Source organism: Zingiber officinale, chromosome 6B (genome assembly GCF_018446385.1).
Source record: "Zingiber officinale cultivar Zhangliang chromosome 6B, Zo_v1.1, whole genome shotgun sequence".
Taxonomy (NCBI): domain Eukaryota; kingdom Viridiplantae; phylum Streptophyta; class Magnoliopsida; order Zingiberales; family Zingiberaceae; genus Zingiber; species Zingiber officinale.
Genome location: NC_055996.1, coordinates 119,822,664 through 119,894,752, shown reverse-complemented (window position 1 = coordinate 119,894,752; position 72,089 = coordinate 119,822,664). Strand labels below are relative to the sequence as shown.

Below are 72,089 nucleotides of genomic sequence, written 5' to 3'. Positions count from 1 at the left end.
CATTTTCTCTACTTTTTCTTTTAGATTTTTATTTTCTCTACTTTTTCTTTCAGATTTTCATTTTCTAATTTTGAATTATCATACATAAGTAAGGGACATGAATTTGCTAAGTTTAATTTTAACCTAAAATTATCTTTTTCTAGTTTTAACAAATTCGTAGTAAACATCTTGATAAATTCAAAAGATTGTTTAGGGGGTAATACACGTACCTCACTTACCTTGTGGTGTGATGCTCCTTCTTCATTGCAACTTTCTTCTAAAGATCCTCCCCCTTTATCAATATTCATCTTTGAGTTGTTTTCATCTTCTCCTTGGTGGTTTGCTAATAGGTCTAGTCCAACGTATTCTTCAACTTCTGATTCTGATGACGACGATTTGTCCCACGTCGTCTTCAGGTTTTGAGCTTCGATCTTGATAGTCTTTTTCCCTTGTTCTTTAGTTTAGAACAGTCGCCCTTGATGTGCCCTTCTTCTTGATAGTTGTAGCATCAAACCTTCCTTTTGCTCTGAGATTGTTTCTTAGCCTGTGCCTTATTAAATATATTAGATTTAATAAATTTACTAAATTTTCTTACTATTAGGTCTGCTTCATTTTCATCGATGGAAGTTTCAGAATCTAGTTTGCCCATTTTTGCCCTTAAGGCAACGTTTTGATTCAGCTCCTTCCTTAGTTCTGCACATCTTGATTCGTGAATTAAAGTAGAAAATAATTCTTCTAGATTACTTATCTCTAAGTCACTAGAAATGTAGTATGCATCTACTAAGGTTGATCATTCTGGTGTTTTTGGAAAAATGTTAAGTGCATACCTTATTGAATCTCGGTTAGTTATCTTTTTTTTGAGATTCATGAGTTTGGTGATTAACTCCTTTAGCTTGGCGTGTAGTTGAGGGATCATTTCACCTTCCTTCAGCTAAAGATTTGTTAATTGATTCTGAAGTAGATCTCTTCTTGCAAGCTTGGCTTCGGAGGATCCTTGGTAAAGCTCTAGGAATTTTTTCCAGAGATCTTTTACAGACTTGTAGACTCCGATCCTATTAACCTCTTGTCGTGACAGCGCACTCAGTAGATGGAATTCTACTTTTCCATTGGGCACAAATTTGACTTATTCCTTCTTTGTCCAGTTTTCCTCTTTCTTTAGGTCATCGTTAGTGTCGATAAGTACTATAAGACTATTTTTCAAAATTAGAAAAATATCAAAATCTATTTTGAAGTATACCTCTATTTTCTTCTTCCAGTGGGCGAAGTCTCCCTCGAACTTAGGTGAGTGAATACTTGTTCTGACCATCATCTTCTTGCTTCGGTCAGCTTTTAGTTCTTCTGAAGCGGTTAAGCTCTGATACCACTTATTGGTCATGTACGGCTGGCAAGAGGGAGTGAATTGCCTGTCAAATAAAATTAACCCTGTCTCATTCTTTCAACTTGGATTAGTAGCACACTTTTAATAAATTAATTGAACAGCTAATAAAATAAAAGAGGCAAAAGAATTACTTGGTTACAACTTAAGTGGTTGTTAATCTAAGGTGTTGAAAAGCTCACTAAAGATTTCTCCTTCATTGTAGACGGAGAAGCCTCTTACAGAAGTTGACAGCTCAAAAAAAATGATTAGAAAAAAGTACAAGACTTGTTGTTCAAGTTGTTGATTAATTCTTACCTCCAGAGGCCTTTTTATACCTCCTGGAAAATTCTATCAGTGGGCGGAAGGCGCCTTCAAGAGGGTTCAAGGCGCCATCAAGTGGAAAACTTTATCCACTGAAGATAAGGTTTTATCTTCGACGACTAATGGCTAGGGAAGCACCTTCTATTGGCTGGAAGGTACCCTCGGCATTGTTCATGGCCTTCAAAGCCATTGAAGGCGCCTTCCTTGCAGCAGATCAACTCCTTAGCTGATTTTCATTCTCGAGCAATATTCCGCTTCAGCTTCTCATCCCTCGAAAATGCCGCGTGCTCCCTTCTTATCCTCTAACATACTCTTTCGCAACACCTAATCCCTCGAATGCATCAAGCTCACCGACTCTTTCCCTTGCCATCCTTCTTGCTAGCTGTATTTTTTGATCGACTTCTTATGCTTCTAAGTTTCTGCACACTTAGACACAAGATTAAACACAACATGACCTAACTTAACTTGGTTGACCACATCAAAACTATCATGGGTTACTTACAAAAGGTGTCTTCCAATCTGTTGGAGGCACCTTCTATAGCCATTAGCCGAAGATAAAACTTTATCTTCGGTGGATAAACCTTAGCCTATTGAAGACGCCTTGGAACCACTTGAAGGTGCCTTCAAGCTATAGATAACATTTTCTAGGAGCTATAAAAAGGCCCCTGAACCAAGGAATTTAACAACAACTAAACTACAATAATTGTATTTAATTTTCTAGTAATTTCTGAGCTTAGAAAGTGTGTAAGAGGCTTCTTTGCCTTCAGCAAGGAGAAACTTCTAGTGGAGTAGTGTTCAATGCCTTGGATTAACAACTACCTAGGTTGTAATCAAGTAAATAGTCGTCTTACTTTCTTTAGTTGTTTATTTATTTATGTTTTATTTTAATTGTGCTATCTAACTAAGTTGAAAGATCAAGAAAGGAGTTATTTCTATTTTGCAGGCAATTCACTCCCTTCTTATCAGACGTACGGGGCCTACAAGTTCTATCAGAGCCAAATAGCTTCAAAAGGACTAACCGACTCTAAAGTAACAAGATGATGACCAGTTCAAGTATACATCCATCAAAGTTCAAGACTTCACAATGGAAGTGTTGGATAAAGGTATTTTTTTAAAACATACATTGAAATTCTTTTAATCATGAAATATGATTTTATAGCCCCCAAAGACCAATAAGGAGCTAAAAAAGAAGAGTACTCATGGATAAAGAAAGAACAAGTCAATTTCATGGTAAACGACAAAGTAGAGTTTTATCTGCTGAACGCTCTTTCACCTCAGGAGGTCAATCGGATCAGCAGCTACAACTCCACCAAAGAGCTCTGGGAGAAATTCTTAGAACTACATGAAAGCACTTTGGAAGCCAAGTTAGCAAGACGGGATATCCTCCGAACCCAGCTAATGAACCTCTAGATGAACAAGGGAGAGAAGGTAGCTCAACTCCAATCAAAGATCAAAGAACTCATCACTCGGCTCAACAATCTCGGAGAATCAGTAATGAACCATGATTCTATCCAATATGTGCTCAACGCTTTTCTGAGAACTCCTGAATGTCATCCTTAGTAGATGTCTACTACATCTCTAAGAATTTCGAGGTAAGTACACTAGAAAACTTGTTTTTGACTTTCGAACATCATAAAACTCGATGTTTAGATCCCAAAGAAACCAAGAAGTTGAATGACAACCTTGCCCTAAAAGCCCAGAAGGATGAACAAGACTCTGAAGCACTAATCGATGAAGAAGAAGCGGCCATAATGGTAAGAAAATTTAGTAAGTTTATTAAATCTAATAAATTTAATAAGTTGTTGGCGAAAAAACACTTTCAGAGCAAAAGGAAGGTTCGATGCTACAACTGCCAAGAAGAAAGACACATCAATGATGACTGCCCAAACTGAAGAAGAAGGAGAAAGACAAGGGCAAAAGACCAACAAGATCGAAGCACAAGAATTTGAAGATAATGTGGGATGAATCGTCGTCCTCCGAGTCTGAGATTGGGGTTTACACCAGACTAGCCGTGATCGCAAAGCACCAGAGGAATGTTTAAAGTTTATCAAAGATGAGCATCGAATAAGGGGAAAGATCTTCAGAGGAAAGCAGCGATGAAAGGGGAGGAACAAACTACGAGGTAAGTGAGGTACGCGCACTATCTCTCAAATAATTTTTTGAATTTATTAAGATGTTATCTACAAATATGCTAAAATTAGAAAATAAAAATGCTAAGTTTAAATTAAACTTAACAAATTCATGCCCCATAGTTATGTATATGATAATTTAAAAATAGAAAATGAAAACCTAAAAATAAAAGTTAAGAAAATGGAAAAGAACCATGCATGTTCAAACAAATTTCAAAAATCAAGATTCAGAAATTATAGTAGAATCAATTGATACATTATAAATCATTAGGGACAGATTAAGAAAACCCCTAGGGATTATGTACCACTAAAATTTTTAGTGAATATAATAGGAAAGAACCTATATTGGGTTCTAAAATTCTTTTTAGATTAAATTTCTCAATTTTTAATTTATTAGGATAGAAAGTGTTTTAAATAGAAAAATAATTTTTGAGTAATTTTTCAGTTTATATTTTTTTCTCAAAATTTTATCTGTGCAAAATGAAAGTATTATCTACTAATAGAAAAACTTTCAAATTAGTTTTCGTTAAGTTATTTTCTATGATTTTGTTAATGAAAATCATATTTTAAAAATTAAAAATATTTGTTAGGCTAATTTTTGAAAAATTTTATTTTTCTATGATAAAACATACTTTTTTTCTCTCATAATAAATATTTTGGCATTTTTTAAATTATTATTTGAATTATTAAGAATTATTTTTTTTAAAAAAATAAATTTTTAATATTAAAAATTCAAAAAATAGTAATTTAGAAAATTTGATTTTTCTAGCATTAAACAATCTATTTTACTATCCAAAAAAATTAACAAAATTTTTAGAATTGAAAATATATTTTTTAAGATTTATTTTTCAAAATTAGATTGTTCTACTAAAATAAATAAGTTCTATTCGATTACATAATTTTTTATTGTGAAATTTTTTTTGCTAATATATATTATTCTGTTTAAGTTTGATAAAAAATTTCAAGATTTTTTAAAACAGAAAAGTAATTTTTAAACTATTTTTTGTCAAAATAAAAGATTTATTAGTAAAAATAGAATATTTTTAAAAATTATTTCTGAAAAATATTAGCCTATATTGTGATAATTATTGTATTGTATCTCTAGAAAAATACTTCAAAATTTTCTAACTATTTATTTTATTTTTCTAAATTTTTTATCTGATTAAAGGGGAAGAAATAAGTACAAGTTAAGGGAGAGTTTGGATATTTTTTGAAATGTTTATCCTAGTTAATTTATTGTATTACAATTTTTTGTTATAATTGTAATCTACTATACTTAATTATGTTATTACATTTTGGTTTTAACCTTAACTTTAACTTGGGTTGATGCATATCAAAAAGCGGAGATTGTAACTATCATGTGGTAGTTTTGATATGGTCAACCAAATTTAGTTAGGTCCTGTTTGTGTTTGATGTTTTGTGTCTAAGTGTGCAGAAACCTAGGAATACAAGAAGTCAAGTGAAAGACACGCCTAGCGAGCAGGAACTACGAATTGTTCTTGTTAATAATTTTTTCTTTTTCTTTTTAAATTTCTTTCCGGTGTAATTCTCTAAAAACACGTATTTAGCTATTTGAGGAATTAATTCTCGAATACTAAATATTTTTTTTGAAAAAAATTTTAGGACAACGGTTATCTCTTTTTGCCTTCTCCTCAAACCCCCTTTCTTATCAGCCTACAGGGTAATCGCTATCCTGTTTGACGTCAAAACTATCACACCCCGAGGGTAAAGTTGTCCGACAAAATTTGGACAACATCTCCCCTATAGCAATGACAAATGAATCATGTATGCAATGCCACAAGGCTACTCACAAGCAATCTACAATAGGCCACACAGCTGGAATATACACAACCATGCAGTTATATACACAACCCATACAGCTGGTGTAAAATACCGAAAATGGGTGAATAACCATAAGGGAATTTTTCAAAAGTTTTAGAATTTTCTGGGAATTTTTCGGAGCTTGTATGACGAGTTTAAGGGGATCAAATATTGGACCCCGGAAAAGCCTATTTAGATTACCCTATTTTAACGAGGAAAAATTTATTTATTTTATTTCTTTTTATTTTCTTTCCCTTCTCCCCCAAACGTTGTTTCTTCTCTTCTCATGCCGAAGGTGTTTCTTCTCCCGCAGCACCGTTTCTTCTTCATCCCAAAACCGCCGTCGCCGTCTGTTTCTTCCCCTCCGGTACAAAGGCAGTAGCCTAGGGAAACTTTGAGTTTCCCCTTCCTTCCCGAGTCGCACCGCTTAACCCTTCCTCTTCTTCTCTTCCCGCATGGAGTAGCGCCGACGCCATAAAGCAAAGACAACTAAGCATCAACTACACGAGCTCCTCTGCTCGATCCTCTTCCTCTTGTGTTGTTGTGTCACGACCTTGAGACGTCGATGCCCGACGTTGCCAACCACTGTCACCACCGCACCTTTGCACGGGACGATCTTCAGCCAAGGGGGAAAGGACCATGCCCTAGATCTGTTCCTCACTACTGCACCTCTACACAGCACCGTTGCCGCACGAAACAGAGCCGACCATCTCCACATTGTGCCCTAGCCGATCTCTGTGCCCTAGCCGATCTCTATGCCCTAGTTCCGAGCTTTATCTCCTCTTTAGAGTAAGGGGGGTTCTGGTAATGTGACAGCAAGGTGAGTGGGTTGATGTTTGTGTTGGATCGTGAATGAATCAATAGAGGGGGTGGGTGAATATCGATAAATGTTCGAGAAGAGTAAATGTAGCGGAAAAGTAAAGCAGAAAAGAGCAAGGTTAACACAGGTTCTTTTTACTTAGTTCGGAGTCTGTGTCGACTCCTACTCTAAGGCCCGCACTCGTTGAGTGCTTTCATTGGGCAATTCACTAGCAATTCGAATAATTGATTACAAGAATTAAGTACAAAAAAGCTAGAAATAAAATACCGATAAATATAAAACAATATGAAAGGAACAGAGCTTTGTCGGAGTAGCGTCGCAACGTCGCAGGAGCGCAGGAGAGCAGATCGTCAATTCTCAGAGTTGTTGTTGAAGCTTCAGCCTTGACCCTCCTTATATAAGAGGGGTCGGGGTGTCTGGAACCTTCAGGGCGCCTCGATCATGACGTGGTTGACCCAACCAGCGTGCTCCACGTGTCGACGTCGCGTCAGAGGATAAGACTTTCCTCCGGGCGCCCGGATCCCCTCCGGGCGCTCGGACCACCTTTCTCCAGAAAACATCTTCTCCTGCAAGACAAGGTTAGTCCGAGGCAAATAAATAATGTATATCCTGTAAAACAAAGTGTTAGCACAGTTTATAATTAGACAGCAGGAGTATGACTTAGATTCTGTCTCTCTGAGACCGGAATCTAGTTAAGATCTCGACTTAGAGTTCTGAAATAGTTCTAAGTCGGATGGGCGCCTAAGTTCCCTTCCCGGGAATGCGTCCTCACAGTCACTCCCTTCTAGTGACTTACCTTTACTCACCTGCCAGACGTCTGGTCAGCCCTTCGACCGGTCTGGATTTCTCGCCAGCTATCCGGTCAGCCCGTCGGCCTAGCTGGACTTCGTGCCAAGCGTCCGGTCAGTCGTCGACCCGCTTGGACTTCTCGCCAGCTATCTGGTCGGCCCGTTGACCTAGCTGGGCTTCATACCAGACATCCGGTCAGCCCGTCGACTTGTCTGGACTTCGCTTGCACACTCGATCAGAGTGTTAGACAACGACAAACCTAACTTAACCTAATTTGTCATTCATCAAACCTGAGTTAGACCGTTAGTGCTAACCGCACCAACAATCTCCCTCTTTTTGATGGAATGACAACTTAGTTAAGTTAGTGAAAAAAATATGTAAGTAAAAAACAAGCATGATTTTTAAGGTTTAAGTTAGTTCTTAAATTTGACATTTTGTTGCTCTAACTTAACCACCTATCCCTCCCCCTTTGGCATTCATCAAATCAGGACAAAAGTCAAGTAATCAATTATGCAGAATACAGACAAAAGTAAAAATTGTAAGAAATGATGTCAAGTTAACTTGGGGGAATTTAAATTTTAACACATAGTATTTTAGCTTTTATTTCTTAACTTTTGTAAAATAACTAAGTTTTGAAAAATAGCTACGTTATAAATTTATAACGTAGTATTTAGTACATTTTGAGTAATTTTGAAAGATAATATTTTTTTTTTGCAAAATTAAATGAATTTGCAAATTCAAGAAATTTTTTTTTAAAAGCTAATTTTCAAGTATAAGTTTAGGAAGGCTAAGTTTAGATAGTCTAATTTTCAAACATAAGTGTTTAAGTTCCAAATTTCAAAAAAAAATTTAAAATTTTCAAAATAAGTTTCAACTTTGAAACACTTTACAAACATGAGTTTTCAAAACCAAAGTTTCAATATCAAGGTTTAAATTTTCAAAATAAGTTTCAACTTTGAAACACTTTTTCAAACATGAGTTTTCAAAACCAAAATTTCAAAACTAAGTTTGAAAAATCTACTTTTCAAAACTAATTAAAACTAAGTTTGCAAAAGATTCAATTTTCAAAAACTTAGTTTATAAAATCCTAATTTAAAAGCTTAGTTTTATAAAAGCTAGTTTTCAAAAATAGATATATCAAATTAGATTTCCAAAGATCAGATTTTTAAAAATAACTTTTAAGAGAAGACATTATTTTTAAGGCGGAGAAAATAATTTTGGTGTTAAGTGTGAAAATAAGTTGATTTAATCCTCCCCATAAATCTGACATTCAAAATAGCTGCCTAACCAATTAGGTGTTTACTAACTATCAGAAGATAGCAGCTTTCACTTGGTTAGTCAAGTTAAGTGCATTGTAATCAGTTAGTGTTTGACTAAACTGAATAACTTAACTTGATCAATGTCTGTTTTGTATTTAACGCCCAGACTTATGTCGATGCACTGAAATAAGCATCTTAAGTTCAGGCAATCTGCCTATGCATCTCACCCCTTTCTATGTTTGTCAATCACAAGCAAGGTAAACCTAGGGTGTTGGTGAGATGCTCAAGTGCTAGTCCTGGGGGAACATGATTTCTAGGGAGTTATTCTAATATAAGGCTAAAACTGTTTTGAAATTCTAAAAATAGGAAATTTTGAAAACATAAAAGTATTTTGCCTTAGAATTTGAGAATAATCATTTTTGAAAACCAATTTTTAAAATTCCTAATCTATTAGACACATCCCTAATTTTCTACGTAGATTGCTGAATTCACTTTCAGGGAGTGGTTTAGTGAATATGTCAGCTAAATTAGACTTTGACTCAATGTACTTGAGTTCAATGTCTCCTTTAGTGGCATGATCCCTGATAAAGTGATGCCTAATTTCAATATGTTTGGTTCTGGAATGATGCACTGGATTTTTTGTTAAATTAATTGAATTGATATTGTCAATTAACACTTTTACATTTGTAAGGTTCAAATTAAAATCTTTTAAAGTGTGCATCATCCATAATAATTGTGCAACGCATTCTCCTATGGATATGTATTCTGACTCAGTTGTAGATAAGGCAACACAGTGTTGCTTTTTACTGAACCAGCTGACAAGCGATGGACCCAATAGTTGACATCCACCACTTGTTCTTTTGCGGTCTAATTTGCATCCGGCATAGTCTGAGTCAGAATACCCTATGAGTTTAAAATTATTGGTTTTGGGATACCAAATTCCTACATTTGTTGTTCCTTTAAGGTATATAAAGATTCTTTAGCACAGGTTTGGTATCTAGCACACATACTAACTGCAAATAAGATATCTGATCGACTTGCAGTTAGGTATAGTAGGCTACCTATAGCACTCCTATAGTATTTTAAATCAATTGATTTTCCATTGGGGTCATCATCTAAGATTGTGTTTACTGCCATGGGTGTTTTTATTTCTTTAGTATTTTTCATTCCAAATCTCTTGAGTAATTCTTTAGTATATTTTTGTTGATAAATGTAATTTCCCTCATTCGTTTGTTTGATTTGTAATCCTAAAAAATAAGTTAATTTACCTACTAGACTCATTTTAAACTCGTGTTCCATTAGGCTTGTAATTCATCTAAAAATTTTGAATTTGTTGACCCAAAAATTATATCATCTACGTAGATTTGGGCTATGAAAATATCTTTTTGTATCGACTTAACAAATAAGGTTGGATCAATTTGACCTTGGTTGAACCCTTTAGAAATTAGGTACGACATAAGTATTTCATATCATGCCCTAGGTGCTTGCTTAAGTTCATATAAAGCCTTTTTTAATTTATAGACATGGTCAGGGTGTTCTAGATTTTCAAACCTAGGTGGTTGTCCTACGTAGACTTCTTCTTTTATTAGTCCATTTAGGAAGGCTGACTTAACGTCCATTTGGTAGAGTCTGAATCCTTTGTGGGCTGCATAACTAAGTATCATTCTAATGGACTCTAGTCTAGCCACTAGGGCATAAGTTTCATCGTAGTCAAGTCCCTCTACTTGACTGAACCCTTTAGCCACTAATCTAGCTTTATTTCTTGTGATTTCCCCATTTTCACTTAATTTATTTCTAAATACCCATTTTGTTTCTATTATCTTTTTATCTTTGGGTGGTGGCACTAAATCTCAAACTTCATTTCTTTCAAATTGAGCTAGTTCTTCTTGCATCGCAATTATCCAGTCTGGGTCAAGTAATGATTCAACCACTGTTTTGGGTTCAATTTTTGAAATTAATGAGATTTGACTTAGGTTTCTAACGGATGACCTAGTCTGAACCCTTAGGTCTGGATCACCGATTATTTAACTGGTTGAGTGATTTGGGTTGACTCTAATAGTTCTAGGAGGTTGACTCTCTTGAGGTTGTTCTTCTTCATGACTTAGAGGTTGGTTGGTTCCTTCAGAATTATTGTTTTCTTGAACAAATTCAATTGGTTGTAGTTGAGTTTGTTCTAGGTCTTGTTTGGATTCTTCAAATTTCACATTGGTAGTCTCTTCAATTCTTAATGTCACTTTATTATAGACTCTATAACCTTTACTGTTTAAGGAGTAGCCTATAAAAATTCCATGTTCTATTTTAGAAGTGAATTTTCCTAAATGTTCTCTTGTGTTTAGGATAAAGACTGGGCACCCAAATACTCGAAAATATTTTATATTGGGTTGTTTGTTATAGTAAATTTCAAAAGGGGGTTTATTGTGTATTTTATTTAGTGTTGTTCTATTTTGCACATAGCAGGCTGTACTAACAGCTTCTGCCCAAAAATATTTAGGTAGATTATGTTGGTGTTGCAAGGTTGCAAACATAATCCCACATTGAAAATACATAGAAAAGATCATGAGTTTATAAAGAGAAAGATATCTCCATTGACATGAAGTCTTTTAGGGAGAGCCCAAGAGCAAAGTCATGAGGGTATAGGCCCAAAGTGGACAATATCATATCATTGTGGAGATATCTAAATTTTTTTCGATCCTACAATTGGTATCAGAGTCCGGACTATCAGAAGGTTTAACCGTCCACTGTGTACAAGAACTATGGTCTGATTGAACCATGTGGGTACAATATTGACCTCGAACAAAGAAAGTGGGGGCTCCTATGTTCGGATCAAGAGGACCAGACACTAGGCAGGAAGTCCTAGTTGCGGCTAGGCAAGGAAGTCCTAGTAGGTCGGGTGGACCGAGGGGCAGGAAGACCTGGTGGGTCAAGGATCGGACGTGGGAAACCTGTGGTCCTTTGTTTGAGGGGGGGATTATTGGTGTTGCAAGGTTGCAAACATAGTCCCACATTGAAAATACATGGAAAAGATCATGAGTTTATAAAGAGAAAGATATCTCCATTGGCATGAGGCATTTTGGGGAGAGGCCAAGAGCAAAGCCATGAGGGTCTATGCCCAAAGTGGACAATATCATATCATTGTGGAGATATCTAAATTCTTTTCGATCCTACAGATTATACTCATTTAGCATCATTCTGGAAGCTTCAAGTAAGATTCTATTTTTTCTTTCTACAATTCCATTTTGTTGGGGGGTTTTCGGACACGAAAATTTATGATGATATCCGTTTTCAAGACAAAATTTACTAAAATTGTGATTTTTAAGTTCTCCCCCATTGTCGCTTCTAATTCTTTTAATTTTAATATCTTTTTCATTCTCAATTTGTTTACAAAAATTTATAAATATTTCAAATGTTTCATCTTTATTTTTTAAGAATTTGACCCAAATGAACCTAGAATAGTCATCTGTTATTACTAGACAATATAAGCTTCCATTTATTGATTTGACTCCGTGGGAGTCAAATAGGTCTAAATGTAAAAGTTCTAATATTGAATTAGTTTGTGATTGATAAGTTGATTTGTGGGTAGATTTTGTTTGTTTACCTTGTTGACAAGCATTACATATGGTTGAATCTAAGTTAGGTAATTTTAGTAGTCCTCTAACTAATCCATTTAGTCTGCTTATGTTTCTGAAATTTGTGTGTGACATTCTTCTATGTCATAAGCAAGTTTCTTCTTTTTGTGTTAAGTATCACTTAATTGAAGAAGTGGTTAAGTTGATTGCATAGATGTTGTCTTTTCTAAAGCCTTTTAGGTTTATGTTAGGGTTGTCTAGGTATTTTGTCGATAAAAACTTAACCTTATATCTAGTATCACACAATTGATTGATACTTAGGAGATTACACTTAAAATTTTCAACAAGTAAAACATTGGTAATAATAAAGTCAATTTTTAGTTCGATATTACCTATACCAATTACCTTGAGTTTGCCGTTGTTTTTCCAAAGGCAACTGTTTCTAGGCTTTTGTAGGTAAGTTGAGTGAATTTGGTGTGATCTCCAGTCATATGTTTGGTGCAACCACTGTCCAAGATCCACTTAGTTTCCTACAATAGGTAGGAATTTTGGGGTTAGTCTAAATTTTGGACTTATAGTCATTCTTTAGATTTGATAAGAGTAAGTTGAATAAGATTAAAATTTTTAAGTTAAAAAAATTTAAGTTTAAAATAAATTTTTAAGAAAAAAGATTTAAGTTTAAATTTTAAAATAAATTTTTAAGTTAAACAATTTTAAGTTTAATTTTTAAAATTAAAAAAAATTAAGTTTAATTCTTAAAATAAATTTTTAAGTTAAAAAAATTAAATTAATTTTTTTTTAAAAAAAATGTAAGTTATGTGCATCTACTTCGGTAATTATTTATCTACTACTTCGATGAATATGTGAAGTAAATCAAGGAAATTCTACTAGTGCGACAACAGCTAGATCACAATCGGCCGAGGACGAATGGGGTCTGACATTGAAAGAGGAAGAGATGTTGAGGTGTGTCGACGATTGGATCTGAGGTGGCGGTGAGATCCGAGCTTCGATAATCGAGGGAGAGGGAGCGACTTCGTGTGCGAGAGAGAGAGAGATCGGGAGAAGAAGAGGTGAGTCAGTGGCGTGGACTTAGGTCACGGGTGAGGAAGAGGATCGGCGGAAATGGGACGTATGAGGAAACAGATGAGGAATTTGGAATGTGTGGCGAATGAAAGAAGAGAAGTTTCATACCAACACTAAACTTAGGTTTAATTTAATTAAATCCTAAATTAATTTCTTAATCAACTCCCCTCTTAATTGGATACTCTAAACAACTCCCCTCTGAATTTAACCGGTTCATTTTTTTAAACATGTTATATGGACTCCATTTAAATCTCGAAAACTTTCTAAAATTTCTGAAAAAATCAATAAAATTATTACTCTAATAACATTTATTATTAAATTTACCGTATTTTAAAAAACATTAGATGGGTGTATAATTAGTCTCAGTGGGCCAACAACGACGATCAAATGTTAGGCAAAATAAGGAAGTTCCAGAAGCAAAGAGTTTCTTGGCATGAAGGAAGTTCCAAAGGTGTAGAAAACTTCCTGGCATTAAGGTCAAGTTAGTAAAGAAGTGCTAATACCTTGAAGAATGAAGGTGAGCACGAACGCAAGATGGAAGTGGCTGAAGAAGGCTTGTTAGTTGACTGAATTAAGGTGTATAAGCCGACTGGAGGATGAAGATAATTGGGCACTAAATACAATCAAATAATATATATGTTTTTTGTTCTTTCTGATTTTGCAGGCAATCGACAACTAGGAATTAGTAGATTGATGTGCCTTGACCAGTTGATTGATGAACCGAATGGTAACAATATAGTTTATACATTGATGCTGGAATAGTAACTCACAATCATCAAATGACTAACAGCTGTGGGTTTGACTATATATATGGGGTCCAGGCAGCTCAAAACTAGTGCGGGAAGGCTTACTACTAAATCTTTACTTTCCTGACTGATCAAAACTTCTATTTTTGTTTTCTTTTTAATCCCATTAGATTCCCGAGCACTCATATTTTTCATCTTATAAGTAGGAATTATTTGTTTCTTACCAAGGAGGATATTATGTATTCTTGAATTTAATTATATAGATTATTGTGTCTCCACTAACTAAGTTTATAAAAATTTTGATCAGCTATTCTCTCCTTTAATCTACCCTCCTCTCGATCTTAGATAGGGATATAAACGAGCCGAACCGAGTCAAACAGTATCAGACTCGAGCTCGGCTCGTTTAAGTTATATTCGGGCTCGAGCTCGGCTCGAGCTCGAATCGAGCTTTTATCACAAGGCTCGAGCTCGGCTCGTTTTAGAATTACCAAGCTCGCGAACAGTTCGAGCTCGGCTCGTTATTAGCTCGATTATCAAAATTAACGAGCTTAACTCGTTAAGCGAGCTCGGGCTCATTTTCGGGCTTGTTTAGAGCTCATTTTTGGCTCATTTTTTTGACTCGATTTAAGGGTCGTTTTAAAACTCATTTTTTGGTTCGATTTAAGGCTCATTTTAAGGCTCGTTTTTTTGGCTCGCGAGCCTATAAACGAACATGTTCGTGAGCTCACGAGCCGAATATCCTTAAGCTCGAGCTCGAGCTCGGCTCGATAAAACTGCCGAGCTCGAAATCGAGCTCGAGCTCGGCTCGATAAGATAAACAAACGAACTAGAACGAGTTTTTTATCGAATCGAGTTCCGAATAGCTCGCGAATCGTTTGGTTCATTTACATCCCTAATCTTAGACATGCAATTGACTTTTGGAAAGAGACAGGAGATGCCTTGGTTTGTCGGAATATATATTCTTCTCGATCTTTGACAATCGACTTTTGGAACATTGACTCCTTATCTCTTTCCAAAAGTAGATCGAGAAGAGGGTAGAGTGAAGGGGAGACTGTTAAACTGTTCAATGATTCTACAAGAAAAGATGTTCTTTTGATTTTTATTTTTCATATTTAAAATTTACAAGATGCTCAACTCAATTACTACCACTGCTTTTACTCTTCCAAAAGCCTAATTTCTACTGCTACGCTCTCCAAAGCTTTGCTTTCCCGTGCATTATCGACAGTAGCACATGATGAGCAATGATGCCAATTGCAACAGTCGAAGTGGGGTTTCATGTCGATATGGGCTTCTCAATTATTTCACTCATTGATATTATTGTCATTTGTTTCGAGATAATTTATTTTATGTTATGCACAACATAAAGAAATATTTCACAGATGCCTATAAATCAAATTGAAAGTTTAGTAAGCTGGGCATCAGCCAAGAGATGAAGCCTGCAGCATCTCTCCTCTGCTTTCTATACCTCATTGTGTTTGTTTTAAGCTCAGCGTCACGAGCGAGTAATATCAAACTTAAACGGAGTCGATTTCCTAAGGGATTCATCTTCGGTACTGCGTCCTCAGCCTATCAGGTTAAGTTTGTAATTTATGCTCAAATAACCATCTTTGAGTTTCTATGTAATACATGATCAATGGACGGCAGTATGAAGGTGGTGCCAAGGAAGGTGGGAGGGGGATGAGCATATGGGACACCTTCACTCACGAACATCCAGGTCTTCTCTTGATAACAGTTTATAAATTTTCTGGTAGAGAGAGAGTATGGTCCAAATCCCAGATCTGATCAATTATCTGCTGGAAATCTGTGTGTATGAATGCATGCTTTTCTTGTTGCATTAATCATTCCTTCAAACATTTTTAACACTGTTGTTAACTGAGAGAAATATATGTCTTCAAATTCTAAGTTTCCTTTATTTTCTTTTCTACTTTTTGTTTCTCTTCACTACCTAAATAATAAGAAATGCATATATCAAAAGATTGGACAGCAAAAAGGCCAACAAAAATTTATATGTACTTTAATTTTAATTAAAAACTGTTTGCATATGAACTAATTAAGCCGTCATATTTGGCCGTAGATTCTTGCTTCTTAGCTTTGTCTACTTAATTACCATTCATTATCTAATCATTAGCCAACGAGATTGGGGTCAAATAGATATGCCAACATAAACATATTAGCGAATCATGACTTTTCTTGTTTTCTATGTCATCAACTTTGATGCATGTGTTTTATAATGAGTTCTAGTTTTTTGTCCCCTCATTAATTTTGAATTATTTTATTGCCAACTTTCTAAACTAACTTTACAAAAAAAAAAAAAAAGCAAAACAAACCCAAGTAAAATCTTTGGAGTGAGATGAATGCTTGCAATTGCAAAAATGCACAATGGTCATAGATTTTCAAGATTTGATGCTAATTAAGTGGTAGCAATGACAGAAAAAATTAGCGATAGGAGCAATGGGGAAATTGCGATTGACTCATATCATCGATATAAGGTACACATTTTTTGTGGGAGCATTATATGTATTGTGTATATCAGTTGCTAAACAATTGAATTGGCGATTGGAAATCTAATTAAATTTTCAACACATTTGAATTAAATCCCCAATCCCAAAAAAGAGATGGGTTTGGATTCTCATTCCAGTGTATCTATATTTGGAATTTTTGAGTTGATTGTTCTTGATCACTTGCAGGAAGACGTAGGCATTATGAAAGAAATGGGTCTGGATGCTTTTAGATTCTCCATATCCTGGACACGTATTTTTCCCAGTCAGTATTTAGTTTGTTATGCATTCTTGCATTGCCCAAATTTAGCAGATCTGATCCTCTATCCTCAAATTTTTTTGTCCCCGTGTCCCCTGTTGATCGGACGGATCAAATTACATCTCAAGGCATCATGACATCCTTAAGATGTGTGCAGTATCCTCGTGATGTGCAAGACATCCTTGAGATGTAATCTGATCAGTCCGATCGGCAAGGAGACACAGGGACAGAGAATTTAGGGACAGAGAATCCGAACTCCAAATTTAGATAACCAAAACGCATTGAATTTTCATTTTCATGGCAGATGGAAGCCAAAGTGGGGGAGTGAATAAACAAGGCATTGAGTACTACAACAATCTCATCGATCAGCTCTTAGCTAATGGTATGATATTAACTCCTTTTTTACGATGCTATTTGGAATACTAATATTATTCAAAAATAAAAGTCTGATTTTATTCATTTTATGATACCTCAACTAACACCTATGACAAATCAACTATGCCATCAACTATAATGAAACTATTGTAAGTATTATAAGTAAATTATCACAACATCACCTTCTACATTGCTAATATATAATGAAATTTAACTGTAGCACCTCAATGAAGAAGTGGCACTTGAAATTGTAACTTGTGACTAGTTTCGAGTTCCAATAAGAAATTCTAGAATAGTTAGCGAAGAGTCAGTCATTTTTGAATTTTTTTTAGAATGTTTTGAGTAAAAACAAAGATAAGTTTACCGAAACAATGGTCTTACTTATATTTCCACATGACTTACACATTGGTCTTACTTATCTAAAATTTTTTTTTGAAACTCAATATAGTTCTTATATTGTGGATTTACTAAAAATTTAGGAGGTGCATAATTTTTAGAAATTTTTTTAATTTGTCTATGATGATTTCTAATGTACCAATTGATTTTATGGGAAAATTTACATGCAGTCCCCGTTGGTAAACATAACTTTGCATGCAGTCCCTACTTCTCAAATTCTTTGTTTTCACTCCTTAATCAAATATATTTACCTAATTACCCATGATATTTTTAGGTATAAAAAGTTCAAAAATCAGTATAATTCATCTTAAATTCAGTACATTAAATTTAGAATCTAGTATATTTTTTATCAAATTGAGTACGATTCTTTTTCATCTTAATTGGATGTCAAATATATTAGATTTTCTTTAAATGGTACTCAATTGGATGAAAAATATACTATATTTTCTTTAAATGATAAATAATGCTGAATTTAGGAGGAATTATATTAAGAAAAAAGTTGTGCTCAATTTAATAGAAAATATACTCGATTCTAGTTTAAAGTGTTGAATTTAATAGGAATTATACTCGTTTTTAGACTATTTGTACCTAAAAAAAAAATGAGAGTTAATTTTGATAGAAAATATACACGAGTTTCTTTAAATGGTACTCAATTGGATGAAAATATACTAAATTTTGTTTAAATGGTACTGAATTTAGGAGAAATTATATTAAGCAGGGAAAAAATCATGCTCAATTTAATAGAAAATATACTTGATTCTAATGTAAAATACTGAATTTAATAGGAATTATACTCGTTTTTAGATTTTTTATACCTAAAAAATATGAAAGATAATTTTGATAGAAAATATACTCGATTCTAGTATAAAATGCTGATTTTAAGAAGAATTATACTCATTCTTGGACTTTTTATACCTAAAAAATCTGAGGGCAATTAGGTCATGATATTTACATGAGGGGAGTTGAAGCAAAGGAAACTTTGCATGTAGGGAGTGGAAACAAAGTTTTTTGGATAGAGGGACTGCATGCAAAATTAAGAATAGGATTGGGGATTTTTCTCCACTTTACCGTGATTTTTTATCATAATTTTTAAATTTTGATTTTTTAAAATCGTTTGAACATGCATGGTTATTTTTTAACTTTTCAATTTTATTCTCAATTTTTTATTTTCTATTTTTAAATTATCATACATTTCTAAGGGGGTATGAATTGACTAAAGTTATTTTTATCTTAGCATTTTCTTTGTCTAATTATACTATAGTCTTTGAAAGCATTTTAATAAAAATGAAAGATTGCTAGGGAGATAGTGCGCGTATGATGTAGACCATATTGCTTGTCACGTGGTACGTCAAATTAATTAATTTTGAAAACCCATATTAAACCAAGAAAAGAGATGTAGCATAGGTCCCAAGTCGTATTTTTTTTTCTAAGTTAACTAGCCAATGTGTGAATGATTAAGTTGTGATATTCCTTTTTGAGATTTTCTAATGAAATGAAGTTTTGGTTACTGCTAGATTAGAATTGAAATGGCAAGTTAACCAAACCGAGTGCAATGTGATAAAACGTATTCTACTACAAAAATTAAATCTAAACAACAAGTAACTAAATGACATAAGACCAACTAAAAGTAAACGAATCTAGCAACAAGCTAACCTAACAAATGAATTAAATCTAAGCAAAGAAAAACTAGCATCTTAACTAAAACTGTACTAAATGGCACTTGTCGAAATAAACCTAACCCACTTGAAGCTTAACTGAACCAAGTGAAAACAATTCAAAGGAAACTTAACTTCAGAGCAAACTAATTGATTAGAAGTGCAGAAATTATGAATTGAATGCAACTAAACTCTTGACACTAGTTTTGGATTAAGCATCATTGGAAACTGTGAACAGGACTTTGAAGTGAGAACTTAAAACTCAACTACAGAACAACACGATCTCAGTTCAACATCTATATGCAGAAATAATGTGTGTAACATTAGAATACCTAATATAGAAAGGAAAACCAAAAGAACAGAATTTAAGATTCCATCTACTCTAAAGTGCAGAATTAGATTTGGGTTTTGTTCGCATGAAAAAGAAAAACAAATAAGAGCACAAGGTCTAACAATAGAATCTAAGATCTAGATTAAGAAACATCCACAAACTCAAATCACAAATCTGATCCCATCTCTATGCCGCAATGCAAAGAAGCTCTTGGAAACTTCCTTTGAGCAATCACAGGTCAGATTCAAATTCTCGGCTAGGAATTTAGATGCGCGCAACTCGTGGAAACCTCCCTACAAGCTCGCGATCACATTGAAAGCTCATCGCTCGAAGAACAGAGGAAGAAGAATTGATCGTGATCGTCAATCGATTGATCGGATCGATTACGAAGTCGTGAGCAAATTGGAAGATGGATTGGAAGCAGAAACTCTGGGAAAACTCCTCCGAACCTTTTGTTGACTGGTAGAGCCTTCAGATCGGGAAAACTGCCTCAATCTGAGCTCGTCTGTGGTGTGTGATGCATAGGAATAGCGGACAGGAGAACCTCCCTCTGTCATGGTCTGTTCCTTGGATGATGATCGCTAGTCGCTCAGAATATTGTCGGCGATGACAAAACTTGATCGTCGATCTAGATGTGGATGGTGCTTGTGTCCCGTGCGCTGGAGAAGACGATGGTGGCACGGTGAACAATAGCACAAGCCACTGTTCACCGTGCCGAAGCTGGGTTTTTGAATTCAGCCTGAACCGGTTCAATGGATTGGTCTGGTTCAGATTCAACAGTACTTGGCTCGACTCAAATCCAAATCCAAGCTAGCCAATTTGAGTATATCCAAGTATAACCAATGCGTCCAAAATATTCACCTACACCCAAGAGTAAAATATATTAAGCACAAATCATGAATTAACGAATTAGATTAACTCAAGATGTGCCTTACTTAGCAAAAACTAACTCACAAATCAATTCCTCAATCAAAATAAGCTCTAAAACCAAACAATTTCAATCAAAATATAGTACCACCTAAGCACATCATCAGCGTACCTCACTTACTGTTAATGCAATCGACCTAGGTTTGATCGGTACGATCATGGTTTTGATAAGTGTGTCAAAGAGTTTAAGTTAGGCTTTCATATGTGTTTAATATGTGTGTTTGAGTCTTGCAGGACTTAATGAAACACACATAAGGAGCTTGGTGCAGCTAAGCTTGGGAAGCTCATCCTAGCGCTCAAATCCTTGAGTCGGTGAAGGATGGTGTGGAAGACATCCGAGGGAGCGCCGGACAAGGAGCAACGGAGTGGAGTCGAGGGAAGCGGACTTCAAGGTAACGTGAAGGATGGCACGGAGAGGGGCCGCGGGCTCGGGTGGATCTGAGGGACGAAGGTCGAGGAAGAGGACTTCAAGGGCGACTCCAGAGAGGATGCGTGTGAGTGTGTAACAAGGTGCAGTCCAGTCGGTTGCAACTTTTAGCAGCCAACTGCACCAATCGACTACATGTTTTAGCAGTCGACTGCACCAGTCGACTGCATGTTTTAGCAATTGACTGGCAGCGAACAGAAGCATTCTGTTCGCTTAGTCGGCAACGACCAGTCGACTGCTAAAACTAGCAGTCGACAGGTAAATGACCGTTGGCCAACCGTTGGTGCTACGAATTAGCCGTTGGCTACCTCCGACGGTAGCACCAGTCGACTGATGGTTTTGCCAGTCGACTGGTGCCGAGATGAGTTGATATGATGATCAACTCTCTGCTCTTATTTATAGGAAGCTTTGGAGCTTGAAGGAGGTTACTTATGCTTATTGAATAACTCCTTAGCAATTGTCCAAAACTTCCAAGTCATTCTCTTCCTCCTAATCTAAATCTTCATCTTGTAAGAGGAAGAGAACTTTGTGAGAGGTTTTACTCCACCGAGAAGGAGTAAGCTCTAGCCGAAGATTCCCGGGGATTGATCCACCAAAGGATCAAGGGTTCACCCATCTCAAGGGCACGCCGTGGAGTAGGAGCAAGCAACCTCCGAACCACGTAAAGGAATTATGTTAGCGTTTGTATTCTTGCTTATCTTTATTGCTTTAGCTTTTGTATTTCCGCTTGCATAAACTAACCTTGTAGAAAAGCAATCGATTTGGGGGTGACCTAGCTATCCAACCCCCCTTATAGCCGGCTACCGATCCCTTACACTTACCTCATGTTGTGATGCTTCCCCTTCATCGTAGCTTTCTTCTGAGGATCCTTCCCCTTCATCGATGCTCATTTCTGAGCTGTTTTCCTCTTCTCTTTGATGGTTTACCACTAGGGCTAATTCGACGTATTCTTCAACTTCAAATTCTGATGATGACGTTTCATCCCACATCACCCTCAGGGTTTTGAGCTTCAATTTTGTTGGTCTTTTGCCCTTGTTCTTCAATTTGGGGCAGTCGTCCTTGATGTACCCTTCTTCATTGCAGTTGTAACACCGGACCTTCCTTCTACTCTGAGATTGTTTCTTAGCATGCATCTTAAATTTATTAGATTTAATAAATTTATTAAATTTTCTTACCATTAGGGTCGCTTCATCTTCATCAATTGATGCTTCAGAGTTTGGATTTTCCTTCTTGGCTTTCAAGGTAAGGTTTTTATTCGAATTTTTAGTTTCATTAGGATCTGCACATGGAGTTTCGTGAAGTTTAAAAGTAGAAAATAAATTCTCTAGTTGACTTACCTCGAAGTCCTTAGAGATATAGTATGCATCTACTAAGGATGATCATTCTGGAGTCCTTGGGAAAGCGTTAAGTGCGTACCAGATTGAATCTCATGTCATTACCGATTCTTCGAGATTGCTGAGCTGAGTGATGAGTTTTTTTATACGTGCTTGGAGTTGCGCTACTTTCTCTCCATTGTTCATCCGAAGGTTCGTTAGATGGGTTTGGAGGATGTCCCACCTTGCTAACTTAGCTTCTGAAGTACCTTCATGAAACTCTAGGAATTTCTCCCAGAGCTCTTTAGTGGAGTCATAGTTGCCGATTCGATTGACCTCCTAGGGCGGAAGAACACTCAGCAGATGGAACTCTACTTTACCGTTTACCATAAAATCAGGTTGTTCTTTCTTTGTCCATAAGGACTCTTCTTTTTCAGCTCCATATTGGTCCTTGGGGGCTACAAAATCATATTTTATAATTAAAAAAATTAAAATTTATTTTAAAAAAAATACCATAAAATTTATTTTAAAATCTCAGGTCATTACCGATTCTTCGAGATTGCTGAGCTGAGTGATGAGTTTTTTGATACGTGCTTGGAGTTGCGCTACTTTCTCTCCATTGTTCATCCGAAGGTTCGTTAGATGGGTTTGGAGGATGTCCCACCTTGCTAACTTAGCTTCTGAAGTACCTTCATGAAGCTCCAGGAATTTCTCCCAGAGCTCTTTAGCGGAGTCATAGTTGCCGATTCGATTGACCTCCTAGGGCGGAAGAACACTCGGCAGATGGAACTCTACTTTACCGTTTACCATAAAATCAGGTTGTTCTTTCTTTGTCCATAAGGACTCTTCTTTTTTAGCTCCATATTGGTCCTTGGGGGCTACAAAATCATATTTTATAATTAAAAAAAATTAAAATTTATTTTAAAAAAATACCTCCATCCGGCGTTTCCATTGCACGAAGTCTCCATCAAATTTCGATGGGCGAATACTTGCACCAGTCATCGTCTCTATACTTCAGTCAACAGTTAGTCCTTCTGAAGTAATTGGACTCTGATACCACTTATTGGCGTAGCGGGACTGGTAAGAGGGGGGTGAATTGCCTACAAAAATAATAAACCCCTTTCTCGATCCTTTGATTAGTAGCACAATTATAATAACAGTAATAAAACTAAACTAAACAACTTCAAAGAAAGACTTAAAAAGGCCAGAAATTAACTTGGTTGTTAATCCAAGGCAGTGAAAGACACTAGAAGATCTCCTTCATTGCAAGTAGAGAAGCCTTTTACAGACGTTGACAACTCAACAAATAGACTAGGAAAGAGTACAAGAGTTGCTGTTCAAGTTGTTGAATATTTTCTACCTCCAGGAGCCTTTTTATAGCTCCTGGAAAATTCTATCTGTGGGTGGAAGGCGCCTTCAAAAGGGTTCAAGGTGCCTTCAAGTGGATAAAGTTTAATGTACAACTCAACGAAAATAAACGATTACTTGAGGCCAGTACTGTTCACTAAAAATGCCTTCCAAGCCTTTGAAGGCGGCTTCGTACTATTTATGGAAGGCGCCTTCCAAGTGTTGGACCCTTGGGCGACTGGTTAGAGGGGGTGAATGACCTTGTAAATAAAAATGAACCTTCCTCGAACTTTTATAGCTTAATTATACTTAACACTTGCATAAACAAAAATAAGAGATTAAAAATAAAAGGCACAATGGATTTACTTGGTTACAACCAAGGAAGTTGTTAATCCAAGGAAAATGAAAGCACACTAAACTCTCCTTCAAGTGGAGAAGCCTCTTTACAGCAATTAAAGCACTCAGTTACTGAACAAGATTGAAAAGAAATAAATTACAAGTATTGTTCTGATCTTTTGGGACCAGGGTTGTATTTATAAATCTAGTCGGGATGCTTGGAAGGGTTCCAGGCACCTAGGAGGGGATAAATTTTTATCCCCATCACACCAGAATGTGCCACGTCGCTTTTCGAATAAAATCTTGCTCCAGGCACCCGGACCCAAGTTAACATCATGTTAACTATTTGGTCTGGGTTCTTTCGCTTCGGCTCGGCTTGCTTGGGTCCGAGTCTTCCACTCTAACTTTGGCTCCACTTAGGTGATCTCGGCCATTCGGAATAGGGCTCACTTGAACCCAACTTTCGGCCTTCGAGCAAACTTCCTCTCTGGCTTCTCGTCTCTTGGAAACGTCACGTGCCTCCTTCTCGTCCGCCCGCATACTCTTCCACAGCACCTCGTACCTCGGACGCACCTAGCCCATTAGCTCTCTCCTGTGTCGTCCTTCTCGTTAATTGCATCTTTCGCTTGACTTCTTGTGCTCCTAAGTTCCTGCACACTTAGACACAGGAGTTAAATACCAACAGGACCTAAGTTACTTGTTTGATCACATCAAAACTACCACGGGATATTTACACCAAGCCTTTGAAGACATCTTCATACTATTCATCTGAAAATGGTTAACTTCTCTTGTTAACCATTTTTCGCTCCGCTCGCTTGGGTGATGCTCCGGCCGTCCGGAATTGAGCTCACCCGAACTCAACTTCGGCCTCCTCCTTGAGCAGCCTTCCTCCCCGACTTTTCGTCCCTCGAACTACCTCGCAAATTCTTCTCGTCCGCCGGTGTGTTCTTCCGCAACATCTTGATGTTGACTATATTACATGTCACGTGGAACTTCAAATTTTTAATTGTTGAAAACCCATATTAACTCAAAAGTAGAGATGTAGTATAAGTCTCAAATCGTATTTTGTTTCAAGGATAACTAATAAGTGTGTGCATGATTTAGATATGGAATTCTTTTTGGGGTTTCTAATAAAAATGAGTGTTTTGGTTTTGATTCATCTAAAAGAAAGTATCCGAAAAATCTGACAAGCAATGTATGGCTAATCATGCGAACACATTGAAAAGAAGAACAGAGATGGCCTCCAATTCAAATTAAACAATGTACATTAACAAAATAATCTTAACTTTTTATTAAACTCACATTACAAATTGAATTCAACTAATTCTCAATAGTGCATTAGTAAAATCCTAATCCTTTCTAGTTGAGTGACATATAAGATTCGGAAGCAAAATCAACGAAAATGGTCTTGAACTCAACATGATCCACTTATTTGAACTAAAACCTAGCTTCCGATTACTATCACTATTCAAATTGCAACTAACCAAATGTAAAGATCAAGGGTGTCTGATTTCAATAAAGGAATGGATAAAATGTTATTACAAAATGCAGGAGTGAACAGAAGAAAAATTACAAGTGCAAGTAATTAGATCATCAAATCTGAGCAATTGAACTTGAAATTGAAAATAAAAAAACAACATTCCATAACTCAAATCCGAGATCAAACTCCTTCTCTTTGTCATGACATAGAGATGCTCTTGGAGACCTCCCTTCAAACAATCTCTGGAGAAGATTCAAGCTCCCAGTTGTGCAAACGACGCTCACAACTCCTGGGCACCTCCCTTCAAGCTAGCGATATGATGACAAACTCAATGCACGACTAATTAGAGTATTGTAACTGGTATGTGCTCACCTGGTCGATTGATCCGATCGATTCAGGAGTCGCAGGTGAAATGACGGACAGAATGGGACCAAAAACGTCGGGATAACTCCACCATCATCTTCGTTGGATGATGGAAACTGGAGATCGAGGAAACTCCTTCTGATCTACGACGAGGCAGGGGAACACAAGTGTAGGATCGAAAAGCGCTAGGGGGGATAGCGCTCATGACTAATTCGTTCATTTTAAAATAGTCGAGTAAAACATGCAGCGGAATAAGAACAATTAAAGAAAAATAATTACACAAGTTGGTTGTACTTGGTTCGGAGTCTGTGACGACTCCTACTCCAAGGCCACACTCATTGAGTATTTACTTTGGGCAATTCACTATCAATCTGAAATATTACAAATGAGTACAATAATTAAAGTGCTATCAAATATTATACCGACAATAATTATGTTTGAAATTGAGAGCTTCTGGTCATCGGAGTAGTGTTATGACTTCGCAGGATCGTCTTGTTAGCAGCACACGGAAGAAAGATTGTCAATTTTAGAGATATGTAAGATTCAGCTCGTGACTACCTTAAATAGCCCGTCGAGGGCGCCTCCAGCCTTCATAGAAGGCGCCTTTAGCCAAGGTTCTATCCCCAAGTCCACAGCGTCGATAAGCTCCGCGGTGTTCACTGCTTATCCACCCGAAGGCACCTTCAAGCTCCATGGAAGGCGTCTTCCATTAGCTGTCCAAGACACCTTCAGCATACTTGGAAGGCGTCTTCTGCCCTGCTTCCTGTGAAGCTACAGCCAAGCTGCTCGAGAATCCTCCAACAGTCCCGGAGGTGCCTCAGACACTATTTATCCGAGCCAAACATGCCCAATTCACTTCCTGCAAATTAGGTTAGTCCAAGAAACCAGCCATACCTTGCAAAACAAAGTTAGCATAATATAGACATGAAAAATAAAGCTTTTGACAGTCTTGGGACTATCCGGTTTTGACTTCAGATTTCACCTCTGGAAACCTTAGGTCGAACTGACACCCATTGTTCCTTCGTCGAGGAAAGCATCCTCACCTACTCCTCTCAGGAGAGTTTACCTGTTGTCATATTGATCCTCCAGATCAACTGAACTTTTGCTCAGCGTTCGAAGCTTCTAGTCTTCATGTTGGACGTTCGCTCCGCGATTCGTCCAGACTTTCACTCGGTTCGCGACACCAGGATTTCAACATAAAGTCCCTGACTGTAGGATTTTGCCCGAAGCCCTCGACCTGCCAAAATTTTCTACTTAGGGTTACCACCCCCTAGTACCTAGAGTTACCGCCCCCAGGGTTTTCCACCTGTCTAACCGCAGCTAGTACTTTTCATCACCTAGGGTTACCACCCCCTAGGGTTTTCCACCTGCCTAACCCAGCTAGGACTTTTGCCTAAGAACACTTAGGACTTTCCTGCAAACTCATTCAAACTTGTCAAATAACAAATAACCTTAACTTTGAACCCTTTAACATAATCAAAACATAGGTTCGATCGTCTGATGCTTCCCACACCAATAACAAGAAACAATATCGCAATCAGGAAAACTCCACCTGATGTGCTCTAATCTCCGACCGATGGTTCCGGTAGCTCGAAGTTCGCCGTAGATGAAGAAATCAAATTGCTCAGATCTAGAAATGAAACGGGACTCCGCCTCGTGCTCCTCAGGAAGAAACTGGCACGATGAACAGTGATGAAGCCACTGTTCACCATGCCGGCTTTGCATTTTTAAATGTTGGAGTGAACCGGTACATGCACAGTAGTTAGATCTGGTTGGGTTCAACAGTGGCTCACCTGGTCTGAGCCCAACAATAGCTCACTTGGTCCAGGAAACTCAAAGCACTGGGTACAAGTTCAATTGGCTCGATTCAATAGTAGTTGAGTACGGATTGAGCCTAAATTCCAAGATAATTAAACCAACCTCATTGAATATGCCCAATTCTTCTCCTACAAATCAAATTAAACATGCTAAGCATAAATCATGAATTACAAATAGGAAATGAGGTTAGCTCAAAATACTCCTTGCTTAGCAACAAATTAACTCACAAATCAATTCCTCATTCAAATTAGTCTCTATAACTAAACAATTCCCATAAAATAAAATTCCACAAAAATACATCATCACATCTCGTCCTTCGAATGCACCGAGTCCGTCGACTCCCTTCTCGTGTCATCCTTCTCGCTAACTGCGTCTTCCTCTCGACTTCTTGTGTTTCTAAGCTCCTGCACACTTTGACACAAGAATCAAACACAACATGACTTAACTGAAATTGGTTGACCACATCAAAATTATCCAGGTGTACTTACATAACCAAGCGTAATCCAATAAATCTACCCGACCTAGTGGACTTACATAGGCCTTATTATGTAAGTTTACCTAACCTACTAGACTCGCCTAAGCCTTATTCTATATGTCTACCTTGACCTAACTAGATTTTCCCTTTACTAGTCATCCTGTCAACCTTTACTTGACTATACTTTACCCTTGTTGGTCATCTGATTAACCTTGACCTAATTATACTTCTCTTTGCTAGTCATCCAGTTAATCTTGATTTGACTAGACTTCACACTTATCTTAGTTAAAAACATTTAATCCTATTTGGATCAATCCTCTGTCAAAGTTGACCAAATATAAGTATATTGTCAAACATCAAAACCTTAGAAGCTGATTACACTAACACATAGGTCTTAGGATCCATCTATTCTTATTATCTCTTCTTCAGATATTCTCTCCCAGACCTCATAGATATTCTCAGGTCATAAATTAAGTTTTTATTTCTATCCCAACTTAAAAGATCATATTCATCTTATTATCTCTCCCAGACCATAGAGATCTAGCTAAGACTCAGATTGAGTTCTTATACTTCCCTAGGTTCAAGTTCTTCTTATTATATCTCCTAGACCTCAAAGATCCAACCAACTCTTGGGAAGAATTCTTATTCTCTTCTCGACCTCAAAGGATCTAGTTTTTTTCCTCTTCCTGACTTCAAGGTTTTGCTTAGGTCATGAGATCGAGCTCTTCTTAGTATCTCTTCTAGATCTCAGAAATCCACCTAGATCTCAGGATCTTATTCTCTCCCCAACCTTAGAGGTCCTCTAGGTTATGGAATCAAGTTCTTCTTATTATCTTTCTCAAACATTAAAGGTCTGCTTGGTCATAGGATTGAATTCTTATTGTCTCCTCGACCTTAAAGGCCCCCTAGTTCATAGGATCAAGTTTTTCTTATTATCTATCATTGGATTTAGAGGTTCATCCAATTCTCAAGAACTTAATTCTTTTTTGCACCTAACCTCAGAGATCTACTCAAGTTGCTAGATCGAGCTCTTATTATCTTTCTTGGACCTCAGTGGTTTACCTAGCTCTTTGGATCAAGTTATTATCTCTCCTTGGTCCCTATGGATCTAGGGCATTCTGATGTTTGCCCCTTACCTCATCTTGGGACTAAGCTTTCTTGCTTTGCCCCTACGATTTTGGGGTTCAACCTTCGAATGTTTCTCTCCTCGGCCTCGTCTTAGGATCAAGCTTTCCTCGTTTGCCCTTATGGCTCTAGGGTCTACTTCTCCACACAAGGTTCCATTAATTTAATACAATTATTTTTCTTCATCCCAACAATTTTCTTATTCAAAGTTCACATATTATACATTACAAAATCTATTTGAGCATAAAGATTTTAGAAGGGAGACTCATCAAAGCCTCTTCGTTACACCAACAACTTGTTCCTATTGCTCTAAGGACCACTTTAGCACCCTACAAACTTATATATCTTGATTGGGTCTCATAAACCTTGTCTCCTTGACTCGACTTAAATGGGGGGACTAGTGATACCCTTGGTAGTTACCTCACCTAGGTACCATGCTTACATTGTCTTCTTCCATGTCTACATCAAGAGACTAAACTTTCGATTCAAGTCATTATGAGCTCTCAAGTCGAGTCCTCTAGCTTGAGCTTTCCAGTCCAAGTAGTATGAGCTTTCTGATCTCCTCCTTCTGAGCTCCATTCTTGAGTTTGATATTTCCAATTTGAGATCTCTATCATGAAATCTTAAGTTTGAAATCTCTAATCCATGTCTCTAATTCAAACCATCCAGTTTGAGTTATCAAATCCAAGTTATCTAATCCGAGCTATTTTGCCCAAGATCTCCGGTCCGAGCTCTTTAGTCCAAGCTCTCTAATATGAGAAATTATTAATCACTAGAAAATATGATCCACTTCCAATATCTATGGATACAATGGCCACTTAGGGCCTAATAGTGGCATTTATGGAGACAATTATGAAACGAGATTAATGGATGAGATAGTTGGATCATTTCTAGAAGATTGTCGTCATGGTTTCTATAAGTTTCTTTTAATCTACAAGTCTACAACTATAAATACCAAAGGGGATTGATGTTGGACTTCTGCCAAGGGCTCTCCTTTTTCTCCGTTTCATTCCCTATGAATCTAGGGTTAACGTTCCGATGTCTCTCCCTAACCTCATCTTGGGATTAAGCTTTAATTTCTTGCTTTGCCCTATGATTTTGGGGTTCAACCTTCGAATGTTTCTCTCCTCAACCTCATCTTGGGATCAAGCTTTTCTCATTTGCCCTTGTGGTTCTAGGGTCTACTTCTCCACACCAGGTTCCATTAATTTAATACAATCATTTTTCTTCATCCCAACAATTTCCTTATTCAAAGTTCACATATTATACATTACAAAATCTATTTGAGCATAAAGTTTTTAGAGGGAGACTCATCAAAGCCTCATCATTACTCCAACAACTTGGCCCTATTGCTTAAAGGACCACTTTAGCACCCTACAAACTTATATATCTTGGTCGGGTCTCTTACACCTTGTCTCCTTGACTCGACTTAAATGGAGGGACCAGTGATACCCTTGGTAGTCACCTCACCTAGGTACCATGCTTACATTGTCTTATTCCATGTCAACATCAAGAGACTGAACTTTTGAGTCAAGTCATTATGAGATCTCTAGTCGAGTCCTCTAGCTCGAGCTTTCCAGTCCAAACTCTCTAATTTGAGCTCTTTAGCCTAAGCTTAGAGCTCTCTAGTCTAGGCTCCTAGTCTGATCTTCCCGATCTCCTCCTTCTGAGCCCCATTCTCAAGTTTGAGCTTTTCAATTTGAGATCTCTATCATGAACTCTTAAGTTTGAGATCTCTAATTTAAACCATCCCGTTTGAGTTCTCTAATCCAAGCTATTTTGCCAGAGATATCTAGTCTGAGCTCTTTAGTCCAAGCTCTCTAATATGAGCAATTATTAATCACTAGCAAATATGATCTGTATTCACCATCTATGGATACAATGGCCACTAATGGCCTAATGGTGGTATTTATGGAGACAATTATGATAACGAGATTAATGGATGAGATATTTGGGTTGTTTCTAGGAGATTATGGCTATGGTTTCTACAAGTTTTTTTTAATCTACAACTATAAATACCATAAGGGATTTATGTTGGATTTTTGCCAAGGGGCTCTCCTTTTTCTCCTTTTCATTTCTTTTATCAATCAATACATGTTATTGGCTTGAGCATCAAAGGACCTTTGTCGGACCACTCCGATGCCCCTCTAGCATTTGCCCCCTTGTGCACAGGATAGACTATATAGGGTAGACTTAGTCTGTTGGGATTTATAGTGAAAAACAAATTAAAAATGTAGTAGAAATTGATTCCTCCATATATCTATATGAATGCAAAACTACTCTTGTAAGTATTCTAGTGAATATGATTATTACCTTTGATGCATGTGTTGGTGCAATCGACCTAGGTTTGATCAGTACGATCATGATTTTGATCTGTGTGTGCCAAAAAGTTTAAATTAGGCTTTTATATTGGTTTGATATGTGTGTTTGAGTTATACAGGACTTGGTGAAACACACATGAGAAGCTTGGTGCGACAGCTTGGGAAGCTCATCCTAGGGCTCGGGTCCTTGAGACGGTGAATGATGATGAGGAAGGCATCCGAGGGACCATCGGACGAGGAGCAACGGAGTGAAGCCAAAGGAAGCGGACTTCAAGGCAATGTGAAGGATGACATGGAGAGGAGCCGCGAGCTCGGGTGCATCTGAGGGACGAAGGCCAAGGAAGAGGGCTTCAAGGGCGACTCTGAAAAGGATGAGTGTGAGTGTGTAACCAGGACCAGTCAACTGACGGAAGTTGCAGTCGACTGGTCCAGTCTATTATGCAGTCTATTGGGAGAGAACAGAAGCATTCTGTTCGCTTAGCCAGCAATGACCAGTCGACTGGTTGTCACGCCCCGGAGGAGTCTCTGTCCGAAGAAATTTCGGCAGCATCTCCCATGTACGGCGGACAATCTGAAACTTTTCTACAAGCACTATACACCTCAGCCACATGCGGCTGGAATAATAACACAAATTAAAACAAACACCACGCAGTTTATAAAGATATTCAATAACAATAGGATTCTGACTCGAAATCCACCCTACTCCACTATACTCGTAAAGCTCAAATCCAACGAACTCACCTCTTCTGCCGTCCAGGCAGGCACGTAGTAGAATGAAATCCAATATCATATCAAAAATCCATCAAAAAGGTATCACTCCATACAATATCCATAGGAAAAATCCAAAGACAATACTAAAACAAAGTCTGATATAGAAAAAGGCCAAATAAAAACAAATAACGAACTAGTAGAGAACTGGCTCTACGGGGGGGGGCCAGCGATTGGAACTGCTCCGGACAGCCTCAACCTGAAAATATCAACAATGGAGACGGGTGAGTCCAACACTCAGGGTGCAACCGATATGCATAATAAAACAAATAACGGACAACACTAATCGTACAGTCTCCCGAATACGAGAAGGAATAAATGCAATGAAACGAAATCGGAGATAACCGTACTAACCGAATCAAGGTACAAAGGTAGCAGGTCGTCAGACAAAAAAATCATAATCTGTATGCATGTCAATCAAATGCATCCATACAAATGCATAAGTGCAGCAATCACAACAATAAAATGCAATAAATGCATATGGTGACCGTGCACTCGGACATCACTTCTCCTGACAGTGATTGAGTGGGTCGGAATACCTATCCTCCTAGCCCAAATCATAAATGGGGAGCTCAATGCTCTCATCTCCGTGACACAGATGGGGAGGAAAAATCTCTGCCGGCTACCAGCTGAGTCCGACCAACGGAGCCAAGCAGAGTCCACCATCTGCCGGCTACCACTGCTACACTAAATGCCAGCAGGCCAAGCAGGCGGGCCGGCTGGCTACCAGAGTCACACGACCAGCGGAGCAAGCAGAACCGCCACACACTGATATACCACTAATCCATGGGTGGTGGTGGTGTGTGCGATACATATAGCGGCGATGGGCTCAACCATAGTGGGCCGATAATCGCCTGACATGCAAACATGATGCATAATACTAAGCATGGCAATCTCATGAATAGCATAACAAGATCCATACATAAATAAAAGGTGTACCACAAGTCAATGTATCGGATGGAAGGTACACAAACAGATAGGGTATCATATAAACCCTAGGTCCTGAACATGATGTATCACATGGTTGGGTCACTACCGAAAGCATGTATGGTCAGATAAATAATAACATGCAGTGCATAATAAATAAACAAACAACATGTAACAGATCATGTAGTGACCAACCGAATCAAATGGAAACACAATTCTTGCTATATGTTAGACACTTTATCATGCATATCAAAAGACATAAGTCAAAGTACCCGCCTCCAATAAGAAAGGATCGTATCCGGTCTAAAGCCAACTTCGAGATACTCGTCTCGCGTCAAAATCCTGCGTCACAATACTTAGTTTAGCTAACTCTATCATGCATCATTAACTAAACTAAGTCCTAAACCATAGACCATTTAGGGTTAACTTCATTAACCCTAATTACACAATTAAATAAATTCCCAAACTAGGTTAACAATTATTGCTAACCCAACTAACAATCATCTACAACGAAGATCAAATTTCTCCACAATACCTCAACCACCGTTGCTGTTGCTGCTGAAACAAGGACTACTTGATGGGGTTGCTGCTGGAAATCTAGAACAAACCACAGCACACTACACAATTCGGACACTTCACTGCTCAAAGCAACAAAAAGGATCAAGCAGTCACCACACAAGAATCAAGTACCCAATTCACTAATTAGGGCAACTCCCTTACCTCTAAGATCACCACTCTGCTGTAAAGAAGAGAGTGTTGGTGCAACATCCCTCAGGTCGAGGTTGACCTGGTTGACCAAGCTGAGTCTTGGTTTGAGTTTAGATGTTTGACAATAAGAAATTGATTGAGGAAGAGTCAAGTAGGTCAAGGTTGACCGGATACTTGACTGGGAAGTCCTAACTGGGATGTTAGGTAGAATGGAAGTCCTGGTAAGTGAAGCCAGGCAGAAGGAAAGTCCTAGTGAGTGAAGCTAGGACTAAGTCCTGGTGAGTGAAGCCAGGTGAAAGCCCTAGTGAGTGAAGCTAGGTGAAAGTCCTGGTGAGTGAAGCCAGGCAAGGGAAAATCCAGATGGATCAAGGATGATCAGACATCTGGTGTTGGGAAGTCCAAGTAGGTCAAAGGATTGACTGGATACTTGGCACGAGGAAATACAGATAGGTCAAAGGGATTGACCAGACATCTGGTGGAAGTCCAAGTAGGTCAAGGGAGTGACCAGATACTTGGAATGAATAGAAAAGTCCAAGTGGGTCAAAGGGATTAACCAGACACTTGGTGGGAAGTCCTAGCAGGTCAAAGGAGTGACCAGATGCTAGGCATGATGTGTTGGATCGAGATCGCGCTAGAGGGGGGGTGAATAGCGCTCGCGGCTATTTTTCTCGTATCGGAAACGTAAAACTACCAAAGTAAATATACGCAGCGGAAGTAACGAATGCAATCACAGAAGGACACAGATAGTTTTACTTCGTTCGGAGCCTAGGTCGACTCCTACTCGAAGGCCCGCGATCCTTGATCGCTTTCGGTGGGCAACACTTATAAGTACGAAAAAGAGTACAAGATTTACAATCAGTACAGTAATTAAAAACAAGTTTACCGACGACAGAATCGTAATCTCGAAGCTCCTGGTCGTCGTATTTGAGCAGCACGCAGCACAAGGATTGCTTGGAAGTTATGTCCTGAAGCTGGTCGAGACCCCTTATAAAGGGGTTCAAGGCGCCTTACACTGTTCACCAAGGCGCCTGGAATCAGCCGTGGATCAGCACGGACCTGGTCGAACTCTATCTGGTTTAAGGCGCCTTGACCTATATTACCTCCGGTTCAAGGCGCCTTGATCTCCATTCAAGGCGCCTCCAGTCTGCTGCGGCCTCTTTGCACCCGAGGCGCCTCAAGCTCCATGGAGGCGCCTCGGACATGTTCATCCGAGTCCTTCTTTGTGTTTTGGTACCTGCAAGTATGTTAATCCAAAGATACCTGCAACACAAAGTTAACACAACATAATAGTATGAATATGAGATTATGGCGGTCTCGGGATGTCAGGATCGACGGGTTTTCAGGGAAACCTAGGTCGACAAGCCTCTTGTTCCTCTACAGGGGCAGCGTCCTCTACTCCTCTCGGAGATTTTACTGTGCCGATCGATCCTCCGGATCATTGGACTTTGCTCGGCACTCGATGCTCCGGACTTCTGCTGAACATCCGCTTCACCGGCGATTCGGACTTTCACAGTTCGCGACACGGGACTTTCTACCTAGGGTTACCACCCCTAGGACTTTTGCTGAAGCCATCGACACCAAGACTTTCCGCATAGGGTTACCACCCCTATGACCTAGGGTTACCACCCCTAGGGTTTTACCTGCCTAACCTCAGTTAGGACTTTTCCTAAGACAAAAGCTGTCAGATAAAAAGCACCTTAACTTTGAATCCTTTGCCATTATCAAAACTTAGGTTCGATCGTCGGATGCTTCCCGCACCAACAATCTCCCCTTTTGATTATGGCAACACGAATTCAAAGTTAAGAAAAACAACATATGTAATAACTGCATAAAGTTAACCAAGCTTAAGTAAATAAACTTCAAACGCAATAACAGTTAAGCTGGAAACTTTTAACTTTGTAATATAAGACTCCCCCTTAATAAAAGCCCTCCTTTTATAAAATACTTGAATTTAACTTTACTTTACCTACTCTCTGCTTTGAATTTTCCTTTAACTTTAATTTACCTACTCTCCCCCTTTGCCATATATCAAAAAATAAACCAGTTTGAGAGTAGATTTGTATTTTCTGAAGGAAAATTTTCAAAAGAGGGAAAAAGAACAATTTTCTTCTTAGCAAAAACGACTTAGCTTTTTGAGTTTTGGAATTTTCTAAATTTGAAAATACTTAGCTATATATTCAGCTTCAAAATGATTTGTATTGAGAAAATATTTTGCCAAATAGCTAAGTTTAGAGTACAATCTAACTAAGTCTAGTTCAAATAGTCTTAAAATTAATTAAGTTTGAAAATATGAGCATTTGAATTTTCAATAAAAGGATTTGTTTAGAAGTTATAAAATATGAGGTCAATTGAATGAAAATATGAGGGCACTTGAAAAAAAATAACTTTAACACGTTATAAAAAGTTTACTAGATTTGAAACTATTTGAATACTCAATTACATGGACAAGTTTTTTGAAAAAACTATAATTAAGTTTTGAATACTCATTTTGAAGAACCTTTGATATTAAAAAATATTTAGTTTTAGGACAGAGGGAGTAGCAGTAGTTTGTTTTCTAGTCCAAGCATGAGTCAAATTAAATTATTGAGTTTAATTTGATTAAGTATCAGAGCCTTTAAAATATCAGGTAAAGTAATTTGATTAGAATCTTAAAGTACAATCATGCTTAAACAACAAATTGAAACACACTTTTCCCAATTGTCTAACCTTTAGCTACTTGCTGATTGCCTAGAGGGCAGTAGCTTTCACATGGTTAGTCAAATTAAGTCCATTTGGTCCAGTTAGAGTTGGCTAGAGCTGGAAGACTTGACTTGATTATTATTTATGATGTGTTTAACGCCCAGACTCATATTGATGCACAAATATAAGCATTCCTGAGTCCAGGCTGTACCCTATGCATCTCACGCCTTTCTAAGTTTTTCAAACACAAGCAAGGTAGACCTAGGTGTTTGTGAGATGCTCTGGCTTTAACCTAGGGGAACATGATTTCTAGGGGAAAACTTAGGCTAGTTCCAAATGTTGAAAATTCTAAGAAATTGGAATTTTGAAATAAGTATTTTCCTAGAAATTTAAAAGCAAATGATAACCAAACATTGTCTATTCTACCCAACACATTCCTATTTGTCTTCTAAGTGAGCTGAACTCAAGTTCAGGTAAGGGTTTTGTGAAGATGTCAGCTAGATTTGATTTTGACTCAACATAGTTGAGTATAATATCACCCTTAGCTACATGATCCCTTACAAAATGGTGCTTCACTTCTATATGTTTAGTCCTTGAGTGATGAATTGGGTTTTTTGTTAAATTTATGGAACTTATATTATCAATTGAGATTTTTGTGTTATGATAGTTCAGTTGATAGTCTTTAAGAGTGTGCATCATCCAAAGCAATTGAGATGTGCATTCACCTAAGGCTATATATTCAGCTTCAGTGGTAGACAAAGCCACACAATGTTGCTTTCTACTTGACCAACTTACTAGGCATTGTCCTAGAAATTGACAACTACCACTTGTGCTTTTTCTATCTAACTTGCATCCGGCGTAATCCGAGTCAGAATAGCCAAGAAGGTCAAAGGTGCAAGTTCTAGGGTACCAGAGTCCTATATTTAGAGTACCTTTAATGTACCTAAGTATTCTTTTAACATAGGTTAAATGTGACTCTTTTGCACAAGACTGGTATCTTGCGCACATACCAACTGCAAATAATATGTCGGGTCGGCTTGCAGTTAGGTAAAGCAGGCTTCCTATGGCACTCCTATAGTACTTTGGGTCTACTGGTTTGCCTTCAGGGTCAGAGTCTATGTTAATGTTGGTTGCCATGGGTGTATTTATTATTTTTGAATTTTCCATGCAGAATTTTTTAATTAATTCCTTTGCATATTTAGTTTGATAAATATATATTCCATCTTTAGTTTGTTTTATTTGTAAGCCTAAGAAAAAATTAAGTTCACCAACCATGCTCATTTCGAATTCATTTTCCATTAATTTAGTGAATTCTTTTAAAAATTTAGAGTTATTTGATCCAAAAATTATATCATCAACATAGATTTGAGCTATGAAGATGTCTTTGTCTACAGTTTTTACAAATAGAGTTGGATCTATTTGACCTTGGTTGAAACCTTTGGATATTAAGTGATTTGACAATCGTTCATACCATGCCCTAGGGGCTTGTTTAAGTCCGTACAAGGCCTTTTTTAACCTAAATACATGATTAGGATATCCTAAGTCCTCAAATCCTGGGGGTTGGCTTACATATACTTCCTCCTTAATAAATCCATTTAAGAATGCTGACTTGACATCCATTTGGTATAGTTTAAATCCTTTGTTTGCTGCATAGGCTAACAACATTCTAATGGATTCTAGTCTAGCTACTGGGGCATAGGTTTCATCATAGTCCAAACCTTCAACTTGGCTGAATCCTTTAGCTACAAGCCTAGCCTTATTTCTAATTATTTCGCCTTGATCATCTAGCTTGTTTCTAAATACCCATTTTGTATCGATTATTGATTTATTTGAGGGTTTAGATACAAGTTCCCAGACTTGATTTCTCTCAAATTGGGCTAACTCTTCTGCATAGCTATGATCCAGTCCGGGTCGGTAGTGCTTCTTCTATTGTTTTTGGTTCGATTTTAGAAATTAGGGCAATCTGATGAATTCTGTAGGAGGATCTAGTTCTTACCCTAGATTTGGATCACCCAAAATTTGATCAGATGAGAGGTACTGGCCCTAGTTGGTCCGATAAGTGGGTCAGGGGCTGGTTCCTCTGGTTTATTAAGATTTGGTTGAATTTCATCATCTTCTATATTTCCTGGATCAATATCAACATTCTCATTTATATTTGGTAGATTATTTTCTTCATCAAATATTATATTAGTTATTTCTTCAACTTTTAGGGTGTTTTGATTGTAGACTCTATAGGCTCGACTGTTTGAGGAGTATCCTAAAAATATTCCTTTGTTAGATTTGGGTGTGAATTTTCTTAAATAATCTTTAGTGTTTAAAATGTGAACTTTACATCCAAATACTTTTAAATAATTTAAGTTAGGAATTTTATCATAATATAGTTCATAAGGGGTTTTCTTGTGAAATTTGTTGATCAAAATTCGGTTTTGAATATGATTTGCAGTATTTATTGCTTCTGCCCAGAATTGGTGATTTAAATTATATTCATTTAACATGGTTCTAGCGACTTCTTGTAGAGTTCTATTTTTACGTTCCACCAGACCATTTTGTTGGGGGGTTCTAGGACATGAAAATTCATGTTGATATCCATTTATTTTACAAAATTGGGTAAATTTATGATTTTCAAATTCCCCTCCGTGATCACTTCTTATTCTTTTAATTTTAGTATCTTTTTCATTTTCTATTAATTTACAAAAGTTACTAAATATTTCATAGGTTTCATCTTTAGTTTTTAGGAATTTTACCCATGAAAATCTAGAGTAGTCATCAATTATTACTAAGCAATACTGGTTCTTGCTTAGTGACTTAGCTCCATGTGAATCAAATAAGTCAAGGTGAAGGAGCTCAAGTAAGGAGCTGGTTCTTTCAAGATTTGTTGATTTGTGTGTTGACTTAGTTTGTTTTCCTTGTTGACAAGCATTACAGATAGAATTTTCAATGAATTTTAGGTTTGGTAAACCTTTAACTAGACCATTATGACTCATTTTTGAAATGAGTCTAGTGTGAGTGTGACACAATCTTCTGTGCCACAAAGCAGTTTCCTCTTCTTGTGTTAGAAAACACTTTGTTGAGGATGTCGGTAGATTAATTGAATACATATTATTTATCCTAAGTCCCTTAAGTAAGATTTCAGGATTTTCAATGTTTTTAACTAAACACCTGGTTTTGTCAAAAGTTACTAAGTATCCGCTATCACACAATTGACTTATACTTAGTAAATTAAACTTGAAATTTTCAACTAAAAGGACTTTTCGAATAATAAAATCGGAGTTGAGTTCGATATTACCTCTTCCGATTACCTTAAGTTGACCTTCGTTACCGAATGCAACTGATCCTAAGTTTTTGTATGTGAGTTTAGTAAACTTCAATTTATCTCCAGTCATGTGTCTGGAGCAGCCACTATCCAACATCCATTGATCCAATTCCTACATAGGAAGTGGTTGAATCGTTTTAATGGATTTCACGATAGTTAAATTGAAGTAAACTTGTTAGAGATAAATTTTGAAGGAGTTTTGAAATTGAATTTAAAATAATTTTGAAATTTAAGTTTAAAAATAATTTTGAAATTTAAGTTTTAAAATAATTTTGAAGTTGAGTTTTAAAATAATTTTGAAATTGAGTTTTGAAAGGATTTTTTTTTCTTTTATTTTTTAAAATAATTTTCAAATGAATTTTATTACTTAGTCATCTCACCCGATCTAAATTTTCAATCAGGGAATCCTATGATTGATGTGAGATGATTTATTGTTGAATTCAGGAGTTTGGTTTAACTTTGTGTTAGATTCAGATTTGGCTTTGGGTTCAACAAGTAAGCATTCTTTGGATAAACTTCTGGGCTATGGTGAGTCACAAGGAGCTCATTAAAGTAACCATGCCTTCGAGGTTTTCCAAATAGTCCTACCCATTGAACTTAATACCAATCCTTGGTCTAACTAGTCAGGATTCATTTAAGGGTAGCTTCGGTCAGTTCCACTTGCACCAGGTCGAAGTCATATCTTCCTAGACATGCGATGCCCAAGTTTCCCTAACGTACTATCATCCAAAAACTTCACCAGTACTGTGGTTCAAGTTAACCTTAGTCCATTTTAATCTAACCTTAATTACCCTGCCGGGTAGTCTACTCTTGTTTTACCCATTTCGGGTAGATTAGGTTTAGTTACCCTGCCGGGTAGTTTGGTTGGGGGTGCCAGCGAGTCTGGATCCTCCATTTTTATTTTCAGTGTTAACTTAATTTCGACTCTTGAATATCTTAACTTGATTTTAATTTTGAGTTTTGAATTGATAATTTAATTTTAAATTTTGAATTTAATTTTAATTTTAAATTTCGAATTTTGAGTTTAATTTTAGTTTTAAATTTCGAATTTTGAATTTAATTTTTAATTTTAAATTTCGAATTTTGAATTTAATTTTTAATTTTGAATTTTGAATTTTAAATTTAATTTTAGTTTTAAATTTCGAATTTTGAATTTAATTTTTAATTTTGAATTTTGAATTTTAAATTTAATTTTAGTTTTAAATTTCGAATTTTGAATTTAATTTTTAATTTTAAATTTCGAATTTTGAATTTAATTTTTAATTTTAAATTTCGAATTTTGAATTTAATTTTTAATTTTGAATTTTGAATTTTAAATTTTTAGGATTGTTTTTCGTTTTGCTCCCCCTGGATCATGGCCTCGATATGGTCTATCGAGGTAGTATATTTGATCCTTTGGAACCCAGTATTGGTCAGGTCTAACTTGATTGACCAAGTTAGACTTGGAGACCCATGCTTGGACTGATTTAACACTTTGTTTGTTTATTAATGATAAATAAGATCTATATTTACTTTTGTATCCCAGTTCTGTTGTAGACGGCTCTTTGTGTCCCAAGAATCAAGTCCAAATTCTTGGAGCCCAAAGTAAACCGTTCTAAGGTATTTTCTAAATCTTTAACCCGATTTGTTAGACTTGAATTTTCTTCCTCAAGTTTTTGAACTTGAGTTGGAAATTCAGTCTGACTCTGGTCAGGTAAGGGTTTGGTGTTAGCCACTTCTTTAAGGACACTTACTTCCTTTAGGAGTGACTTAACTTTCAGGTTTGACTTAGCTAATTTGCGCAATAAATAGCTAACTAAACTGTTCAACCGGGAGATACTTACAGCGGGGTCTGGTCCTTCGGAAACGGATACGGATCCGTGGCTTTGCTCGGACTCTGCCTCAGACTCGCTCTCGCATCCGGATTCGACGACTTGGTCCCGGGCCATTAATGCGAGTAGACTCGTTTGTTCGAGCTCGTCGTCGTCAGTGCCTTCGTGGAGTTCGATGAGCTTTTCCCAGAGTTCTTTTGCGGAGGAGAATGGACCGACTCTGTTGAGCTCTTCTTTGGTAAGACCACATTGGATGGTGCAGGTGGCTTTTGCGTCAGCTTCCACCTTTTTGATAAATGCTGGCTCCCAATTTTCACAGGGTGTAGGCTTACCGTCGGTACCAGTTGGCAGTTCCAGTCCTGTTTTGATGATCATCCAGGTATCGAACTGGATCTTCAGATATATCTCCATTCGCCCCTTCCAATACCCGAAGTCTTCTCCGGAAAATAGTGGGGGACGAACGGTGCTATATCCTTCTTGTTGGGCCATTTATAATATGTAACAAAAAAAACAACAGAGTATGTTCCAAGACTAAGTCTTGGATTAGTAGTGCTGGAATAAAGAATAATAAAAACGAACTCGAGTGGTGTTGCACCTACTTCGAGCAAAAGTCGATTCGAGGGAAACAAAAATTAGAATATAGCTATAAGGCTAAATTCTAATTCGACTCCGAAAACGAAAAAAAACTGCGAAAAATTTGTTTTGAAAGGTGGTTGCACCAATTCAAAATGGCCCCGCTCTGATACCAATTGTTGGATCGAGACGCGCTAGAGGGGGGGTGAATAGCGCTCGCGGCTATTTTTATCGTATCGGAAACGTAAAACTACCAAAGTAAATATACGCAGCGGAAGTAACGAATGCAATCACAGAAGGACACAGATAGTTTTACTTCGTTCGGAGCCTAGGTCGACTCCTACTCGAAGGCCCACGATCCTTGATCGCTTTCGGTGGGCAACACTTATAAGTACGAAAAAGAGTACAAGATTTACAATCAGTACAGTAATTAAAAACAAGTTTACCGACGACAGAATCGTAATCTCGAAGCTCCTGGTCGTCGTGGACTTGTAACAGCACTTCAGGGTCGTTGAATGAGCAGCACGCAGCACAAGGATTGCTTGGAAGTTATGTCCTGAAGCTGCTGGTCGAGACCCCTTATAAAGGGGGTTCAAGGCGCCTTACACTGTTCACCAAGGCGCCTTGAACGAGCCGAGTCACCCGCGTGGATCAGCACGGACCTGGTCGAACTCTATCTGGTTTAAGGCGCCTTCAGCCTATCCAAGGCGCCTTCAACCTCCAGTTCAAGGCGCCTTGATCTCCATTCAAGGCGCCTCCAGTCTCTTCTGGCCTTTTCTGGCTACTTAGGCGCCTCAAGCTCCATGGGCGCCTCGGACCTATTCATCCGAGTCCTTCTTTGTGTTTTTGGTACCTGCAAGTATGTTAATCCAAAGATACCTGCAACACAAAGTTAATACAACATAATAGTATGAATATGAGATTATGACAGTCTCCGGACTGTCCGGGTCTGACTTCGGGTTTCCAACCGGAAACCCTAGGTCGACCCGACGCCTACTGTTCCCTCTACGGGGAACGCGTCCTCACCTACTCCACTCAGGAGATTTACCTGTTGCCAGTATGATCCTCCAGATCGACTGGACTTTTGCTCGGCACTCGATGCTTCCGGACTTTCTGCTGAACATCCGCTTCACCGGCCAGTTCAGACTTTCACCTGGTTCGCGACACCAGGACTTTCCACCTAGGGTTACCACCCCCTAGGACTTTTGCCTGAAGCCATCGACCTGCCAAGACTTTCCGCATAGGGTTACCACCCCCTATGACCTAGGGTTACCACCCCCTAGGGTTTTACCTTGCCTAACCGCAGTTAGGACTTTCCTGAAACACTCAGCAAAAGCTGTCAGATAACAAAGCACCTTAACTTTGAATCCTTTGCCATTATCAAAACTTAGGTTCGATCGTCGGATGCTTCCCGCACCAACATGATGTACCAACAGGTCAAGGTTGACCTGTTGTTGGTTTGAGAGGCTTGAGACTTGGTTTTGGGCAAAAACCAAGTACTGGATCGATCAGTGGATCGATCCAGGAGCTAGATCGATCAGTGGATCGATCCAGGCCTTTCCCAGCGAACAGAAAGCCTCTGGATCGATCCAGATGTCCCAATCGATCAGTGAATCGATTGGGACGCTGCTGCTTCACGCGATAAGCGCTGGATCGATCCGTGGATCGATCCAGGCATTTTTCCAGAGCACAGAGGCGCTCTGGATCGATCCGTGGATCGATCCAAAGCCTCCCCGATCGATTGGGAACATTCGAATCGATCGGGATCCGACCGTTGGCGTCGATAAAGGCCGCAGGCGCACGATTCCTTCGGTATCTCTTCACCGATTCACTCCAGATCTCTCGCCAGCTCCTCCACAACACTCACAAAGCTCAGATCGCCAGTTCTTGAAGGATCTTGGAAGTTCTCCAAGTCAAAAGGCGGATCAAAGCCAAGAAGAGAAGCTAGGGTTAGGGTTTATACTCATTGTAAGCTTGTAAGCTTGTATTTCTTGTATCCTTTCCCTCTCTTCTTGTGTTGAGTCTTGTAGGGCTTCTCCGCCCTTGGTAGTTACCATAAAGGAGAGTTTTATTAGTGGAGGGTGTGTGTGTTGGTGTGGATCCTTGGATTAGTCACCTCTTGTGAGGTGGATACCAAGTAAACCAACCGTGTTAGCGTTGTGTGATTGTTTGTGTATTTTCCGCTGCCATATCTTTGAAGAAACAAGCAACGAAGCACGACGAGCACACGCGAAGCTATTAACCCCCCCTCTAGCTACTTTTCGGTCCTAACAAGTGGTATCAGAGCGAGGCCGCTCTTCACCGGAATCATCGCCGGAAGGGTCAAGCATAACAAGAAAAGCTAGAGGGTGAAGAAGTTGAAGCAAATTCATCAAAAGTCAAAGATTTCAAGAAGCTCAACTTCAAGATGCAATTCCAAGATGGACTTGGATTTGACACAAGGGTGGCTCCACCGTACACTTCCACGAGCTTCGATTCTTGGAAATCAAGAATCGAAAACTTTCTTATGATGGAGATAGAGCAATGGTTTGCTCTAATGGAAGGATTTGAAGCTCCAACAAACTCCAAGGGCAAGCTTCTCAAGAAAAGCAAATGGAGCTCGGAGCAAATTCAAAGGTGCAAGGCAAATGACAAAGTGACCAAGCTTTTGGTCAATTTATTGCCAAGCACCATCCTTTGCAAAATTAGAGAATTTGAAGATGCAAAGGAATTATGGAGCAAATTGGCCAAGCTTCATGAAGAAATCCCCTCCACTGTACAAGAGCAAGAAGTATCCAGAGAGGGTGACTCTTTGGAGCAAGACCAAGAGGAGGACTCCGAGGTTGAGAAATGCTCAACCTCCGAAGAAGAGGAAATCCAAGAAGCTTCATCCTCAAGGGAATGCAACGAAGGGAACAAGGAGGGAGCATACTCCTTGTTTCATATTCAAGATGATGAAGCCTCCACTTCTAGGATTGAGGGGGAGCAATCCTTGGTGACGCCGGATCAAGAAGAAGGAGAAGCTTCTACATCCGGGTCAAGAGACGAAGAGGAGGAAGAAGATTCTACCTCCACAAGTCAAGAAAAATCAAATGGAGGAGAATCAAGGTCCGATCAAGAGGAAGCTTCTACCTCCGGATCCAAAGGAAAAGATGCCACCCCTACAAGCAAAGGTATAAATATTTCAATTAATAATAAAAATCATATTATATGCTTTGAGTGTAGGGAACATGGGCACTACAAGAGCAAGTGCCCTAAATTGGCCAAGAAGAAGGGCCAAGTGACACAAAAGGGCAAGGTGAAGCCCAAGGAGATCATCCCCAACACAAAGAAAAGCAAGGAGCATATTATATGCTTCTCTTGCAATCAAAAGGGGCATTACCGAAGTCAATGCCCCAAGGGGAAGAAGATGGTCAAGGCTCAAGGAGGCATTAGTCAAGGGGGAGCCTCCAAGGTAAAGAAGAATGTAACATTTATTGAGTCTACCCCTTTACATTATGGTAAAAAGCATGATAGTTCTAATTTTTATCATTTTAATGCAATTTACCATAAGAATAGAAAGCATGAGGGCTTTAAGGAAAAGCATGTGGCCCTACATGCCAAAACTACCCAACCTAAGGTTAGGAAGGTAGATAGACACTTGGGCGGGAACACTAAGGAAAATAGATACATGCCCAAGAACAAAAATGCTCATGGACCAAAACCTAAGGATTTAATGATAGAAAATCAAGTCTTGAGATCAAGACTTGATAAAATGGAAAAGACTCTAAAAAGGATGGAAAATACCCTAAAAGGGCAAAAAGAGCATAACCTAGGTTTAGGGGTACAAAAGTCATCCAATGGCCATAGAGGTTTGGGATACAAACCCAAAGCTAAAAAGGTTGTGCCTAGTTATCATAGGATTCCATATAGCTATGGAACAAACCCTAAGTCTAGAGGTCAAGTCAAAGATACAAGGGAAGATATCCCTAGAAGTATCTTTGCAACCAAAGTGACAAAGACTTCTAAGAAGTCTAAGAAAGTCACTAACAAAGTCACAAGGGAGGCTATCCCTAGAGTTGACCTAGAAAATGTGACCAAGACTTCTAAGAAGCCCAACAAGGTCACTAAGAAGGTATCTAGGGAAGTTATCCCTAGTGAGTACCTAGAGCATCCGAGGAGCACCAATAGGTGTTGGGTTCCTAGGAGCATTTTCTCTACCCCATAAATGAGTTAGAGAGTGTCAACTCCGATTAGAAGGGTAGTTAACCCAACTTTGAGGAAATTGACACTCAAGGAATATTTTCAAGGTTTTGTTAACCTTTGAAAATGAAATGGAATTATTATTTACTCCTTGAAAGAGTAAAATGTGCCTAATGGTGGAAGAATTGATTTTAATCTTAAATGGCACATATTGGGAAATTCATAAGAACTACCAAGTTGGGATTTTGGTATGTTCTTAGGAAATTTAAGGCGATCCGGGCCTTAATTTAAAGGTGCTACTCTTGTGGAAAAATGAAATATGCCAACATTTGAGGATATGCTTAGTTTCAATTGGCATACATTAATCAAGGGAATTAGAAATGTCAATTTAGGCTTTGGCATTTTCTTGAAGCACTTTAGGGCAATCTAGGTTTAAGTTGTGAGTTTAGCTAAGATTTTAAGGATACTTAGATAGTTAATCTAGGTATATTTTATTTATGCTAAATCTTGCCATGATTGTTTGCCCATCATATGCCATGACATCATGTCTATTTTTGCATTCATGTTTTATTATGAAAAATCCAAAAAAAAAAAAATATCATGTCATGACATTCATACATCATGTAGTTATAGGAATCTTTCTTTTGAAAGTTATTTTATTTTGATGTATGCCATAACATTATCATGCATTAGTTTAATTCCTTGTAATTAAGGACAAATGGCATTTAACAACACTTATTAACAAGTGACATCCTAGGTGGATGTCTAATATCTTTAAAATGCCCAGATAGATATGCATGATCCCTAGATTAGGGCAAAACCAAAATCTACATCTCACAAAGACTATAAGGTGACTTGTATGTGCTTTAGTGCACATTAGATACAAGTGAGATGTTAGGTTGATGAACAAAGCTCAAGATGTTGATTTAGTGCATTCTTTTGAGTTTTTAGGTTCATCAAAACACATAGTTATGTGTTTTCCCATCATTGGGAAAGCTAATGTACAAGTCATGTGCATTATGCCCAAGGAACATGATGGGATATTGGTTTTGAAAATGTTTTTAAAATGCTTTTGGAAAACCATGGTGAAGGCTATCTTTTGATAGTAATCACCATTGAATAGTTAGACACAAACTTGAAGAAAACGCTAAAGTTTTAGTAAGTTTTCAAGCTTGTGTCAATCTTTGAAAATATGATGTATTTTCATAGAAAATTATTTTTCCATGATTAAGTATGCCCTAAATAATGTCTACACGAAATTTTATGATTTTTGGATTTTTGTAGAATTTTCTAGGGGTTTCTGAAGTTGACTGAAATGGAATTTCAACAACTATCGGAGCTTCGATCGATCCATGGATCGATTGGAGTGCCTGAATCGATCCGTGGATCGATTCAGAAGGCAAGTCTCCCGCGAGCAGAAGCTCGCTGGATCGATCAGCCGATCGATCCAGGTAGTCTGAATCGATCAGTGGATCGATTCAGAAAGGTTCAATCGATTGGAACCCAACTCCAATCGATCCAAGTTGCTGATTTTGGCTGGGAAGGCCTGATTTCAGCATCTTTGAACCTCTTTGAGTCTAGGTAACCATTCCAAACCCCTAAAATACATTTGTATACATACAAAGGGTGTTTTCATGTGAAAACAAGGATGGATTGGTTAAGGAAGGCTTCATTGAAGTTTAGGTTGAGGTTTGTTTCAAATTTTGAGTATTTGAACCTCAAAACTTCTAAATTTGGGTTTCCTAAAGGTTTAGGGATTCCAAGTCATTGTTGGTGCAATGACAAAAGTTACCACCATGTCTTTAGGGGGAGGAACTCTTTAAAGACATGAAAAATTTATTTTTCATGAACCTTGGAAGGTGGTTAACCTTCTTTAAAGAAAATGCTCATGTATGAGCTTTTGAACTTGGAATGGGGAGTGGATATCCTCATTATTTCAAGTGGGAACTCAAGTAATTAGAAAATGCTCAAGGTTGGGTATTTGTCTACATTGAGGGAGAAGTTAAGGATAAATGAAGGGGATGAGACCTTCATTATCGTGTTGATCACAACGAGCGATGTTGTGAACAACGTTGAGCAACTCTTCAGGGGGAGAATCGTCAACAAATGGATTTGTTGATGTGTACCCAAAATTGGGGCATGGGTTGATGTGTGCCCAAAGATGGGTTGATGTGTGCCAATAGGGGGAGAATGAAAGGACCTGTGATTGGGTGTAAGTTAGGCTTTCATTACCTAGAGGGAGTGTGTCCTCTTAGGGAGAGAATGAAGAGCTTAATTTATGTGTTCATTACCTAGTGGCATGAAGATTGAGGCTATATGAAGATTGAGGCTATATGAAGATTGAGGCTATAGGATTAGCCTAACTTACATGTGGTATTGTAAGTGTTATTGTGGTATTGTCAAACATCAAAAAGGGGGAGATTGTTGGTGCAACATCCCTCAGGTCGAGGTTGACCTGGTTGACCAAGCTGAGTCTTGGTTTGAGTTTAGATGTTTGACAATAAGAAATTGATTGAGGAAGAGTCAAGTAGGTCAAGGTTGACCGGATACTTGACTGGGAAGTCCTAACTGGGATGTTAGGTAGAATGGAAGTCCTGGTAAGTGAAGCCAGGCAGAAGGAAAGTCCTAGTGAGTGAAGCTAGGTGAAAGTCCTGGTGAGTGAAGCCAGGTGAAAGCCCTAGTGAGTGAAGCTAGGTGAAAGTCTTGGTGAGTGAAGCCAGGCAAGGGAAAATCCAGATGGATCAAGGATGATCAGACATCTGGTGTTGGGAAGTCCAAGTAGGTCAAAGGATTGACTGGATACTTGGCACGAGGAAGTAGGTCAAAGGGATTGACCAGACATCTGGTGGAAGTCCAAGTAGGTCAAGGGAGTGACCAGATACTTGGAATGAATAGAAAAGTCCAAGTGGGTCAAAGGGATTAACCAGACACTTGGTGGGAAGTCCTAGCAGGTCAAAGGAGTGACCAGATGCTAGGCATGATGTACCAACAGGTCAAGGTTGACCTGTTGTTGATTTGAGAGGCTTGGGACTTGGTTTTGGGCAAAAACCAAGTACTGGATCGATCAGTGGATCGATCCAGGCCTTTCCCAGCGAACAGAAAGCCTCTGGATCGATCAGTGGATCGATCCAGATGTCCCAATCGATCAGTGAATCGATTGGGACGCTGCTGCTTCACGCGATAAGCGCTGGATCGATCCGTGGATCGATCCAGGCATTTTTCCAGAGCACAGAGGCGCTCTGGATCGATCCAAAGCCTCCCCGATAGATTGGGAACATTCGAATCGATCGAGATCCGACCGTTGGCGTCGATAAAGGCCGCAGGCGCACGATTCCTTCTATATCTCTTCACTGATTCACTCCAGATCTCTCGCCAGCTCCTCCACAGCACTCACAAAGCTCAGATCGCCAATTCTTGAAGGATCTTGGAAGTTCTCCAAGTCAAGAGGCGGATCAAAGTCAAGAAGAGAAGCTAGGGTTAGGGTTTATACTCATTGTAAGCTTGTAAGCTTGTATTTCTTGTATCCTTTCCCTCTCTTCTTGTGTTGAGTCTTGTAGGGCTTCTCCGCCCTTGGTAGTTACCATAAAGGAGAGTTTTATTAGTGGAGGGTGTGTGTGTTGGTGTGGATCCTTGGATTAGTCACCTCTTGTGAGGTGGATACCAAGTAAACCAACCGTGTTAGCGTTGTGTGATTGTTTGTGTATTTTCCGCTGCCATATCTTTGAAGAAACAAGCAACGAAGCACGACGAGCACACGCGAAGCTATTCACCCCCCCCCCTCTAGCTACTTTTCGGTCCTAACAGAGAGGGGCACCGGCAGTGGATGAATTAGGGCACAGCAGCAACACAGAGAGAAGAAATCCACCGACTGGTCCAAGCAAGGCCAAGAACTGAGATCATTAACACAGATCAAGCCATAACCCAAATTCCACACCTCACAACTTACCTCCAAAACCAACTAAGGCTCGACTGTACCTGATGGCCGGCGACAGTGAGGGGAAGAGACGTCGGCACTTAGTGACTGGCACAGAGGAGGAAACAGTGATGGTGAACAGCACACAGAGGAGTCGGCTGGAGAACTAGGGTTGAGATGGCGATGTGCGGCTCGAAAACTAGGGCTCGGCGGTGATTCAGGGATCTCGGTGGTAAGAAGGTGACGAGGGCAGAGGAAAGGAGAGCACTGCAGGAGATCGACACTAGGGCACAAGATGGCCGGCGATGGCCGGCGCTGCTTCGGTCCAGAGAAGGCAGCAACAAGGAATCGGCGGTGTCGTACGGGCACAAGCACAGAGAGAAGAAACACAAAGAGAAGAAGGCGTCGGCTTCTCCCTTGGTCCGGGCTTATGCACGAGTGGGAGAGGCGGTTGGTGCTCCGGCAGTTAGGGCTCAGAGAAGGTGCGGCGGCGTCGGGGAGAAAAGGGAAGAAATGCGGGGATGGCTCGGGTTCGGCGAGATGAGGAAATAAATAAAATAAAAAAAATAAAAAGAATTAAAAGAAAAGGAAATGTAAATATAAACATTTCCTCGCTTAAACGGATCGCCTAAACAGGCTTTCCCGGGCCCCGTTTTTATCCCCGTTAACTCGTCCGTACGAGCTCCGAAAAATTTCCGAAAAATTTCCAAAAATCCCGGAAAATTCCCTTATTAATATTCGCCTATTTTCGGTATTTTACACTAGTACTTTCATCAATTGACTGGTAAGCAACCATTGGCGACCGTTGGCAGAAACCCTGATTCTGCTAAGTAGTCGTTGGTTGTGTCCAACGGTTACACCAGTCGACTATTATGCAGGGAATGAGTTGTTTAGTGATCAACTCTTTCCTCTCTATATATTGGAAACTTGGGGCATTGAACGAGGTTACTGATCTTGTTGATACACTCCTAGCCTTGGCCTTCAAGCTTCCAAAGCCTAACACTCTTCTTCCAATTCTTATTCTCAATCTTGTAAAGAAAAAGAGTCCCTTGTGAGAGGTTTGCTCCACCGATAAGGAGAAAGCTCTAGCGGGAGATTGTCGGGGACTAATCCACCAAAGGATTAAAGGATCGTCCACCTCAAGGACAAGCAGTGGAGTAGGAGCAAATAATCTCTGAACCATGTTGCATCGAACGTGTTAGCGGTTTTATGTTCTTTACTTATTGCTTTTATTGGTTTAGTTTGTATTTCCGCTTGCGCACTAACCTTGTAGAAAAGTAATCGACTTGGGGGTGTCCAAGTTATTCAACCCCCCTTTTAGCCAACCACAAGATCACCAATAGCATGAACAACCCTTAGAAGATTTCTAGTTCGAGCAATCTCAGCGTGATCAGAATGTTCGCGCCTCTACAATATCCACACGAGCACATTCTTCGTTCATCTCATGAACTCAGAATTTGGAGACTCTCGTAAACTCTCTTGTCAACAAGTTAGAAAGTGTGAATCACACACCCTTTCACTCGAAAAAGGAGAAAAGGGCCCTCTTATTCTCAACCAAGCTTAAACTTTTTCCTTCTCATGAAGTTAAATAAGCTAATGCCCTTTCACCTTCTCATGGAGTAAAAAAGTCTTAAAGTCTTTTTCACCTTCTCATAGAATTACAGAGTCTTAAAGTCTTATAACCTTCTCATGGAGTTAAAGAGTCTTAAAGTTTTTTCACCTTCTCATGAAGTTGAAGAGTCTTAAACTCTTTATCTTCTCCAAAAGTTGGAGAGTTTTAAACCCTTTACCTTCTCCAGAAGTTGGAGAGTCTTGTTAGCGATGTAAAAAAGAAAACCTAACCATTAGGTTTTCTTGTAGTGGGCTTTCTTGTTGGGTTGGGCTTAAATGGATTAACCAATTAATCCAACAAGTCCAAAACTCAATTAGATTAATTTATTAATCCAATAAGCTTAAGGTTTGAAATCATAAAATAAATCAATCTCTAAATCAACAATGAGTGACATCTAGTAATGCATCATTGCTACCCAAGTAAGGAGAATGTCAAGATCCGAACTAACCTATCTATGACCATGATCTTATAAAATTCATTCCTTTTGTTCTTGATATCTAGATTGATTCATAAGGCATAGATAATGTCATTCTCTCATTAATTTATGTGTTTTTTGATCTCTAAGTAGACTCATTTAAACAAATAAGTTTAATATCTCATATTGACTTATTTGAGCATGGTCATACATTTCAGTAGTCTTACTCAATCAAGGGGCCTATAGATATCTCTTCTATTATATGGAAGGAACAAATCTCATCTACATCACTTACATCCCTCTGCATAGCTCATTGCATACCTAGTGAACAACTTTATAGTACACCTTATTACAAGTGACGTTTGTCGATGCCAAAGTACATAACTCCTTAAGTAGGAAACCGTAATGACTTCAGATCTAAAGATTATTTATACTAATAGTCATTATGAGAATATTATGATACTTATATAACAATCCATGAAACTTCTCATGGCAAGTCAATTCAGTATAGATTCTTTAATATATATCTGTGTTAACTTGTATCTCATATTCATGACTTCATGACTTATGAGAATAAGTCATCGATTGACCTATATATATATATATATATATATCACACAATTCAATTAATTGATATGTTGTAAACTAGAATATATTATTCTAGGGCATTATATTTACTCAGCTAGCACAAACATAAAGTAAATAGCAAACAAAACATTGCATATTATAAATATGATACATTATGTCCTAAGTTAATCAACTCATGATTAGGTCTCAGTGTTGACACTAACATAGTCATCACCTCAACCTTAGCATCTCACCCATAGTTTGCAAAATCGCAATCCGGATCGTAGGATCGTACGATCCTACGATCCGGAAACCCAAAATCGATCCAGGATCGTGCAGAATCGTTTTTGCAGTAGGATCGCAGCAGGATCGGTAGGATCGGAGCAGAATCGGTAGAATCGGAGCAGGATCGGAGCAGAATCAGAGCAGAATAGTAGAAGCTTTGAGAGGTCATAACTTTTGGCTCGGATTGAACCACGAGGCCTATAATATATCAAATTAAAGCTCGTTCAGAGATCTTTAATAAATTTCAAAATTTATCCTTAACTATTATCTTTTTATCATCTTATTAGAGTTTTAAATTATTTAAATATATGTTTAATTATTTTTGTGTTAGTTTTTTATCAATAATATTCTATCATTTATTTTTCTCAAAATAATAAGTTTTTGGATGCCTATTGTCTAGTATTGTGTGGCATCAACCAGTCTTTAGAAGATTATTTCCGGCATTCATATTTGAATCAAAGGATTCAATAGCTTATGTTATATACGTTAGATGCTTTGTTGACATTTAAATTGAATTATCTTATAAATCAAGGAAATATTTTTGACATTGTGTGTGTTATTATTATTGTGTTAATAGATATTTTATATTCTTTCATTTTATGATATGAAAATATAAATATTATTACTATGCGAGAATGATAGTTGAATTACAAGTTAATTTAAATTTGTACATGTAGTAATGTAATTTGATATGTTGAGTGTAAATAATTGCATATATATAAAAAATTAGTTATTTATTTATATGTAAATGAGTTTTTTAGATATTTTTTCTAATTATTAATCATGTATGATAAAATTTTAAGGGTTTTTGGTAGGATCGTACGATTCTACGATCCGATCCTGATCGATCCGATCCTGATCCTAAATCGATCCTGCGTAGGATCGCGATTCTACAAACTATGATCTCACCTAGCAACAAATTTCCACATCATCAACCAAATTATGACCATCAACTAAATCATGACATTTACCACAATTGAGTTACACTAACTAAAATCAAACTGAGACATTATAATTGAATTGTGACATTATAGAAAATCAAATTGATTTAAAATTAGTATCACATGTATCATTATATCATACACTAGATCTTGGAAGATAACATTTATACTTGGTGTAAACTAAAAAAAACACTAGATCTTTAAGAGGCTTTCATATGATGTATCTCTCTTAGTAGTGTTGTAATTTCAATATAACTAAATGGAATAGGTATTACAAATAAATTGATGCGTGTAATAACGTATTTTTCCTTATATTTTTAAAACATATAACCATTAATGGAATAGGTATTTGTTTGTTTCTTTAAAAGAAAATTAAATTATTTTAATCTATTAACTTGTTTCAATAAATAGCTTGTCAAACCATTTAGAAAGAGGAACCCTATGGAGGAAGCTGAGCCTTAATAAAATTTTCCGTAGAGATTTTCCTCTTGCCTCATCCAATTTGGCAATAAAAAAAATCACAGTTATTATAGTTTACTGATAAAGAACGGCCCTTAATATATAGAATAATACCAGAATATTTGTGAAATAAGTTATATGACTTAAAAGTGGAGCTTGATATGAAGTGTAATTTGATAAATAATTTGATTGGCAATGGAGAATATTTTGATCCATAAAAAGGGAAAAGACATTATTTGGGCATTTTTCAATGGCTGTAATTTGTGAGATTTTAAAATTGATGATCCGTTCTGGTTTACATGCTCTACATAAACCTCCAATGGGTTTGACAACATTAAAATTAAAAATAGAATGGATAATCACCAGGGATAAATAAATGCCACACCTTGAATTCAATGGTTCATTAAGAATGTAATTTTTCTCTCTATTATCATCTCAGCTATATCTGTGTTAATTGTGCAGGGTTGAAGCCCTTTGTGACATTATTCCACTGGGACTCTCCCCAATTTTTGGAAGATCAATATGGAGGTTTCCTGAGTTCCCATATTGTGTCAGTTTCTTTTATATAGACTAACTTCGAAAATACAATTTTAGTCAATCTTGCTGTATCTTTGATTTTTTTTTTTTTGTCAATTTTGAGTAATGGTCTCAAAGATTTATGTGTATCTCCTGATGAAACAAATGGCTCAGTTTTAAGATTTTAATAAATGTTTGCGAAATGGCTGGATTTTACAGGGATGACTTCAGAAACTATGCAGAAACTTGCTTCAGAAATTTTGGGGATCGAGTAAAGCATTGGATCACCTTCAATGAGCCATGGAGCTATAGCATTGGGGGATATGGTTTAGGGTTTTTAGCTCCAGGGAGGTGCTCTAACTGGGAGGAACAACGATGCAGCCATGGTGACTCTAGTAAGGAGCCGTACATTGTGGCACATCATCAATTGTTAGCCCATGCAGCAGCGGTGTTGGTTTACAAGAGAAAATATCAGGTAAGAAGCCAACCTTGCAAACAATTTATTGTTATCTTCCAATTCTTTGTTGCCTCTATGTGGATTAGTAACCCATAATTTATGTTAAATAAAAGAAGACTATATAATGCCAAAAACTAGTTGAAATAATCTTCACAAACCCATAGACAAGCATTGGATCACAAAAATTTCATAAGAGGATTCAGAAACCTATATCAAGACAAACAAACCCAGAGAATATATAGAAAGGGCTCTAACAGCTAGTTTACAAACATGCATCTCTAGCATACTAAAATAAGTTCTAGTTGATTGATTGAGCATTCTTACTCTATTTGAACATACATTAATCCAAGTCTCATGTCTAATCATTATATAAGAGTAATAAGAAAATTGTATTTCATGGTAGGCACATTATGAAAAGGCATTTATGGAACCTACTATTTCTAACATAATGTGTGGGCTAGATGCTTTGCTAGAGGTCAACTAAATCTAGTGTGTCTAAATATATGGTCTCCATGTGGGATCAAATGATTTGATCTCTTAATCATATTACCACTATGTATACAAGCTCACATGTAAAGTTGATTCTCCTAGCATTAGGTGAAATATATGACGAAAACTAATAGATAGTTATTATATTGGACTCATGATTTAAAATTTCGATCCATATCTGACTTTTGATTTTGGATCGTAACGATATGATTTTAGTATCATATAGTATCATGCCAATATAATTTTGATTTCTTTTTAATTTTCAAATATGAGTATATATTAATCAAAAATTAATTTTAATAATATTTAATTATTAAATATGTTCACTATTAATATTATATTTTGAGATGTTGAGTTCATATTTCAATATTTTCTCATAAGATCATATTTATTAATTTTTTATAAAATTTATTTTTAAAAGTAAATAATTTTTAAAACTCAAAATTAAATATAAATTTCTAAAATTATTTAAAAGGTTTGAAGATAATTATAATATTTATTTAAATATTTAAATTTTTTTTTGAATGTATTTGTAAATTTTTATTTTAAAAAATATTTGAAATGTTTAAGAATTATATTTTAAAATATTATTAAATTATTTTAAATTCATATTCAATTTTTTATATTTATTTTAAAAAATAAATTATTTTAAAAATATTGTATTAATTTATACAATTATTTTTAAAAAATTAAAAATTATTAATATTTTATAACTCTTGATATGGTGATACAGATAAGACACCCAAAAAGCGAGTCAAAGTAGGGAGGGTCGGCTGACATGAAGGTCAAAATCAAACAACTAAAGTAGCATGATCGAACAGACTTGAATTACTGACTAGGCAAGGTTGCCCAAGTGGGCCTCGTAACAGGCCTCGCAAAGTTGATCGGGTGTGAAGGGTCGACCAAACCACCCGAGTGATCGTCCTTCGCAACTCACAAATGAAGTTTGAGCTAAGTAGTAATTTGTTTGGTCCACCGCCCTAGCCGATCAAACCTATGAGCTGATCGAACCTAGGGACCGGTCAAACATATTGCGCCTCCTAAGCAAAATAAGGGCCAAATAAAGAACGAATTGTTTACTACATTCTGTAAGGCAGAGCGGGCGATATCCCGGTCGAGTGGCGGCCGGTCGGCCTATAGCGGGATCCACATACATGTCATATCATACTCTTTTAGAAGTCTGTGCTAAAAAGGACAGAAAATATTCTACCGGCAAATCGTCCTTTAGAAGCTTCCAGTTTGTCAAATCGCAAAGATTTGCACGCTCGTTTAAGGAAATGTGCCAGGAGTATTTTATGGCTTGTCCTTTCTTAGGAAGCATGGGGAAATGTGCTAATGCTTTTAGATGTGTGCACAATGCAACAGTGACACGATAAAAGAAGTCTCTATTTATAGGCGGAGGTATACGATGCTACATTTTTACACACGTTCTTTGCTACTGTGTTCTTCGACTGTTCTCTTCTCTTAATCAGATCACTGACTTGAACGTCGGAGGGTTAACATCGGGGAACCCGGCACTAACGCTTGTTGTGTTACAGGACAGCGCGGAGTCTTTATCCAGTCAATAGCAGAGTCGCATCCCCGACTCACCGCCTTCACCAATTCGGACATGATCAACTATTATTAATATTATATTATATTTATAATTATTATTATATATTTATAATTATTAATAATAAAAATATATTTTAAAAGTGAAAAAATCACAACCCACGACAACTGTTGTGGAGTCGTGCACCCTCCGAGCCCCAGCGAAGGGCCGCCATGGGGGTGTGACACCCTACGCGATCTTGTGGTGACCTCACGAGTTCTCAATGGCTTTATGGTCACAGCGTCGATAAGGTACAGGTGTCAGGAACGGTAAATACCACTCATTTCGAGCTAAACAACTTAGTATTTCAATCCATGATTGGACTATTATTCAAATAATTAAATATCTTAATTACTTTGATTAATAAAAAATAATTTAGAAAAAATAATAATAAATTATTCTCATTAAACTTAGAGATAGAAATTGATTTGAGGAATTATCAATTAATTCCTACAATATGAATTTTAGGTGTTTTGCTCAAATTAATTTCAGGGTTAGAGTTTGATGCAAGAATGACCGAGTCATTTTAGTTTTTTTTTTTTTTATCATTTTGCTGAGTTAGATTTTTGAAGGTATTTTAGTCTTTTACATATTTAGGGTTTGAGTATTTAACACCTATTTAATTGTTTTTGAGAGGTTTTTAATTAATAAGAATTTGCGGCACTTTTTTTCAAACATCGGGTTTGGTTGTCTATCTTCTTGCATTATACGGAATCAATAGGGTTTAGAATATCATTTCTAGTATTCGTGTGTGAATCAATGAAACTGATAGTTATTCCTTGCATTAATTAGTATTAGAACCGAGTTGATCTTGTAGAATCATGTCGTCGAGAAGACAACAACGCGTTGACTACGCTTTTGATCGTGATATATGGAGCAGCCAGTTCAAATTATTGATAAATAGATGAAACGGATGGAAGGGGTTGTGAAACAGTTTGCTGAAAGGATGACGACAATGTTTGAAAACCAAAATAAAAGAAATCCGGATCAATGCAAGACAAAACTCGGAAGAGAAAGAGGATGTTCTTGATGAGGAGGAAAGAGTTTTTAATTATAAGGAATATGTAGGCGATAAGATTGAAATATTTAGTGATCCAACTTTCGCATGGGGATATATGGGTCATTCATGTCCGAAATGATGGGGGACGTGTCTGGCGTCGGAATGGCGAGCTCTGCTGAAGCAATGTCTTTGAGAAAAGTAGAAGTTGCTAATTTATTTGATAGTATGCAGCATGAAGCCCCCAAAGGCTCCAGGCCTATGGCTATAATTCAATGTCGTTAGATGATATCTTGCAGGCTGGAAAGAATACAGATAACTATGGAAAAAATTGTTGCAACTGAAAACTTGGGTAGTGTGAGTCCAAGTCCTGATTTTGCTTCTGCTTTAGATCTTGAGCATCCTTGTAAAGAAATTGGAGAACTTAGTAAGAAGAAAGGTTCAGATTTAAAAGAAAAGCTTAGCAGAGCCATTGAAAAATTTGGAAACAGATATGTTGAAGTTGATGTCGAAGATATCATGGATATGGTACCTGATCCTGTCCGAGCGCTGAGTCGACGAACGCTGGGGACGTGGCACGCTCCGCTGTCTCCAACTAGTGGTGTAGCTCTCCGGCGAACCTGCAAAGAAGCCGAGCCAGGAGGGGTTTCCCGGCGACGGTCCTCCGACGCTCAAGTCAGGCAACGAGAGAGGCAGCGTAATGTGGCTACAGTAAAGAGTTGCGCATACCTTCGTCGACGTCTGGGGGTCCTTATATAGGACCCCGGGGAGGTACGGGCATGCTTCTCTATGCGTGCACGCTTCTCTATGCGTACACGCTTCCCCAAACATACCTTAACAAGCCTCTGTCAGAAAAGTACCTTTGGCGTCATTCCGCAATCGTCCGAGCATATCCCGGATGTGACGGTGGAAGCTTCCGTCGTATAATCCTGTGTACGGCTCGGCCGCCAACTCTACTGCTTGTCGGCGGTAGGCGTCTCGAGGATGATGTTATCCCCTGTCTCCTTTGTCCTATTGCGTTCCCTGTCTGCTCCAGGGCCGAGCGGGTAGGCCGCTCGGCAGGCATATAACTTCTGCATCGGTCGTATGCTCGGATGAGACTGCTCCCGCCTGTGTTGCCTTGTGCACCGGCCGAACGGACAGCCCGCTCGGCCCTTGAAACCTTTTTACCTTGAGCATCGGAAACCCGACCCCCAGTCGGGTTGTCTTCATTCGGTTCGGGGGACTCACGGCCGGTCGGCCTACATCACCCGGTCAGTCGGTCCGCTTCGTCCGGTCGGCCGGTCTCAGGGTTGAATCTCTTGACCTCTGACCTCCACGCATCGTTGACCTTCCGCCAACGAGGATCCCCCGTCCTTATCACCGGATCACATGTCTCCCCTTCAAGTTTAGTCGAAGGAGACGCTAAGTCCGACTGACTGGACTGCCAATCGGCCTGAATGACCTCGCCCTGCCACTCTGGCATGTTCCTCCCCCCCCCCCGGCCGTTCAGCTTCTTCCGAGCGCTTCCGAGCGCGGGGTTCACTGCCGCGTCGACTGTCAACGCTGACGCCCTTCGGATCTCCTCGGAATTCGTGCAAATCCTCTCCATTAAGACCGAGCACGCGCGCTGCGTGCCGTAATGACGCTCATTAAATGCGCCCCTATGGCATGGTGCCACGTGGCGCCTCCGCTGGCGTCATCGTAAGGTTCGGCGATGTGTCCGATGGGACATCGGTGGTTTGAAATGAACGGCCCGATGTGGGCCTCGGTTCCTGTGACCTGCATCGAGCGGTCGAGATCGATCGGGCCCAACCTTATAAAGGCTTCACCTTCTTCTCCCGCCGCACCCTTGCTTTCGCGTGTCCCGTATCCTTCCTCGGTGCTCCAGCATTCCGACGACTTCGATTTTCCCTTCTCCGACGGCCCTCCACCTTCTTCCTTCGATCCTCAACTCCTTTGTAAGGTCCCTTCTCCTTTCTCCCTTTCATTCCTGCGTTTTCTTCTCGCTCTCGACTGCGTTTCGTCCTTTGATTATTGTTTCGCTCTTTTTCTCGCTTGCGCATTTGCTTTCCCTTTCGATCCCTGCTTCTTCCATTGCTCTGGCGATGGCAAGCTCCTCTTAGCTTGCGGACCCGGCTCTCGGCCCATGGTATACCACCATGGAGTCGCGGTTCGATCGGCGCGACGCCAAAAGCCTGTTCAATGCTTTTGATATCCCCTCCGACTTTGAGCTATTTTTACATTCACCTTCCGCTCGGCCGCACAAGCCGCCGCGCGGCGCCTTTTGTCTTTTCCGCGACCAATTCGTAGCCGGTCTGCAATTTCCCCTTCACCCCTTCATTGTTGAAGTTTGTAACTTCTTTGGTATTCCACTCACCCAACTGGTTCCCAACACCTTTCGCCTCCTGTGCGGGGTTGTGGTCTTATTTAAGATACACAACATTCCCCTCCGCCCGGAGATCTTCTATTATTTTTATTACCCCAAATAGTCCGAGCCGGGCACTTATCTGTTTCAAGCCCGGCCCGGCTTAATCTTTTTTGATAAGTTGTCATCTTCCAACAAACACTGGAAGGAGAATTTTTTCTACCTTCGTATTCCCGAGCGGCTCTCCTTCCGTACGAAATGGCAGGTCGGACCGCCCGTCTCGCCCGAGCTGAAGAAATATAAGACCCGACCCGACTATCTTCAAGCAGCGAATCTGCTAGTCGGTCTGAAGCTCGACATCAACAAGCTCCTATCTGAAGGAGTGATGTACATATTTGGTTTGAGTCCGAGCCGGACCCCTCTCCCGAGCAGCTTCGGTAAGAACTTCACCTGTACCTTGAGTTCTAACTGATTTCCTTCTCTTTTCTTTGCAGCGAACATCGTAATGGAGTCGGTGCTGTTCGGAATTTTGAAGAAGAAAGCGGCCGCGCTCGAAGCGGCAGCGGCCAAGGAAATGGAGCAACTGGGCATTGCTCCGGTCGGCTCTCATGAGGACGAGAGCGAAGCGCAGGCAGGCGAGTCGGTCGCTCAGCCTTCGCCTATGGATGCTGCCGGCGGTGCAACTTCTGGCCAGGAACCGGCTGTTCGGGAGGAAAGTTCCGATCCGGAGGACGAGCTCCCACTCAATAGGAAAAGACGGAGAGTTGAGAAGCCCCTCCGTTCGGCAACCTCCGTTGTGCGAGCGTCCAAGCAGACGGACACCGCCTCCCCACGCGGCCAGGCACCATCGGTCGAGGCTCTATCTTCTGACCGGACTCCTTCTCAACTGGAGGCACCTGCGGCCCCCCTCGAAGCGGTTCCGGTTGCTTCCCTTCCTCCAGCACCACGCCGAGTCCTCCGCTCGAGCATTCTGTCCACCATGTCCAGCCCTGCTTCTGATCCTCTGGTGTCTGCTCAGACGACTCTGGGCCGGCGCCGTACGGTTAGGGCCACTTTGCATCTCCCTACCGAGGCGTTCATGGCCGAGTCCGATCGGTCGACGGCTCCCGAGCATATGATCACTATGAAGGGGCCTTTAGCTGAGATGTGGGCGGACGCTCGGGCTCGGGTAGCCATGATACCGCTCAACAAGCTGGCTAACAGCCACATGCAGCAGTCCACCGGGGTAAGGTTTACTTCTTCTTTATGTAGTTTTCCCGATCGACCTTCTTAACCTTTTATTGTACATCAGCGATGGGTGGAAGAGATTGTTGTCTCCAACCGCTTGGCGATGGTGGAGGACGAGCTGAAGAGACTGAAGAGTCAAGGCGGCCCGTCATCCTCCCGAGGCCCTTCTTATGCCGAACTGCAAAAGGAACTCGACAAAACCAAGGCTCTGTTGGAGGCCGAGAGGAAGAAGACGGCCGATCAGACCTACATGTTGGACCAGCTAGACAAGAAGGTCAAATCCTACGATCGCAAGATTGAGTTGGCCACCACTCGGAAGAACACCACCATCGCCGATCTGGACAAGAAGAACGTGGAAGCCCGTGCTCTGGAGCAGCGTGTGAATAAGCTAGCCGAGCTGCTAGAAGGCGAGCAGAAAGGCCGCTCGGAGGAGGTGACTAAGCTCAAGGGCGATTTGAAGGACCTACAGGAAGCTTTTGACGCTTCCTGTGCTGCCTTCAAAGAGTACCAAGAGGCGGAGCCGGGCCGCGTCGCCGCCTTGAGGCAAAACTACATCCGCTCGGCTGAGTTCATGGAGAAGGTGTGCGACCGGCTGGTCATCGCCTTCGAGTTGGCCATCACAGCCACGACGGATTATCTGAAGACCAAGGGTCAGCTCCCCGAGTCAGTGGTCATCCCTGCGACGGAGCATGCTGCGCTTCTCACTACCATCCCAAAGCATATCTTTGACTTCCTTGAATGATGTATTTTCAGTAATGCTTCCGATCGGCGAGTCTTTAATTTTCATGTGACGTCTGTAACCTTCAAATGCTAACTTTAAATGAATGCCCACTCTTGTTGCATTAGCCTTTACCTTCAAGTGTTCCTTTTGACTATGTCGATCGGTCACTAGACCTTCTTTTTTCTTTTTTTTTTCGCAGAGGCTTTCTTAATTTCGCCGACCGGTTAAACGACCTCCCACTATGCCTGGGATTTTGATGAGTTTGTCGCCGGGGTGTTTGCATATACCGCTCCGATCGGTCAGACGACTTTCCAGTAGGGATTTCTATGAGCTTTTCGCTTAGTGTTTCCCTTTACTTCACCGATCAGTCAAATGACTCTCCACTCTTTCATGGCTTCTTTGCCAACGTCTCGACGCGACGCTGCCTCATCTGGGGGGTTTATAGTCGCCAGCCCGACTCTGGGGTTTAGCGTCGAAGCTCGACGATCTTCCGACGGGGGGTTTATAGTCGCCGGTTCGACTCTAAGATTTAACGTCGCTGCTCGACTGTCTTCCGACCGGGGGGTTTATAGTCGCCGGTTCGACTCTAAGATTTAACGTCGCTGCTCGACGGTCTTCCGACCGGGGGGTTTATAGTCGTCGGTTTGACTCTAAAATTTAACGTCACTGCTCGACGGTCTTCCGACCGGGGGGTTTATAGTCGCCGGTTCGACTCTAAGATTTAACGTCGCTGCTCGACGGTCTCCCGACTGGGGGTTTATAGTCGCCGGTTCGATTCTAAGATTTAACGTCGCCGGTTCGACTCTAAAATTTAACGTCGTTGCTCGACGGTCTTCCGACCGGGGGGTTTATATTCGCCGGTTCGACTCTAAGATTTAACGTCGTTGCTCGACGGTCTTCCGACTGGGGGGTTTATAGTCGCCGGTTCGACTCTAAGATTTAACGTCGCTGCTCGACGGTCTTCAATAATGATCTTCTAGCTCGGATAATATACACCCGGCCGAACGACACGGGGTCTTCATCATCGAGCATTTGGCTCGGATAATATACACCCGGCCGAACGGCACGGGGTCTTCATCATCGAGCATTTGGCTCGGATTATATACACCCGGCCGAACGGCACGGGGTCTTCATCATCGAGCATTTGGCTCGGATAATATACACCCGGCCGAACGGCACGGGATCTTCGCCATCGAGCTTATAGCTCGGATAATATATGTCCGGCCGAACGGCACGGGGTCTTTATCATACGTTTATACATCCATCCAATGGGCGCACCATGCTCATGCCTTTGCTTTGTTCTTATAACTTTCATTCCTGCAGCCAAAAGATACATCCGAATAGAATATTCATGAAAATATGTTATATCGGCGCATCTTTCATCAGGCCCGATAGGGCTGGAGGTGGTTTGCGCTCCATGGCCTATCCAGCCACCGTCACATCCGGGATATGCTCTGACGATTGCGGAATGACGCCAAAGGTACTTTTCTGATAGAGGTTTGTTAAGGTATGTTTGGGGAAGCGTGCACACATAGAGAAGGGTGCCCACACCTCCCCGGGGTCCTATATAAGGACCCCTAGACGTCGACGAAGGTATGCGCAACTCTTTACTGTAGCCACATTACGCTGCCTCTCTCGTTGCCTGACTTGAGCGTCGGAGGGCCGTCGCCGGGAAACCCCTCCCGGCTCGGCTTCTTTGCAGGTTCGTCGGAGAGCTACACCACTAGTTGGAGACACCGGAGCATGCCACGTCCCCAGCGTTCATCGACTCAGCGCTCGGACAGGATCAGTACCTCATGATTATACTTTAGAGAAAATTATTCCTGATGTGCCATTTGCCAGTCCTGGAAGATCTTACTGAAACAATGTCAAAAGAATCAAATTTATGGTGTTGACACTAGCAACAAACAAGATGATCATGAAAAACTCAAGCAAAGGTTCCCTATGATTCTATATATTATTTCAGGTGATAAGGATGGAAAACGAGGTGGAGCTCTAGTTGTCCACATTGAGGTTGCGGCTAGATTTGTCATGATTTTAGCAAGGGGAGACAAGTTTAGGCACTACTTCTATTCCTTTGGTCCTTGGTTTAAAAAAAAAATAAAAAATCAACCCCATCACAATGTGACACCTACCTCTAGACTCAATCGACCCATCATTGGTCATTGGGTTCTACTATAGAGACAAGGATGATTTCAAATATTTTTACTCGCATTCCACACAACTAGCCTACAAATCAAGTGGAGCATCATTATTCACAATCATCGTCCTCAGGTTGCACCTCCCTAGTCGACAAATCATATTTCCATAGTAATTCTTCTGATGATGATATAACCAGTAATTCAATGATGAATTTTCTCCCTCATATGGAGAATGATGCAAGAACGAAAAAGAAATTTTAGTCCTTTTTATTATTTTGCCTAGTTAGGTTTTTGAGGGTATTTTAATCTTTAGATATTTAGGGTTTGAATATTTAAACACCTATTTAATTGTTTTTGAGAGGTTTTTTATTAATAAGAATTTACGGTCATGTCATTTTTCCCAAACGTCAAGTTTGATTGCGTATCTATTGACATTCTACGGAATTAACAGAGTTTAGAAGATCGCTTCCTATATTTGTGCACGAATTTACGGAAGCGGTAGCTATCTTCTATGTCAGAGTTGATCTTTGGGTTATGAAGCATCGATGAAAAGGCATAAATGAACTTGGAACTCTAATATTCGATGCGTGTATAGACGATGACGGATGTCCGTTGGCACAGTCTAATACCATCTTCTAAGTGTAGGGTTGGTCAGTACTAGGGGGACTGCTAAGATAGTGGATCTATTTTTTTCCTAAGTGTAAGGTTTATAATTTTAGGACTTAGAGTTTAAAGTTTAGTACTGTTTAAGGTCTAAGTGTAAATCAACTTTTCGTGTTAGAAAAAGATTTACTAACAATCTAAAGGCTTGTTTTCTCACTTTGTTGCCAACATTTTCCTCGCCTTATAATCAATAGCATCTAATGGGACATAGAATTTTCAAGTGTTTTTTATTTTTTTTTCTTTTGAAAGATAGGGTTGTTATATATAATATTGTAGTAGAGTAGATCTAGGATTCTAGATTTGTCAAACCATTATAAAAAGTGGGTTAAATGGAATCATTTTAGTGGATTTTATTTTGGGATTGTTGCACTAAAGCAACAAAAATAAAATATGCATCATTATTCGACTGGTGTACCGTTCCGCTCCACTCTCCATACATCTCCTGGTAAACTAGGGAAGTGCAAGCAGATCTGGACTTGATGGCCACATTCATGAGAAATTTAACACCGTAGGAAAATTAAACCTCGCTTCGTAGGTTCACCGCTAGGCTTCCATAACGGCGTTAATGTGTGAGGCATTAATACTGAGTTGGGTATTTTTTTTGGGTACTGTAACATTAATGCATTCAAATGTTAAGGATTATATATATATATATATAACGTATTAACACATTTGCACGTTAAAAACATTATATTGTGGATGCTCTAAACCCGTTTACCAACTCAACAAATAAAAAAAATAATTAATCAAGCTGAATAACGTCAAATCTAGAATGACTAGTTCAATCCTATCAAAATTTCTCACCGACCACTAGGATAAATATAGAAGTACTTACGGCGAGCGGCCTGAGCTCAGTATCTCTTAGTTACAAGTCTCATTTGGAGGAAAAATCTCTATAAATACAACGTAGTTGAAAATCAAACCGTGAATACCTGGAAGACAACTGAACACCCTTACCACTACACCATAGCCCCAAGGGCATTTAACAACTCAACAAAGATAATGGAGTAGAAGGTCTTTGAATCACATTAAACCCATTGTTATCATCGTTTGATATTTTCATTTTTGCACTTTATTTACACTTTGGCTATCACACAATATAACCTTGTATACACTTATTTTTATTAAAGACCAATCTAAACCCAACTCCATCCACCAAGATTATCATTATCTTTAAAATCAAACTTGCTCGACTCAAATTTAATTTGATTATCCTTAAAACTAAAAGTACTGCTTAAACACTATCAATCATTCTGATATTTAACCAGATTATCCCCACATACTCACTACCTTAAATTAATTAGAAAGATGAATGAAATTTAGTCTTAAATGTTAGCCTTTTGTTTCATGATATAACATTTTTTATCTACTTTTGGATAACAATTTTATGACATTGAGTGAAAAATGAAACTTAAATATTCATTTGATTTTGTATTTATGTAGCCATTTCAGATGGGGAAAATAGGCATAACATTGGTATCGAATTGGATGATCCCATACTCCAACTCAAAGTCCAATAGAGAGGCAACGGACAGAGCTTTAGATTTCATGTATGGATGGTGAGGTTCCATACGCTTCTTCAAATCCCATAATAAGTTAACTATGCATTTTCTTATTGTATATTTTAGTTTGTTTCTTCTTTTTTCTGTTCCAATGTAAAGGTTCATGGATCCATTGACGAAAGGTGATTATCCATTGAGCATGAGAGTGAATGTTGGAAATCGACTACCTAAATTCACCAAGAAGCAATCAAAAATGGTCAAGGGATCCTATGATTTCATAGGGGTTAATTATTACACAGCAAGATACATCTATGAGCTTCCTAGGTACCATAATGTTCACAAGAGCTACAACACCGATTCATGCACCAATTCAACAGGTAGCTTATTGCTATATATTTCCGTGACAATGCATGTTTAACATCAGATATGACCTATGTGTGTATTTAATTTCCTGACTATTTCTTCAAAATATTAATTTTATACATAGTTAATTCAAAGCTCTAATATTTACTTATGTGAAATAGTGATGAGGAATGGAATCGCAATTGGACCAAAGGTCAGTATGCATTTATAATGTTTTGTGCCTCCACATTTTGTGATGTATTTCTTCAATTGAAATATGTTGTCTTATTCTTTCTGTTGGGTTCTGTTCAAAATTAAACATGTTCGCAGTGGAAAAGGAAGATCTGAACGAATTCGCATTACTCGTTTGGATAAGAATATTACCTCTTGATGCACAAAACATTTTGCGGTTCTAGAGAGTGAAGTTGATCCGAGCACGATCAATATGTTCTCGCCTCTATGATATCCACACAAGCACAACCCGTCTCACGAGCATGATTGCAGAATCACAAGACCCACATCGTACTGCTAACTACTATTTAAAGTTTAGACTGAACCCTAACATTTTGGATTGACACAATTTTATCAGATAATATCGTGTTCTAAAAAACTAAACTCAATCTCCAAGTCTCATCTAACAAGACATTTTCTTTCTTTTTCTTTTATTTTTCCATGCATATCCAAAATGCAAACTAAGATACAAACATGGACATAAAAATTGTGGGCTTTATTTGGCTTGAGTTTGTTTGAAAAAATCTAAATAAATATTAGATTAACCATAATCCAATAAGTTTAAGATCCTATTAGATTAACACAGTAATCGAGTAAGATTCAATTAGATTAACCCATTAATCTAACGAGTCCGAAATAAATTTCAAACTTAAAACTTATGGCCACTTTATTTTAGTCATATTAAAATAAAACTCCTAAAATGATGTGCTCTTTATATGTGACCCAATAGGTTCTCCTAACATTGACAGTAACTCTAAAATCACAAGATAAAGACACAAGCGATGAATGTCATTTAGTAATGCATCATAGTTATCTAAGTGACGAGAATGTCGTAGATTCGACCTAATCCATCTATGACTATTTTATTATATAATTTAGTGTTGTTGTTTATGATATCTATATTGATTTACGAGACATAGATCCTATCTTCTCATCAATCAATGTGTTTCTTGATTTCTAAGTAGACTTAACTAAATAAGTTTAATATCTCATACTAACTTATTTGAATATGATCTATATTTTAATAGTCCTACTTAATCAAGGGATTCACAGATATCACCTCCATTATATGGAAGGGACAAATTCTATCTAAATCATTCATATCTCTTTACATAATTTATTGTATACCCAGTGAACGACTTTATAATTAACCTTGTTATAGGTAACATTTGTTGATACTAAAGTACACAACTCCTTCTGTAACAAACTATAGTGATTCAGGTCAAAGGATTGTTTATACTAATAATAACTATGAAAATATTTATGACACTCATATAACAATCTATGAAATATTCTCATGACAATTCCATTCAATTTATATATTCTTTAATATATATCCATATATTAACTTGATATCTTATATTAATAACTTATGAGACTAAGTCATTAGTTAACTTACATGCTAGTCTTAATGTATTAATATTGTCCCTATATATTAATACTTGACTAGGAATAATTAAGAATAGTAATTGGAAAATAACATAAGAAGCTCGCCACTAGGAAACACAAGGAATGAAATGAAAGAAAGGAAGAGATAACAAACCTAGCTACTACTACAAAAGAGGGGAGGAAAAAAGAAAGAAGAAAGGGAGGTGGGTCAATTAGGCAATAGTCGTTCTTGATCCTATCACTTGCAACACTAATGGTCACCAGCACAACAAAGACAAGGGATAAAGAGAAAAAAAAAATAGAGTATAAGAGAAAGACATCAGAGGGAGTGCTAACGATTGATTTTAGGATTTATGATTTAGAATTTAGAATTCAAAATTTAGAATTTAGAATGACAGACACTGATAAATGGCGGTGACACAACTCACAAGATAAGTAGGTCCGGAATGACAAATGAAAAGGGATTAGATAGTGGCTAGTGAGAGAGAATCACATGGGAGAGGCTAGGAGAGATATTATGTATAATTTACAACTTCTCAAAATTTTTATTAATTGATTCCAACGTGACTAAACCAGTCTATCTTCCCATAGAAGTTTGGTTCATCTTTAACTTGGCCAAAACGAACTAAATTGATCTCCTATTGAATGCACATGAATTTAATCACATTGTCTTCGTGAAGAGCTCTATACAAACTCAACACAACTTCAATTTGATTCCTGGAAATTATCTAAGTAATCGAAGCTTAATTAATTGTATTGGAGCTTAATTTTTTTGGTTCAACTTAAATAGTCATATAATTCAAATAACCTTTTTCTCTACTTGAAAATTTGTTGTTAGGTCTTACTATCAACTAAAGTTTTCGAAACAATTGCAGGCAGCTTCACCTTGGTTGTACATCTATCCAAGAGGTATAAAGGATCTCTTACTCTACACAAAGACTAAATACAACAATCCTCTAATCTATGTCACTGAAAATGGTAAGATATGACAATTTTTTATCGAGCATATAGTCAAGTGCTAATAATTATATATATATTACTTAAACTTTAGAAAAACTTCCAGGAGTCAGTGAAATCAACAATGCTACATCATCACTTAGAGAAGCTTTAAAGGACAATTTGAGAGTAGACTTCCACCGGCGACACATTTCATATGTCTTGGAAGCTATCAGGTACATAAACTAAACTTTTTATGAGATCAAATTACATGATGTTGATGTTTATATATATATATATATATATATTGGTGATTTAACATTTCTCGTAATTAAATAAATTTTTGCAAAACTAATAAATTCACAATAACATTCTTTATATGATTTTCTTATGACTGCTTTGCATAATTAGATTGGAAAATAGTTAAAAATATTAAATATATAGACTAATACAATATCAACATGCAAAATATTAAGATATGTTTGATCATTATGAAAAATAAAACAAATAGATAATCATTTGAGAGAAAATCAGCATAACCTCCCATGTTGAAAAGTGTATTATTTAAGTCACACTAGCAACATAAATCATATGTATTTTAGAGTTGCACCATTAACAAGAATATATATAGAAAGAGAGTAAATTGTTAGCCTACCCAGCGCGCGTAGACCCCTTTCACCCTGCGAGGCGCTTCGCCGCGATATATATTAGATAATCATTTGAGAGAAAATCATCATAACCTCCCATGTTGAAAAGTGTATTATTTAAGTCACACTAGCAACATAAATCATATGTATTTTAGAGTTATATATATCACACTCAACTTCATATCATAATTTGGAATTTGGTAACTAATTAAATTGTATTGTGTTTTTTTTTTTTGTCAGAGAAGGAGTTAATGTAAAAGGATATTTTGCATGGTCATTGTTGGACAATTTTGAATGGATGGATGGGTACACTATTCGATTTGGAATCAACTATGTTAACTACAATGACAACTTGAAGAGACTTCGCAAGAGTTCATCCTATTGGTTTCAGAAACTCCTCACCAGTTAATTATTTTTTTCTTTGTCTCAGTTGTATGCTAGCTTAGTAATAAAATGCAGCCCTTGGACTTGACATAGATGATAAATGTATAGTAGTTTGTTTGTAGTGGACAGGTTTGAGTCTCAGGGAATATATTGTATGTGTTTGTTCTACCATACACTTAACATCTATGCTTCTGATGAATCTCCTTCTATCAATATGTGGTCGTCGTGTGAAGGACATTAATGTGATAGATCTATATATTTTTTTTAAGCAGTAAAATGCAAGAAGCATCTAATGAGCTTACAAACATATATAAAAAATACAAAACCACACAAATATGGATAATTGTATTATTCCTGATATGTGTCTGTTCATGTAAGACTCTTTATATGCATAGAATTGGTATATCTCATTTTAGAAAAAAAAAATCAATTTAGCTCCTATACTCTTAATTTTTTGAAATAATTCCTATATTTTTAGTATTGTCTAAATGCCCTATATATTTACATTTTGGACGTTTTAACTCCCTCCCCCAAGCACACACCTTGCAAACTTTTATTGGTTCATCAACCATTACTATTAACAGTGGAGAGGATCAATTGATATTACTTAAGCAAGAGCAAGGTAAAACAACAATAATGAATCTATAGACACATTTTTGACAACACTTACAAAGTGTGAAGGGTAAAATTAATTATAATATAAAAACCACAAAGGAGGTTCATAATTAGATAGAATAAATGTGGGTTGAAATGAAATATTTAGAATTGGAAACTGGGGTTGTGCTATGACAAAGAAGTATTTGAAATAATAGAATGAAAGAATTAAAGAAAAAAATGGAAACCTCAAAATGTCACTTTGAATATTACCCTAGAATAATTTACTATTAGTTTCAATGTTTATAATATAATCATTGAAAGTTAAAGGTTAAATTATAGATAGTAAACAATTTATCTAAAATATAGAGAGAAAATAAAAGAAAAATAATATTCCTGATGTATTCGAAATTCACCTCTGGCTAGACATCTGAGTTACAGTTTCCTCGGTCCCCGAGACTATAGTG

The 72,089-nt window shown here is 38.3% G+C and overlaps 1 protein-coding gene across 4 annotated transcripts; it reads left to right on the top strand.

Moving 5' to 3' along the window:
- Nucleotides 1-15,167: 15,167 nt before the first annotated feature.
- Nucleotides 15,168-71,214, top strand: LOC121989276 (beta-glucosidase 24-like). 4 transcript variants are annotated; one of them, XM_042543210.1, is made up of 13 exons: nt 15,168-15,443; nt 15,515-15,584; nt 16,301-16,359; nt 16,558-16,633; nt 16,932-17,009; nt 54,911-54,998; nt 55,184-55,439; nt 67,050-67,156; nt 67,259-67,476; nt 67,624-67,655; nt 69,937-70,039; nt 70,125-70,233; nt 70,885-71,214. In XM_042543210.1, the coding sequence occupies exons 1-13, from the start codon at nt 15,300-15,302 to the stop codon at nt 71,051-71,053; spliced, it is 1,509 nt and encodes a 502-aa protein (XP_042399144.1). In that variant the 5' UTR covers nt 15,168-15,299; the 3' UTR covers nt 71,054-71,214. The 4 variants fall into 4 exon arrangements, with proteins under 4 accessions (XP_042399144.1, XP_042399143.1, XP_042399142.1 ...); XM_042543209.1 differs by having other exon boundaries at nt 15,169-15,443; nt 67,041-67,147; XM_042543208.1 differs by having other exon boundaries at nt 15,170-15,443; nt 67,041-67,156.
- Nucleotides 71,215-72,089: the final 875 nt, after the last annotated feature.

Coding starts and splice junctions, on each gene's coding strand:
- LOC121989276 (XM_042543208.1), top strand. CDS start 15,300: ATGAAGCCTGCAGCATCTCTCCTCTGCTTTCTATACCTCATTGTGTTT. Junction 15,444..15,514: donor CTGCGTCCTCAGCCTATCAG/GTTAAGTTTGTA, acceptor AATGGACGGCAG/TATGAAGGTGGTGCCAAGGA. Junction 70,234..70,884: donor TATGTCTTGGAAGCTATCAG/GTACATAAACTA, acceptor TTTTTTTGTCAG/AGAAGGAGTTAATGTAAAAG.